The sequence below is a fragment of the Castanea sativa genome, chromosome 4 (genome assembly GCF_040712315.1).
Source record: "Castanea sativa cultivar Marrone di Chiusa Pesio chromosome 4, ASM4071231v1".
Classification (NCBI taxonomy): Eukaryota; Viridiplantae; Streptophyta; class Magnoliopsida; order Fagales; family Fagaceae; genus Castanea; species Castanea sativa.
The window spans coordinates 13,947,728-14,019,816 of NC_134016.1; the positions used below are offsets into that span (position 1 = coordinate 13,947,728).

Consider the following 72,089-nt stretch of genomic DNA (forward strand, 5'->3'; position numbering starts at 1 on the left):
TTTTTTTTTTTTTTTGATGCAAAGCATATGTTTGTATTCAATCATACAAAGAAAAGAGGTACAACAGAGAGAGCAACACAGTAAAGCTCAAGTTCTATTAAATACAATCAAATTGAACCACTTCCTGCACTACAAGAGGGGAGACCCCTACCCACACTTGAGAAACTTCACCATTTCTTGCAAAGTGAGCCAGCTCATGGGCTGCTCTGTTGTAATCTCTTTTCACATGATTGATGTTCCAGCTAGTGAAAGAGTTCAGCAAAGCAAGGATACTCTGAATCAGATGGCCAAGACTTCCATCAGTGAACATCTCCTTAATACTATTAACAATAGATCAGCATCCAATTCAATGATAACTTGAGAAATCCTCATGTGTCGGGCCAACAAAATCCCAGATTCCACAGCAATAGCTTCCACTTCTGCTACTGAATATTGGCCTTGGAGGTATTTACAGCAAGCACCTATGACTGCTCCACAAGAATCTCTAATGATAGCTCCAACACTAGAATTTATACCATCCTCAGAAGTCGCCCCATCTACTTTGATCTTGAGCACTCCAGGAGGTGGAGGAGTCCATCTACTATTTTTTGCTGCTGGACTCATACTTAGTGTTAGCCGAGCGCCTCTATAATCGTGAAGGTACCTCTTGGCAAAACTCCATATTTGACTTGGTAATTGGCAAATTGATTCAAAGGCAACTTGATTCCTATTATACCAAATTGACCAAGCCACGCCAAAGAACACTTCAAGGTCTTAACCTGTTCCCTTTACAAGAATTTTCATTGCTACATCAGAGATGTCATAAAGCCCCTACCAGTTCTCAATAACTTGGCTCTCCCAATTATCCCAAACCCTTCTAGCTACCTCACAGTTGACGAGTGAGTGAAAAATCATCTCCGAATCTTTTCCACAACAAGGACACAAATCATTTTCCCAAATACCTCTATTTTGCAGGTTCACCATTGTTGGAAGAGCATCCACACATGCTCTCCAAGCAAAGATTCTAACCTTTGATGGGATATGCAGGTGCCATACTTTCCTCCATAAAAGGTCTCTAGGGTCCCCATAGGAGCTTTCCCCCTCCTCTGATGAGTCCACCATATTAAGGGCCATATAGTAGGCACTTTTGACAGTGAAAACACCCTTATTGTTGCCAACCCATATAATTTTATCCTCCGGGAGATTATAGCTTATTTGAATGTTAAGGATGGTCCTTGCTTCAAATGGAAAAAATAGAGACTTGACAAGATCTGCTTTCCACCTTCTAGTATCACAATCAATAAGTGTCGAGACCATTGGGTAAATGTTCAAATTTCGAGGGGGAAAGACAACTTTGTACGTGGTGGGGGTAGGCAGACACTTGTCGTCCCAAATGTGTATTAGCTTTCCATTGCCAACTCACCAACGAGTTCCTTTCCTAACAACCTCCGGCCCCTGCATAATACTTCTCCATGTATAGGATGGGCTAGACCCTAAGCTAGCTCTGAGGACATCTCCATGGGGATAGTACTTAGCCTTATATATTCGAGCTATTAAGGAATTTGGGTTCATAAGGAGCCTCCACCCTTGCTTCACTAACATGGCAAAGTTGAACGCTTGGAGGTTTCTCAAGCCCATACTACCCGTGAGCTTGGATTTGCATAACTTCCACCAACTTACCCAAGCAATCCTAGATTCTTGACCTCGCTATCCCCACCAAAACCTTCTCATCATGCCTTCAATCTCTTCACACAAGCCTTTAGGTAGTTGAAAATAGCTCATAGTATACATAGGGATAGCTTGTGCCACTGCTTTTATGAGGATCTCCCTAACACCTATAGAAAGCATTTTCTCTTCCACCCAGACAACTTCCTTCCCACCCTTTCTTTGACTTCAGCAAAAACTTCATTTCTTGATTTGCCAATAATTGAGGGGAGACCCAAGTACTTACTATGCCGAGAGTCTTGCATAGGCCCTGAAATGTTCAAGGTCTCAATTTTCTTTTCCTCATTGGTGTTGGCACTAAAGAAGACCGAAGATTTGTCTGTATTGATTTTCTAGCCAAAGGTAGCCTCGTACAAATGGAAATTTTCAATTAATTGTTGGCATTCCTAGTTGTTGGCTTTACAGAAAAGCAAACTATTGTCTGCAAAGAAGAGATGTGTGAGCTTGGGGCAGCCTCTACAGATCAATAACCCACTCATTGTCTAATTTCTAACAGCCCTATATATGAGTGAAGAGAAGCCATTTGCACATAGTAAAACAAGTAAGATGATAGAGGATCTCCTTGACGAAGTCCCCTTGAAGGCATGATATTACCATGAGCAACCCCATTAATAAGCATTAAATAGGAGATAGTTGTTATGCATCTCATTATCAAACAAATCCACTTCTCATGAAAGCCCAATTTTTTCGTAACTTGCTCAATGAAACCCCATTCCACTCTATCGTAAGCCTTACTTATGTCCAATTTAATTGTCATATAACAATCCTTACCATCTCTCTTGTGTTCTAAGTAATGCATCATCTCAAAAGCTATAAGGACATTATCTGTTATTAGCCTCCTAGATAAAAAAGCACTTTAATTTTCTGTTATTATTTAGGGGAGGATCAATTTGAGACAATTAGCTAAGACCTTAGAGATGAGTTTGTATAATACGTTGCTTAGACTAATTGGTCTAAACTCTGTTGTTCTAGCTGGATTGTTAGTTTTTGGGACAAGAGTAATATATGTTTTGTTTATATCAGCCATAGACATATCAGAATCTAAAACATTTAAGACCATGCATGCCACATCATTACCTACAATATCCCAATATTTGTGATAAAAGACAGCTGACATACCATCTAGGTCGGGGGATTTGGTCGAGTGGCTACTTCAACTCCCTCCTTTGTGAATTGTTTGATAAGATTTTGATTCATTTCAACTGAAACCTTTAGATTAATAGCATCAATAACTTCTTGAATTCTGTCAGGATGGGATGATGTATACAACTTCTCAAAGTAAGAAACAACAATTTCAGCCACGCCTAAAATAGACTTTCTCCAGACCCCCATTTCATCCATGAGTCTAGTGATGGTGTTTTTCCGTTTTCTTCCTGAGGCCTTTGTATGGAAGTATTTTGTATTGTGATCTCCAAGACCCATCCACTGTACTTTGGATTTTTATTGCCACATAATCTCCTCACAATCCAATAATTCATAAATCTCCCTCCTGATCTTGTTGATTGCTCTACCATTACTTCCATTCTAATCCCTTAGAACCAGGTCATTTAGGGCCCTTTTTTTATTCTAAATCTGCCTTGGATCATGGCCAAAAACTGATCTGTTCCACCTTGATAAATCAGCTACACATTGCTTGAGACCTGTTGCTATGCCACTTGGGGTGTTTGAGCTCGCACATTTCTTCCAAGCTTCCTTAATAATATCTCTACATTCATCTCTTCTTGTCCACATTGCTTCAAACTAGAACCTTTTTTGGGACTTCTGTGGGGCCAAGGAATCAGTGATTAAGAGCAAAACATGGTCACTAGTAGATTCAACTAGGTGGTGCACTCTCATGTCCTTATAATGATCAATCCATTCTTACGAAGCTAGTGCTCGGTCTAACCGAAGATACATTCAGTTCACTCCTTGCATTTTACACCAAGTGAACTCCGGACCATAATACCCAAGATCCTTGAACCTACACCAATTAATAGCTTCTCTGAAATCATCCATCTGCCTTTGTGATCTCCAAGCTCCTCCCATTTTTTCCCCTATTGACACTATTTTGTTGAAATCACCGAAGCATAACCAAGGAAGTTGAAACTTTTTGCTGAGAAACTTTAGTAAATCCCACAACTCCTTTCTTCGATAAGCAGCAAGATTTCCATAAAAACCTATAATCCGCCATTTAAACCCCAAGTCTTCAGTAACAATGGCATCAATGTGCCTACCCGAATAACTTTGAATATCCACCGAGATTTCCTTCCTCCATAGTAGAGCTAAACCCCCACTTCTTCTAGAACTTGGGACAATTAAGCCATTGATGAATCCCATGTTCCTCTTCTTCCTTTCCATGCTTTTCTTTTTTAATTTTGTTTCTGACAAAAAAAAAAAATCGGGATCCCATCGTTGCACGAGCTCGCGCAACACTTGAACTATCTGAGGGTTTTCAAGCCCTCAGCAGTTCCATCTAATAGGATTCATTGTTCCTGGCGATGCTGCCACGCTGCCGCTGCCATTTCATCAAGAGAGGTTGAGTTATTATTATCATACTCCCCACTCACACGTTTCTGATCTCTTCCTTCGGTCTTTGCAAGAGCTTCAATGTTTTCTAATCTTTTCTTTCCAACTCCTAGGCTTTGGTTTATCATATTCACTTCTTGGGCCTTACCTTTCTCTCTTGCTATTTTCTTCTAGCTCCTTTTGCCCGTTACTTTCTTTACTTTTTTTGGACTTAGGCCCTTTCCTTTTGCTTGGCTCTTATTATTAACTTCTATCTTGGGCATAAGTGGGCTACACACTTCTGGATCTTCTTTACTAGGCCCGTGTATTTCAAACTTGGCTGCTGACATAGCGTCCTCATTTTCTTTAAACAGCTCTTTAACTAAACTAATTCTAGTTTCGTTCCTCTCGTTCTGTACCTCCTGACTCTTCCCAAAATCACACACTGTCTCCTTTGCCTTGTCCCATCTGTCAAGACTGTCACACTCAGAAAAATTTGAATTTTTAGCTACGTTTTAGATTCCAAGGCATTCCCCATTACTACTTCCAGATTACTATTCTGGCTACCACTTCTGTCTTCCCTTGTTTGAGCTGATGAGCTAAAAATTTCTGTTGTACTCTGTGACTTAGGTCTTGTACCATCACCTTTCATAAGATCCAAATTTCTATCTCCGACTATTTTTCCCTTCTCACTTCCACCTTTGACCACGCTTCCTGCCCTCAGCCAATCTTCGTATTACCTCTCATTCACACCCTTTAACTGACTCATTTGACAATGTTTATCATCATGCCCAGTTAAACCACAGATATAGCAGAAAGTGGGAAGTCTTTCGTACCTAAAAGTAAGCAGACATCGTTCACCTTCCACTTTTGTGATGTTCCCTCCTCGGCGAAGCGGCTTGTCAATGGGAATTTCAACTCTTATTCACATGAACTTTGCATGTTCTGCTTGTAGTGATCTTTTGTCCACCTCGATGACTTTGCCAAGTTTGCTCCCTATATCCTTCCTGACTTCCTTAGACATGTATTCAAATGGCAACCCCCATACTTGTACCCAAAAAGGAGCGTGGGTAAAAGTGATATTTGTTGCTATTAAACCTTTCCTCCACCGACATAGCAAAAGAAGGTTATTATCAAAATTTCATGGACCACTTTTTTCAACCCACTCCATTTGACACAAGGATCCAAATTTAAATTGCAATATGTTATTCCCCACCTCTACAAATCTCAGATTTGACCCCATTTTTCACACAGACTTCAATGTGTTTTTGAAAGCCCTTTGATTCTGTTGACAATCTGTGAGAAGTCGCCTAAAGAGGCTCAAAGAGCATTCTTCCATAAGCTCTGGTCTAGTGACGTTCGTTAAGACAATATCTTCTTCTTCCTCCTTTGTGAGTTGTAGCTTTTGAAAACCTTGCACTACTTCTTGCTCCATATGTTTACTCTGTGAAGGCTACTACCCAACCAAGCACAAATGAGTAGGCCAAGAAAAGCCCTCAAGAGAAAATTAAAGGGAGGTAGCGCTTGTATCTTTCGAGAGAGATAAGCTTCTATGAGGGAGAGTTAATCTGGCACAATACTCACCATGCATCATGTTAAAGGAAGTAGATATCAAGTAAAAAACTAAAAAATTATCATCGTCTGCTTTTCTTTCTCTCACCAAACCTTCTATAGCCACCATCGCCATCTGCACTTGCTTGGTTTCTCTTTTCATAGTTGCTTTTTCGTTTGATCTCTTGAGGCAGTCAACTTGTTTTTCTGTTTGATTTTGACAAAAGTTGAAGAGCTATTTACTCCTAGTGGCCAACGTATAATCATGTCATGTTCTTTTGTTTTAAGTAGAGGTGTAATCGGTTCAATTTCGGTAAGTTTTTTAAGTGTTGACCAACCGAAACTGAAATTTTTAGTTTGTGAAATTCTCAACCAAAACTGACCGAAGTAATTGGAATTCAATCGGTTTCGGTTGGATTTTGGTTTCAGTCGGTTTCGATGGGTTTTTTTAGTTTCCTTATCATTTATTTTCTAAGAAAACAAACAAAGAAAAAAAATAAACAAACCTAGAATATAAAAAAGAGAGGAAATTGAAAAAATATACAAACCCAAAGTATAAACAACTAAGCACATGGCTATTTTCAAAACCTTAACTTTATTTGCGCATAAAAATTGAAAAATAGCATTGATTCAATATTAAACAATAAACAAACCCAAAATATAAACAACCAAGTGTTAGGGTCTATGCCCTAAAATCCAATTTATTGGCATGTTATAAATAATTAAATTGTTTAATTATATGAGACTATTTATAAATGAACTAATGGGTCATTATCTAAGTCCATGAGATGTACTGCATGTGATTTATGTGATTTAGACACAGAAGATGTAAATCACAAGTTCCTTGTAAACTTAAAATGTAGTTCGTAGTCGGTGATGAAATTGGACGTTTCATCTGCGAAGACTGTAACATATCAACTAAGATGATTTGTCTTGATCATGGAAATAGAGATTTCTAGTTGGTATGTTGATATGTTCTAAAAGTTAAGACATATTGAACTGGACCGCTGTGAGATTTATTATTCTCCTAACGACTGTTAAATGAATAATAAATCTCACGACGTCTATTTACATCAACTCTAAATCCTGCAAGAATAATGGACCTGATTATGAGATGTAGGTTGCTTTGATATATCAAGAGTGAGATCTATTTGTCACGATCAAAACCTCAATATGTTGGGCAGCCACATTTAATGTTGATGGAACATATATTCTTAAGATGGAATTCATAGTCTCTTAACAGAGATACAAAATATTCCCTTAGGATAAGTTTAATGGGTTTGGTTATTCAAAGAGTTTGACCCAACCACTTTAGTAAGGAGTTTCTAAAGTATATATTTATGGAATTGAATTTCATAAATATATAATGAATAACTTAAAGGACTAATTCGGGTACTCAAGGATTAAGATGTAGTAATTTACAAAGTCACAGTCTACATTCTTGACTTTGTATTACTACGAATTTTTTATGAAAGGGTTGCACATATAATAAAGTCTTGGGGATATAATTCATAGATAAGGCCTAGAGTGCAACTATATTTATATAGTGGTATTAAATATAAATAATGATAACTTTGGACTTGTCAAGAGTTGACAGAAAAGCCCAAGGTCCATTGGAGCTAGTGTCTTATTGATTCCTTTTGGTTTCACTCCAAGCCACACATAAGAGCCCAATTGGAATGGCTCAAAAGGCTAGCCCAATTAGATAATCAGTTATATATAAGGAGAGAAACATACAGAATTTCTAAGAGGGTTTTCATGAGAATTTTTTCATAGGTGTTTTCATACAAAGAATGAAATGGTTTGTATGTGAGTGTTGGACACTCTCATATTCTCTCTTTGATGAAAACTGATTGAGAGACCACACATCTTTGGCATTAAGTGGAATTGGAGAGAAGATTAAAAGTATTCCCAAGTGTTTTTTGATCTTCGATTTTGAATTTCACCGTACCAAGGTATGCTTTCTTGTTCTCTAATTCTGAAACTTACATAGTACATGTTATCAATTACAAATGAAGTAGATCTGTTAATTTTTCCGCTACGCATGTTTTGTATGAGATACAAACAAGTATTTTCACATGTTTTTCCAACACCAAGCACATGGGTATTTTCAAAACCTTAACTTTATTTGCACATAAAAATTGAAAAAATAGCATTGATTCAATATTAAACAATAAACAAACCCAGAATATAAAAAAGAGAGAGGAAATTATGGAGAAATTAAAGAGAGAGAGAGAGAGAGAGAGAGAGAGAGAGAGGGAGAGAGAGAGAGGGTCACCGTGAGAATAAAAAGATTAGGCCAGCGTGTGGAGGCCGGCGTAGGAAGGGCGACATATGGAGGTGGCATGTGGAGTGGTGAGAGAAGAGGAGAGCTGAACTCTAAAGAGTAGAGGCTGTGAGAAATGAGAATGAAAGTGGGCTGGGTAGGGTTTTTAACTTTTGTTTTTATAGTTTAATTAGGTTAATTATATATCTAATTAGTAATTATCTTAATTATACTTACTTATTCTAAAAATAAAACGAATACATGGAAAAGGGGAAAGAGGCGGATCAAAAAAAAAAAAGGCCTAAAAGGTTTTTAAAAAAAAAAAACGAAAAGGCCAAACATGTATGGCAGACCCAAATATGTATAGGAGGCCTGATGCCTGATGCCCAAATATTATATATTATATATTTTATGTAAAATATATTATAATATGTTCAGTTCGGTTTGGGTAGGTTCGGTGTATTCAAACCGAAAACCAAGACCAAACCAATCCAAACTGAAATTTTTGCAACGGTTCGGTCAGTTTCGGTTGGTTTTTCAGTTCATCGATTTTATGCACACCCCTAGTTTTAAGGTCAGGTGATTTTTACTTTTTATTTCATGGGCAGGTTAATTCCATAACCATGAGCATATTGGGCCAGCAAATGAGCTGGGGATAGGGACTGGATTCTTTGCAAATTATTTTCTAAAAAATCCCCATTATTTTAATTTGAAAATTTTATTGTTATTATTTAATTTTAAAACTTAAGATAAACATAAATTATATCCAAAAATATTTAAACCATACTTAAAAATAAATATTCATTCATTCATTAATTCTCATACCCTAGACATGTCATTCCCTAATTTTTCAAGAATTGTTGTACCCCTATACTTGTATTTGTGTCCATGCAACTTAGCTAGCTAGTAATTAAAATCAATTAGCTCCTAAATCTACAATGAAACTCAAAACTCTAATCTTGTATTAAATCATTACTACTGTCAAGACTCAAGAGCCCCTTGCACTTTTTAACAAATCTTTGTTGACTTAATCACAAACATAGGATAGCCACAAACTGACATGAAGAAACACTCAAAAATCAACAAGCACATCCACACAAACTGATATACATATCCAAACACAAATACAACTCACAAACAAACCCTCACAAACCCCATGGCCTCTAAATTGTAAATCTACACTCATGCGCAATCAGGCCACTACTCTTGAAATAGGTTCATTTTAGAGAGAGTAAAATGAATATAGTGAGCCACTATCGTTGGTGGCAGTATACCACGTGTCATTTATCCTATAAAAATAAGAAAGAATGTGAGTATTTTAAATGAGATGGGAGCCAAACCCAAAACAAATTCATTTATGGCTAAAGCTTTAGCACCCAATCAAAACCAAAAGGAAGAAGAAACCTAGTATTTGATCTTACAAAAAGAATTAGAAAAACAAAGTAATCCATATTTTTAGCTTCCAAGGGAAAAATAACCCCAACAATGACTAAACAAATCAAATAAATAAAAGTCAATTAAAGTAAATCATGCTAATTAATTAGAAAAAGTTACACTTTTCCACCCTAAACTATACTCAATATTTTACTTTGAACTTTAAACTTTTTGAATACACGTTTTGCACCATAAACTTTGACCCTTATTAGACTTTGCACCTTAAAGTCAAGTTTGCTATTATGTTGGATGGAAAGTTCATGAGTCATGAGACTCGCACATTAGTAGTACCAAGTTAAATGACCCAAAATTCCCTCTTCCAACCCCATCCGCATACAATTTCTCACTCCAAATTGTTCCACTATTTTTTGCCACACACATTGTTGCATAGCCACCTATTTTCAAGCATGAGATCCATAATTTAAAAAAAAAAAAAAAAAAAAAAAAAACCCACACACTGGCTCATAGCCAAAAACCAGATCACAAACACAAATTCACATGGATACAATAAAATCACAAACAAAATTTTGGAGTAACCTATACAAGATCCACAAACACAAATCCCCAATTTTTTATCAACACAATTAGTTCACAAACACAATTCTCAACTGACCCATTAGCAAGATCTGCCATGAGAGAGAGAGAGAGAGAGAGGAGTTAAATCATACCCAACCAAACCAGTCTTGAATCGTGAGGCACAACTAAAACCTAAACCAATTCTGAATCTTGCCCTAAACAAAACCCAAATCGAAACCAGCCACCGTTGCCCACCACCACCCGTGACCCAATGACCATCTTTCACAACCCTCCATCTTTGCCAATTTGTATGGATCGATGCATGCGAGAAACCCAAAATACCAAATCACGAGTAAGAGTGATGGATTAAGACTGAGGGTTTATGGAACATAAGGATGTTTAGAACTTTGACTTGGAATATAGGCTTTTAAGACTTTTGACTTGGTGTCACTTCAACAAAGGTTATGTGTGAGTCGCGTGATTGAGCTTTCCATCCGACATAATAGCAAACTTAACATCAGGGTATAAAGTGTAACAAAAGTCATAGTTTAGGATCAAAAATTTTATTGTTTAAGGTAGTATAATATAATTTCTAGAATTAATTAAATAAGAGAATCTTGTCAAAAAATATATATTTAAGAGAAAACATTTAAAGATTTTGGTGAAAGCAAGTCTCTAAGCTACCATCCAAGAATGTGAGAGAATTAGACCCAATCAACTACTCATTATTCTTTTTCGCTGAGGTGGATTTACTATACCAAATAAAATGTTGATATTTTTTATTATTTTATTAATAAAGTGTTAGGTAAACATTTTGTCAATCATGTTAGCATTTTTCATCATTGAGATGAGGACAAACATTAGAATGAAAATTTGTTAAATAATCTCATAATATAAAAATCAAAATAAAAAGGATTTTATTAATGTATGCTTTTGCAATAATAAACTATTTTAGAAAAATTTTTAGAGAAAAAAAAAAAGTTACAATTTTTTTTTTCTGCTTTTTATAAAATATTATAAAAAATGAATGATTAATTAGTCCACGTTAACCGATTCAAATAAAAATAATACCCTAAAATATAAAGACAAAAAGTGTTCTTACGTAAACCCAATTATGCCTTTGCATAACGGTAACAACTCATATAAATCAACAAAACAAACTCATATAGTTAGTTTAGTTAGTTGGTTAGTTAAATGCTATGAATCACTCTACTCTCTTCCGCGCCTCTGCTGCTCTTTTCCCGCCTCCTCACTCTACCTCTTCCTCCAGGTCTCACTCTCTTTCTTTCTCTCTTTCTCTCATTGAGCACTTGTTTTCAGTTGGGCAATTCGTCAAACACAAAGCGTGCAATCAATTTTGCTGTTTCTTTTGCCTCTTTTTGTTCTGATTCTCATATGGGTATATTGCTTTCTGCATTTCCAGGACTAATGTTACCGACAACATTGCCATTGACGGTCGGAATGTGAATTTCTCGATCACGACGAGGCAGGGAAAAGTCGTGCCGATTCTTCGGGACTGTTCGCTTCGAATCCCTTCTGGACAGTTCTGGATGCTTCTTGGACCCAACGGTTGTGGAAAATCTACCCTCTTGAAGGTACACCAAAATTTACCGTACGAAAATTGGTTTTTCTCTACTGGGGTTGTTTTACTTTTAGTGTATGTTGAATTTGTTAGATTGCTTATGTTTATCAAACAATGTCAAGAACTACGTAGATCTTGGCTGGTGTTTTGAGTCCCACGAATGGAAGCGTGTACGTGAAGCGGCCAAAGAGTTTTGTTTTCCAAAATCCAGACCACCAGGTGTGTTCGTTTTCCATTTCTGATGTTGTATTGTTTATGTTTTTAACATTGCGGTTCGAGTATTTTCACGTTTGGTTGTAAGTCTAGGATTTGACATGTCAAACTTTATGGTTTTCAGCCTCTTCCATGTTATTAATGGAGAGTGAACTTCATATATACCATGTAATGTAATAGGACTCTTTGCCTAGATTCCAAGCCTAGCTTAAATTTTTTTTCCCATTTTTTTAGTGCAATCATAGATGCAAATAGAGTTTTGGAGTTTGAATTAGTTCCCTAGTCAAGGTTGGAGGTAGCTGTGATTCGTAACTGCTGTTCTTTTAACGAGCTCTAGCTCAAATGGAACATTTTCTTTATAAGAGTAAGGTGAAGGATGGGATTGTGGATTCAAAGACCCATTGGGTGCATCTATAACTTACCAATCAAAAGACATAGTAGGTTAGCTTAGTCCTATTCTGCGGTTGAATGTCCTTTTACTCTTTTCATATTGGAGGTTGATAACTGAAACAGGTGTAAGGGCTGGTTTAACCAAGTTGGGGAATGAGTTGCTTTCTTCAATTGGCTTCCTAGGACTTTTTTGTTGGAAGAGGTGAAATTACAGGCTAGTTCTAGAGTCAGCATTCCACTAAAGAATTCAGGAAAAATAATGTCAGAAGCTTTTTAATTTAATTTTTTTAATAAAGAATGAGGTTATCTTCTTTTAGGTTTTCATATGACACAATGAAGAATGTTTACCCCTTTCCTATACCAGCTGAAGGATTTTTGTTATAAAAGCACATAATTCTAGTATGTCAACTTCATTGACAAATCTGGCATTCATCTGTGAACTCATTCACTCAGATTAGATGTATGGGATACCAGGCTGCCCCATGAAGTCACTTTCATGCTGATAAACTCGGCAGAATAGATGCTTCAAATTTAGCTTTCATACCCCTATCTAATATGTATTTGATGTGGATATGTTTGATGCATATTGGGATACTCATGTTAAAAAATTAATTTAAATCATAAATATGGCATGAATACTTTTGAGGATAATTAATTTTTCTTAAGAAAAAGGGAGGTTTAAATGTAAAATATGGGGCTTAGTGTTTTAGAAAGTTAGGAATTTGTAAAATTCCAATTTTCTATTTTTACCAATTGTCTCAAAAGCCTTTTGTTCTGATACCATAATAAATTACCGATTGTCCGAAAAGATAAACCTATTTCGAAATGGCGAATTTAATTATTTAACCAATAGTTGAACATCTATAAATCAAGCATGGATCATGTGTTTTGTTGGTACTGACCACTTCTAAATTAGTTTTATTGTTTATACAAATTTCAAGCCTTTGGTGTTTGTTGTATATCTTTTAAAATTTATTTTAATGTATCTATTTATTAGTTAAGGTCTTCCGGTTTTTATAGTATTCATATCATATCCTTCTCCATATCGGTGCTAGTGCTTCATAGTCAAATCGTACCTTTACCATACAAAATGAAAAAAGAAAAATTAAAAGATTATCCTGAGGATGTTCCTACTCATGCCTGTATTCTGTTATTGAATGTGATATTAACATCTGTAATTTCCTTTCCAGATGAAATTGTTTGCATCCTAACATGATGTTTTGTTATTGATCTCTAGAACATTTTAATTGAGACCATTGCAATTCAAGACATGGATGATTAGGCGAAACCCAAACAATTTGCTTATTATTATAGCTAGAAAAATGCTCAAAAGAACTGCCAGAAAGTGCCTATGATGGCATTCCTCTTTTGTTGCAGGTAGTGATGCCTACAGTAGAAGCTGATGTGGCATTTGGTCTTGGAAAGTTCAATTTGACCTGTGGTGAGGTTAGATCCAGAGTGTCTAAAGCTTTGGATGCTGTTGGCATGTCTGACTATATACAGGTAATTTTTGGTGCATCAATATCTTTTGGTTAGTTGAAGTATTTGCTAGACGTTTGACGTCTAATTGGGTTTTTGTTGCATTTTTAGAGGTCTGTTCAAACTCTCAGTGGTGGTCAGAAGCAGAGGGTTGCAATTGCTGGTGCTTTAGCTGAAGCTTGCAAAGTGCTGTTATTGGATGAGCTCACAACATTTTTAGATGAAAATGATCAGGTATTTTACTTTTTAGAAACGAGATGGAATATTTTTAATCCGTTGTGCTGTCATATCATAGACACATCTATAGATTGTTGTATGCATTCAGATAAAAAGATTCGACAACAGGATTCATTCAACAATCACCTATTTTAACATTATGAATTACCTTTCTTCCCATTAGTGCCCAGTAGTTGTTTACTTTTTATTTGTAGCGTATATGAACCCTTCCTAGAAGGGCATTATCCATGTTGAGATAGCATTATCCTCTTGTGTTGTAATATGATTAAGAAGCATTTTACTACAATCTTTGGAAGATGTTCAATTCCTTGGTATGATTAGGATTTTCTGAAGATGGTTTCTTTTCTTCTTCTTCTTTTTCCCACACTTTCTAAATCAGATCGGGGTGATTAAAGCAGTAAGAAATTCTTTGGATAGTTCTGAAGAAGTTACAGCATTGTGGGTGACCCATCGTTTGGAAGAACTCGAGTATGCCGATGGTGCTGTTTACATGGAGAATGGGGAAGTTGTCATGCAAGGTGATGCAGCAAGTATTCTGGATTTTATTAGAGTTAGGCAATCTGCTTACATCAAACAAATCAATTCTTGAACAAAATCTGCCTTCTGTTTGTTAGAGCTAGTGAATCTGACCCATTTATTCTGCAATGGCAATCTTGTTCTTGCTTCCCTTTGATATATCTTTGTGAAATAATGGGCCAATGGTGATGCACATTGGCTTGGAAGTTTGGAAAAGCAAGCCTTGAGTGCGTTCAAAACTGCCTACACTGGCCATTTATTTTATCTTACATACATGTTTATTGAAATTGAAAAATATACTTAAAATAATCTTATGGATAATGCAAGTAATGCTTAAGATATAGGTTTCTTTATTATTATAATTTTTTTTTGGATGAATGCAAGTAATGCTTAAATCTTATGGATAAATGCAATTTGCTTTGAGAACAACCTGATGTGGAAAACAAATTCCAATCAAACATTCAAACCTTTTTGGTCTCAAGAAAACTGGTAGGTTTCACTTGTTCTCCCCAGATTTCTGGTTTAGATTAGAGCAAACCCTTGTCAGTTGTCATACCACCAATCCTTGCCGTATTATTTAACAAACATAGCTTAGTAGATCCAGTTCAAGTAGCCTCTTGTAGGATTCAATGACCAATGACAGCATCTTCCTGTATGCATTTAAAAGATAGACAATCTAGAGGCATTTATGAGCCAGCTTTTGAATGAACTTTCAGGACCATCTCTTGATTCCTTTACTCTCTTGTTTTTATAAACAACTAAAGATTTCTCTTGTTTTAATAAACTATTACTAAAGATGTTGGACATAATAAATTGGGAAACAGATAAGATAACCAAAGAGATTCTAAAACCAAGGCTTAATTCGTAGTGACTGCCACCAAGGAAACCGAAGAGAATATTGTTATACTAATAGTCACACATCTAACCCACCACAACCTCCTGTAGTATTGTGTTGAAATTGATATTTTGTACTATCCACAACATTACACGTTTTTTTTAGTTAGTCATTGTTGGACAACTTGGACTGCATTTCTATTATTTTAGTTGAAGACTAACTAAAAATTTGTGTGGTGAGCAATCAAATGTAGAGACTTGTCAAATTAGTCCACATTTTCATGCCTCTACATTTAGTGGATTCTGGCCAAGTTATTCTTAATTCTGTTCTGGTTTTTTCTGGAAGTGTCACTGTCACATATATACTCCCTAGCTGAAGATTGTTTTCAAAAGCACCGACTTTGCAAGACCAATCAATTAGGAAGAATAACTTGTGCTTATATGACTACCACCTTGAACCTGACCATTTTACGTTTATTAATTGTACTTTCAAAGAGTATAGTGATTTAGATCCAAGAACATGCCAGAAAGGTGGAAGTTCAAGATGTTGAAATTCCGACAAACTCTATGTCAATTCCAGATTATTTGAGTTATTTCATGGGCGCTTAATTTACCTCCAATTCCAGAATATTTTGGTCATGTACAAGATGAAATTTTTTTTTATTGGCAACAATAAAATTCAGCCAAAATTTTAAGCAAAATATCTGTGAAAATTGATAAAATTTCTAGTAGTCTAAATGTAAAATAAAAATTTAAGAGATACTAGTACTACTTAATATCCTTTCGGGTTCGAGTTTCCGATTACAGGAATTTATTTTAGGTGATTGTACAGGTGGCTGTTGATTAAAGATGATAAACTTTTTCATTTCAGACCATGAAAAATAAACTGCAGGATCATAGAAGATTTAAACGCAACCTATCACTTCACTTGATAAACTTAAACCATATTAGTGGATTACTCTTTTACTTTTACTTTTTCTTTTTTTAGAAGAAGAGAATTTTAATTAGAATGAAAGATGAATTTTCCACAAGTATCGTCTCCTAGTAAGTTCTAGTTGATATTAATTGTTTTATCTTTCGAATCAAAACTTTGAAAGTTATATATATATATATATATATATATATATATATATATAGAGAGAGAGAGAGAGAGAGAGAGAGAGAGAGAGAGAGAGAGAGAGAGCTTAAATAATTGAATTATTTTAAACTATAAAAATTTGAATTTAAATAATTGATTGATGTCATGACTATTAATCTTTGATTGCTTTGAAATTTTGCAAGCATGGAAAATATATGAAAGTAATGTAATCCAATTCTAATTAAAAAATATTGAGTGGTGTAACATTATTTAGAGTTATTCCGGGTATAATTTGAACTCAACCTTACAAATGCTCGATTTGAGTTATGAAATACATTATTGTGAATAAAACAGTGTGTAACAAGCACAGACCGTATACACAAATTGTGCCAACTTTTACTTTCTAAACACTTTTTTTTTTTTTTTTCCATGAGGAAATTTCCAATAACTTTTCGGAAGCTTATATAGTATTTTACTTGAATGGCATTGCACAATCTATGAATGCTTCGAAATACTTATCGACATTTATATTGGAATTATCAACATTGTGTCCTCGCTCAGATTCAAGGTCAACGATAAATAAAGAGAAAAGAGAAGTAATAGAGTAATACACATATCCTTGAAAGAGATTGGGAAGAAGAAGCCTTCCTATTGCGTTTTATAGCATTGGCTGTTGAATAAATATACACATAGAAGGTCGTGCACGGATATCAAATTGGATTCTTCACTAGATTAGCGAAATAAACCTGGTCCTAAATTTGTCATTAGGCTTGAAGTTTTTTTATTTTTATTTGGGGTTAAATTACTAATTTAATCCTCCAATTACATGATAAAGTTTAATATGATCCCTTAACTAAATGTGTCAATTTATTTCTCAATTTCTAAAATTTGGTCAATTTCATTGTTAATTCTCTTCTTCATTTAAATTTTATCGGAATTAATAGTTAAAATTGGCTTGATTTTAACAATTTTACACTTTTTATGATAACCTTTTAACATCAACTCCATTTGCTACATCAACTAATTTTGTTTAAATTAGATAATGAATAGATAGATTTAAGGATAAATTTGGCTTAATTTTGAAAGTTGGACTAAGTTGATAGAATTAATAGTTAAGAGACTAAATCAATAAAGTTAATCCCAATACCCTTTTAATTTTAAGAAGGGAAGATACCACCTGCCTACGAAGTAATAATGTCATTGTCACCCCCTTTTTATAATGCTCTTTTAAACCTCAAAAGCTTTAAGATAATGAATTATTAAGCATGAATTATTAAATATGTTTCGAGTTATCTTGCTTCAACCAAATTATGTAGTAATTCAAAAAATAGTTCATGTGTAGTTTGAGTCATACGACTTTTATAATAAATCATGTGATTTGTTTAAATAATACACATGAATAATGTTATAAATTATCACATAAGGAGGAGGTAATAGTTTATATGATAAATGCTGTGTAGACTGAAATTGTTTTATTTGTCATTATTACTAACAAATAAAAGGGAGACTCATATAGCATGCATCCAATTAATACCACTTGTATTTTTGTTTTTGTTTATTTATAATTTGATAGTTATAATAAAGGTAGGAGAGATTTAAACCCCTAATGCTTCTATTGGAATAAACAAAAAGTATCAATTGACTAGTTGAATTTCAATATGGTTCGCATTATCCCACATATTACATAATATAATTTATTATCTATTCCATTAAAATTAAACAATCATCTTCTTAAAAAAATAAATAATTAAAACAAAAGCAAACAACCATCTCAATATGTAAAGGAATCTTGAAAATAATCATACAATATGGTTACTTATAAACCAAATTTATCATTATTTTCATCTTCTTTCTTCCAAATGACTATCTTTCAAGGGAAATGCTAATGGATATACTTAGACTAATAGTTAACAATCTATTTAAAAAATGTTTTTAAAAAAAAAAGAAAAAATGAATTAATGTTTTGACAACTTTTTTCATTTTTCAAAAAAGTGATAGGACATTTTAAAGCATGACCCATCTTTCAATACCTTTTTTATTGGTAAATATTATGTTACTATAATATATATATATATATATATATATATATATATATATATATATATATATATATATATATATATATTAGGTTCAAGTTGTACCTAGTGTAATTCTAAGCAATATTACACTAATCAATATTTTTTTTTAATTAGATGTGAATTTTGAGCAGTTGACAGCTGGATTATATTATTTTTGTATATTCTCCATGCTTATGAAATTTTAAGGTAATCAAAGATCAATAGTAATATCATTTATCAATCAATTGTATAAATTCAAGTTTTTGTAGTTTAAAATAAAGTATAAAATTTGAGTTTATGTATTGAATGGCATGCATGTTTAGAACATATAAAGTATGCAATTCAACGGTGAAATTTTCGATATATAAATTCATTAACAAGTTATTATGTGATGTAACATTGCTTAAAGTTACATCAGGTTGGAACCCAACATAAATACACACACATACATACATACATATATATATATATATATATATATATATATGACAGTATATAGTTAATAATATATGTAGTTAGAATATTTTTATTTAGTAAATCAACTTAAAGAAACCATGAGGAAACAAAATGAATGCCTTAAGAAAAAAGAAAAGAAAAGAGTGTAATAAACGAAATGAATGAAAGATAACATGTTTTCAGGCAATAATTATTTAAATGCAGATAGTTTTTAAAAATTTATATTAATTTTTTAAATAAATAATTTATTATTTTATAAGTATATAATTGCCGCCCCATGTAATCACAATTATATCATCAAAAGTTATGAAGGTATCAAATATATCGAATATATGTCATGCATATTCCCTTTCATAGCATGAATTTTATATGACTATAAAATTCATATATTATAAAGAGCTGAAATATATATATGTTAAATGTATAAAATAATTATTTACCCATAAGCAATAAGTTTTGCCTTAAAATAATTATTGTTATTATTATTATTGATGTTGTTATTGATTTTTCTTTTTTTTAAGAAAGGAATCATGGAAATAGCAAAACAAGCGCACAGACGGCACACCTGGTCTGACCAAATACTATAATGCGCACCCACAGAACAGCGCATCTTAGCATCTCACTTTCATGAAAACTGCTTCCATTACAAAACTCAGAAGTCAAATGGTGTGGATTTAACGAACGTAACCAAAAAAATAAACTATGTATTATATATCATTGTTTTAAAAAAAAATTAAAAGATAAAAGAAAAAAATATTCAAATCCCAAAATACTTTTTAAAAACAAATTTATCACTTTGGAATCCAAAGAAGTTTGAGTGCCAAAAATTCAGCTCCTTAAATTCTCCCTTTGAAAAGTTCTCTCAAATCTTGAAAAGGGTCTCAGATTTTTGGCCTCAATCTCTCAAATTTCTTTGCTTTTGGTCTTCTACTGTTGTGAGTTGTGACCCTTGATGGGTTTTCTCTAGGCATGTACAACTTTTGAGGTCTTGGCTTAAATGGGTTCAAGGTAATTATTTCTTTTGTGTGTGTGTGTGTGTGTTTTTTTCCTATCTGTGGGTTATTGTTGAATTTTTTGCTTATTGGGTGGCTAAAAAGATTGTTCTTTGTTGAAAATGAAATGGGTAATTATTGCTTTCTCGTTTCTTGCTCACTGATTGTTGATAAATTTTAAATTTTGGGTTGTTGGTAATCTCTTTTATAAGGTTTACAAATTTTACATATTTGCAGTACTTGTTAACTACTTGATAACTGATGTTTAAACATGGATGGAAACTGTTTCTCAAATTCTCTCTCTCAAACTTTCTTTATTTTATCAATTTATTGTCCTGCTGGTTTGTGTTGTATGTTCTGGATATTATGGCACGGTCAAGTGGCAGCTTTTGCTAAAGCCCTGTTTGGTAGATGAGAAATTGGATTATTAGAACGAGATCTTTGAATCTTTAAGTAGGCATCCCAATCCTCCTCCCTCACCAGACATCTTTTGGCTGGCAACAATAGAGTTGTGGTTGTTGTGAAATTGATTTTCTAAAATAATTCAAGATGAATATTTGAAGTATTTAAGTCTCGTTTGCAGTATATGATAGTTTTAATGCTAACAAAAATGTTTAACTTGTGAATTAGATATTTATCTATGACCAGACTGTTAGATTAGTGTTCATGAATTAGAAGTTGTAAATCGCCCTCCATAATTAATTCTTTTATAGTAAAAAAAGGGTGTTTATTTCTAGTCATCTTTGAGTACAACAAAAATAAATGTTTGAAATCCCAGTTTAATCACTTGTTTGATTAGAAAGAATCACTATAACTTTTTGGTAAGATGGGCAGGGTTATTCATTTGCAGGATAGGGGCTGGTGTTAGTAGTGAGGCTAATGAGATTGATTATGTTTTTGTAAGAACTGTATCCAATCTGGTTGTTGCTTGTTTAAGCATTCATTCTTCTTGGGAGATTTGTGGGTATGTATTTGTCCTCTTGCAGGATTATTTGGAAGAAGTTAGTTATTGACTTTGATACTGTTATTGTTGTTACTGGTTGGAAAATACTTGTGGCAAGATATGGCATTTAGAATGGCTTGATTAGATGTATATGCCATTTTCAGTGACTGACTATGGAAATTTCATAGCTCCTTAACTATCAAATATATACTATGTTATATTACATTTTCTGCTGCTATTCCTTGATTCTGTGAGATTCACAGTTCCCTCTGGGACATCAAATTGATGCCTTGGTCCATGTTTTGATGTTCAAGACATGTGTCTTTAGGGCTTCTCTTGATTCTTCTGATCATGTTTCTGAAAGAAGTCTCAAGGAAGACATAAGTAAGGTTTAGCGAAGGGCGAATGAAGCCTCAAATATCATGAGTCAAAGGGTGTGCTAAATAAGTTCTCCTGTCCATTAAGAACAGTAGATAACAGGTGTGCTTTGCTCAATTAAGTGTGACTGTATTGTACTCGATACTTTTTTAATGGAAGAAACTATAGATTCTACAATTCTTCTCCCAATCCTTTTTTTTTTTTTTTTTTCATTTTTTCTTTGTTTGGCATGTAAGATTCATTGGGAGCTGAACCATATTTTCTTTGAGTTTGAATTTATTTATATATTTTTATTTGTCTATTCTCTTCTGCTCTGAGAACATTTAATAAAACTCAGTTTCAAATGTTGGCTGATAACTGATATTCTCCCACTTTTGTATAGGTCACCAATTGCAATGAAGCCTTTTGAAAATAATGAAAATGACTTGGAAAATGGTTTCGACAAAGACACAGAGAAAACAACACGAAGTACCAGGGTGACGAAAATACCCAATCAAGCCTTATTGTCTGGCCTTGCATATTGCATTTCCTCATGCAGCATGATATTGGTTAACAAGTTTGTGCTTTCCAGCTATGATTTTAATGCTGGTATATTCTTGATGCTGTACCAGGTAATTCAATGTAATTGGTGTTCCTTATAAGAGATTGAGATTCTTGATTTTACTTTTTTCCCTTTTTAATTGATAATAATTTTGTTGGGGTTTACTCAATGACATTAAAATGACTTGGAAATGTTTCTGATATGATATCTACCAAGTTCATGACACTAAAATATACTTCTGTGGATGCAGAATTTTATTTCAGTTTTGATTGTGTCTACATTGAGTTTTCTAGGCGTGATATCAACAGAACCACTAACATGGAGATTGGTTAAGGTCTGGTTACCTGTGAATTTTATTTTTGTTGGGATGCTCATTACAAGCATGTTTAGGTATGACATTTTTCCAGTTTGTGTTCATCTTCGTACTGTTTTTGTAGTAACATGGAGACCTTTTAATTCTATGGTTTTTAAAAGACTTTGTTCCTTAAATATGATTAATCTTTTGTGCAGTTTGAGATACATTAATGTCGCTATGGTCACTGTCCTGAAGAATGTTACCAATGTGATAACTGCTGTTGGTGAAATGTATCTATTCAGTAAGCATCATGACAACAGAGTCTGGGCTGCTCTATTTCTAATGGTATGTTGATCTCAAAATGTGAATTTGGGATTTAGTTGTTTCTAGAATTGTCAAATTGGGATGTGGAATAAGACAATGAACTTCATATTCTTTTTCTAGTTAGGTTCATTGCTTGCATCTAGTAGTGTATCAACCTTTTCGTCAGTTTTATTCTTGTTGATTTTACGTTGCCCACATTTTCTCCCCCCTCCCCCCTGTTTCTTACACATCTTAAACAGTTAAATTCATTTTAGACATATTATTTAAACTAGGGGATCAAATGTAACAATTGAGAGTTTATAGACTAAATGGTGATAGGCCACCCAAACCACAAGGGATAAATTTGGGCTAAAATGAAATTGTTAGGATTCCATCAAAAGTACCTCTATTGATTTCATTTTAATAAAAACTTAAGGGGACAAAATTTTACAATTGAAAAAAACTTATGGGACTAAGTTGATATCGGGTCAAACTACAAGGGGGTAATTTGTTTGTCCATGTTAGAATTGTGTGGTTAAATGATTAAATTTACCATATAATCATTTAACCTCACAATTGGACAGGACTCAATTTAATCCAAACTTTAGGGGATCAAATGCAGCAGTTAAAAGTTTGTGGACTAAATTGTGAACAAAATGATTAAAATATGAATATGATAGTGGGCACCAAAGATTGGTCGGCCTGCAGAATAGGAGGTTCGTCTGAGGTTAACATGTTAATAGCTTTACATGGGCGACACATGTTTGAAAGGGTGCATTGCTTGTGCCAATGTGTCAATGTATATATGTGCGCAATAGTTATCAAGATGAACTCTGATTAATTCTGTGTTGGCTGATGTAAATTGGTACCAACTAAGCTTGTTCACTTTTAACTTATTGGGAATTCAAGGCCTTTATTACTGAATTTGCACTTTTATGAAGATTTTTATGTAGTAACTTTGTTTTATACATTTCCATGAGTTTACAAATGAATAAGTTTGAATTGGCTTTACCTGTGGCTTGTGCAGATCATTTCAGCAATTTCTGGAGGGATTACTGATCTATCTTTTCATGCTGTTGGCTACACATGGCAGCTTATTAATTGCTTCTTAACTGCATCATATTCTGTGAGTGCATAATTTGGACATCTGGATTGTCCATAAGCCAGGCCTTTGTATGTTATTTATAAAAAGTTCTTTTGCATCCATTACAGTCTTTTAGCATAATTTGGCTTTTTGACATATTTTATTGAGATATCTCTTTTTCTTAGTAAAATTTGAAAGTTGGGCATAAGTATTAGTTGTTAGGCTTGCTATGCAGTACAAGGTTGAAAACTCTGGTCAATGGAACTAATCTCCAAATAGAGTAGTTGTCATTGTCCCCCCCCCCCCCACCCCTCTCCCGGGGTGGCAGATTCTTGTTCTTATGTTGGTCTGAGTCTATTCTCTTACAAGACAGCTTTTAAATCTTTGGAGGACTATCATGAGCTTTTTTGTGGCTAAGAAAATGGGGGATGCATTCCCAATTTGGTCAAAACCTTTGATGTTAAGAACCATAATTTACATAAAGCTTATGAAAAGATAGTGATATGTTGAAAGTGTATGTATAACTTAAGTAGGCATCTTTTTATGGAGTGAATATATGTGCAATAATTATAATTTACTTAGTTGCATAAATGAATTTCTAGTGGTCATACACTGGGTTCTTGTATTTCCATTTGGATTGGAGAGTGGTTCCCCATTTGTTACTCCTCCTGTCCCATTATATTGGTCCTTCTTTCCCTTTTTTTGGAAAATCTATTATAATTGTCTATTTGAAATACTTACTAGAAAAAAAATGATAATAATAACAGATAGTCCTTCTAGTATTAACACGCAAAAACAACAAAGGCAAATTCAAAATGTTTAAGAAAAAAGTAGTGATGTTTTCTTAAAAAGTAGAAAATTGTATAGAGGAATGACACATTGGACGAAGAGAGTTAGTTGAGTTAATGGGCTCATTTGTTTACCAGCTCTCACAACATTACTTGTTATATTTTAGTTTAAGTTTAAAATGTAGCTGATGTATTATTATCTTTCTTTGTGCAGTTGACTCTACGTAGGGTCATGGATACAGCAAAACAAGTTACTAAATCTGGAAACTTGAATGAGTTTTCAATGGTCTTGCTCAATAACACCCTATCCTTGCCTTTAGGGATTCTTCTAATTTTTGTTTTCAATGAGGTGGATTATCTCTCTAAAACGTGAGTTTTTTTTTTATTCCCTTTTTCGGAAATTATTTCTTAAGTAATAGTATATAGCTAATATACCATGTCGTCTGTGCTATAATAATTGGTATTGTGTTTTTGATGTATAGAATTTATCTTTTCTATTAATAATTATAGATGTTCAGCGTTTGCATAAGTTGATATTGTAGTGTCTTTGTACTTCAAACAAACTCTGTATGACGTAATGATTCATTTCAAAGCAGAATACATCATATTTATTGGAAGCAGTTTCTTCTCTTGTATACTAGACTCTGGCTATGGAGCTAAATTTGTTTTACTACAATTATCGTATTTGGTCCATATAATCATCTTATTTGGCCCATTTAATCTAAAATTTGTTTAGATATTGTTGGATATAAGTAGAAATGAGGAAATTCCTTCATGGCTATCGGCCTATCCCAAAGGGACTCAAATGCTATAGTATGACTGGACATTTTTAGTTTTTATGAGATTAGTGAAGATTAACTAGAAGCTCAATGGTGTGTTCTGGCTATTGCAAGATTAATTTGAAATCTTGCACCTGAGATTGGCTCCTTTTCCATTCCCAACTGTTATTTGCTAAATTCTGAAACATTCCTGGTTATAGAATGGATACTGTCCAGTAAAATTCTCCCACAATAGAGAAATCACGCATTTGGTAATCAAAATTATCATAATAGTTTTCCCTGCTTATCTGTCCTTGTCCTGGTCATTCATTCCTTGTTCTTTCTCCCTTTTTATGTACTCCTCCTTATGTCTTCCTTTCTTCAACACTGGTTCTTTTTAGAGTGAAAGATTTCTTCTTCTTCTCCTCTTTTTTTACTCTTTCTTTTTTGTATAATATGCTTGGTTTAAATGAGAAACCATTTTGCAAGAGTTACAGTAATTTATCCTATTGCGTTGAAATTTTATTCTGATTCCTGTTTACTACTTGTGATCAGATCATAATACGTTGTACTCACTAACACCCCCAATGAGACCCTGTCCCATCTCCATCCATCTTTCTTGCTAGAGTTTATTAATTTCATTCAAATGGCTGCTTTCTTCACAAGATAGAGATTGTTTCACTACTCCAGATTTTGTATCAAAAGATCTCCCACTCAGGACAAAATCTTTCATTTTTACAATGACAGCTAGTTATATGATCATTTTTCTTCTGTACTGATGAGTATGCTTTTATATCAGTCTTCTAAAACATGGATCTAATTATCATACTTGATTACATTAATTAATATTGTAATCTATAAAAAAAAAATACATTAATTAATATTGTATACAAGTATTGTAACTAGCAAATAACGTGTCTACAATTCTTTTAACTAGATGTTATCATAACTTAACTGTGGATATATTTCTAACAGTTTGCCAAGAAAACTGATTTTCTTTTATCAAAATTGTGTTGTGCAATCTTTTGGATCTTGGATTGAATTGGCAGGCCACTTTTGAGATTGCCAACCTTCTGGCTGGTAATGACATTGAGTGGATTTTTGGGACTGGCAATCAGCTTCACTTCTATGTGGTTTCTTCATCAAACTGGGGCTACAACATACAGGTGAGATAAGAATACTTACCTCCAAACAGAAGAAGCTAATATGTTACTTTTGGGGTAGGATTTTTTTTTTTTTTTTTTCTAATTGAGAATCAGATGACCCCAACTTTGAAAATGAACTTAGTATCGGGTTATAACTTTTATTTGCCATTATTATTATCGTTTATATTTATTTATAATTTCTCCTTAGGGAACAAGGTTCAAATAAAATAGAGCTCATGTTTGGTAAGAATTGAAGCTTTGTGCAAACTGGCCACCCAATTACAAACCATTGGCATATGATGAATGCTTACATTGGGTTGATTTGGGTTTGAAAGTTCAGCGTTGGATGGGACTGATTCAGTTGGGCTGGTCTTATGCCATTAGGAACTGTTTGTATCAAGTCAAATGAAGTTTGACTGAAAGTTTTACCATTTTTTTTTTCTCTCAAAAATTAATCATCGGTTTACTTTGCTTAAACCATCATGCTTATCTTAGACAAGACCATATTAGTGATCAATCACGCTTATGTACATCTCTAATCACTGAACTGCATCCTGCAGCCTTGTGGGTTCGTTAAATAAGATCCCTCTGTCTGTTGCTGGCATCCTCCTTTTCAAAGTCCCTACCAGCTTGGAGAACTCTGCAAGCATTTTCTTCGGTAAGTTTTATCCATATCATTGAGTTCTTCCACAAACAACATGAAACAAAACTTTGAATGTGTAGTTTTAGCATTACCAACACATTTTTGCACTCTGTAGGTCTTTTGGCTGGAGTATTCTTCGCTAGGGCCAAAATGCGTGAGAGATCTCAAACCTGAAAGGCAGTGAAAGTTATGGTTCTTTACATGATAACCAACTTTTGCACTCTCGTGTAAACTGCATCTGACTGCTTGACTATCCCATGAAGTCATCACAAATAGTCAGTCAAGAAATGTCGTATGAAAAGTATGTAGATGGAGTGAAGATCTTGGCCCATTTACAGTGCTTTCCTCTTGAATTTCCTTCTTACAAAGGAGAGCAGCCTTCTATTGGAATGGATTGAGTGTCTGGGTTTGTTTTATTGAGGGAAAATGCCATCACTAATTCTTTTTCAGACATGTAATGTGACACGTAGCTCTTATCTTTACCCACATGTATCATTGTTGTGTCTTATAGATTTTCACATTGTATTTGAAACCTTCATATCTACGTAATGAGTTAAACGAGCTGCTCAAGATAATGGTGAAAGTGGATTTTACTTCAACAAGTGAATGCAGACAAGCTTTTGGGTTGCTTTTTGATAAAGAAATGTAATTGATTGATATAGTCATCCTTGAGTGTTGGGGCACTTGACATTTCCTATTTGGAGCCTCGTGTATTTGAATGCCCCAAAATTAATTTGTTGCCTTTTCTTTATAAGTAACACAACCAATAACATAGAAATGTAATTCATCAGCCAAAACTTGTATTGCATCAAACGATATTTCTCATCAGCCTCTGTAAACTCCTTGGAGAATCAGAAATTGTAGCGATGCTCTAGAGCAGTCCAAGTGTTAGCAGGTTGGTCCTTGCACAACTTTGTTTTGGTAGCTTTTTTAATTTGTCTGCTGGCCCTCCCATTTTTTGTTGATGCAGTCAGCTAGGGTCTCTGTCCTGATGCTGCTGTAATTGTTAATTCTAGTTGTTTCAATAAAGCTTTTGCATGTTTATCTCCCTCCCCCCCAAAAAAAAAAGAAAAAGGATCAGCCAAATCCGGAAAGGTAATTGGGTGTAAAATCGTTGCAGCACTATGATGGTTGGACTCGGGTCAATGTTTGCGATAAATTTTCGGTTTTCCAATCTAATTTCATCTTAAATGGGTGCAACACTGGACATTTTCGGTTTTCCAATGGGTGCAACACCGGACATTTTTGGTTTTCCAATCTAATTTCATCTTAAATCTTCAAGTTACACTGATCAATAACTTCATTTTGTGTTCTCATTTTTTTTTTTAATAAAAAAACATAAAGCAAAAACTTGATTTTGTATGTCTTTATAATATTACAGTAGTGGGTCCAAATCTGGTTTGGTTGACTTTTCTACAATAAATATATTGATTAAGGAAGTTTTGCTGAAATTAGGTGTTATGTTAATCCTGTATGAATAAGGAGCGATGCCACAGTAAATGGTAGTATGTTTTTCCTTAGATCAAGTTGCGGCCTTGAGTTTGTAAACCTAAATTGCCAAAGAGAAACTCAGTTCCTCCATGACCAACCCTAGGGTTGGTCATGGAGGCTCTAATGGTTAGGTTAGCGAAAAACATTAGAATACTAAGGTCAAAGAGAGAAAGCTATCCTCAGGAGAATGTTCTCAGGTGAGTTAGAAGGGAGTTAGATGAGCAAAGAGGGAGTTCTCGAGCAAATAAAAAAAATCCCTGAAAAGACCAAAAAGTTTTCTCAAGAGAAAGTACTCAGGTGAGTTAAAGATAGTTCCTAAGAGGGCCAAAGAGAATCATTGAGAGAATTTCCTTCAACGAGACAGAGTCCTTAAGAGAGAGAGAGAGAGAGAGAGGGTCCCATTCTCAAATAATTTTTCTTTGTTTTACAGAGAAATGTGTAATTGTAAGCTCTCAAGAGAATATGTGGTGATAGGTGAATAGAGAATATTTAGTTATTGGTCTTTTTTGAGTGAGACGCCACACCCACTATTAAATTATTATGCTTTATCGTGTCTATTTTTATTTTCCATGCCTATAATAAAATATTAATAATATAATGAAAAATCATTATTTTAGCATGGAAAAAAACGCCCACATTTCCTACTCTATTGTAGTGCCTAAGACGACGTCGTCGCAGTATAGCTTGTCTGGGTTCCATTCCGTATTGAGCCCACTCTTCTCCACAGATAGAGAAATTGGTCAGTTATTCACAACTTTGACTTTGACTCTGACTCTAAAGGCGTTGCAAGACAGAAACAATCCAATCCCCAATCCGAGAGCTAGGTTGTTGTTGGAGGAGAAGAAGATGGAGATCCAAACCAACAACTCAAACCCAAACCCAAACCCAAGTCCAAACGGGAACTCGATAACGGGATCATGGCCGGTGTGGCCGACAGTGGACGGGTCACTGGGGCTATCGGAAGATGAGTCGGTGAAATACGCACGGCGGTTCTACAGGTTCGGATTCGCGATGCTGCCGTGGCTTTGGGCCGTCAATTGCTTCTACTTCTGGCCTGTTCTCCGCCACTCTCGCTCCTTCCCTCGCATTCGCCCCTGTACTCTCTCTCTCTCTCTCTCTCTCTCTCTCTCTCTCTCTTCAATGTTGTTGATTTTCGTTATTGGTTGAATCGAATCTTTAAATTAAACTAATTTTGTTTCTTTATTTATTTATTTATTTATGTTGTGTGTATATAGAGGAATGAATGTTAGTTTCTGATAAAGATTATGAGAATTGAGAACCATTTTACTTTTATCTGATTCTGTGGGTCTTGTTGCTAGTTAAATCTTGCCTCCCTACTTAGCAGCGTACACAGTTTGGAGCGGCTGGGTTTGAGAGAGGTTTTTGGGCCATTTCCTTAAAATGTGAACTGCTGCCACACCACAGAGTCGAAATTATGACTACATTGGTGGCTGTTTTTGTCGGTGTGGTACTTGGCAATTTGACTATCAGTAAGACAAAGGGGGGAAATCCACGAGAGAGAGAGAGAGAGTTCCAAAACTCATAAGAATTAGTTTAATTTAAAGATTCGATTCAACCCTATCTTAGAGCAGATCTGAAACCCATTTTCTTTTTCTTTGTTCTTGATAGATCAAACCCGATCTCTCTGATTTAGAGTTTGGAAGTTTTGCACTCTTTGAGATTGAGTGTGGGGTTGGTGACCAGAGTGTGAGGAAGGCGGACTGTGGAGGTGGCAACTGAAGTAGAGGAAAGAGGCAAGAGAGCTGCGAAAGGGGGGGGGGGGGTAGCATCAGTTCTGGTTGGAACTTGAACAACCCTATCGCTACTGAGTCTGATAATATGTACCTTCTTGTGTTTGGAATTTTGATGAAATGCTTATCCATTAAGGTGGGTAGGTTATTACACTCGGGAAATAAGAGAACTTGTGTCACAATTTTTTTTAGATGTTAAAGCTCAATTCTTGGCAGTGAGCTCTAACTCAATGATGCACAAGAAGTTGGAGAATTTGTCCTAGTATGCTTGTGGTGAGATTAGGATTCAAGGGATTTGTGGATCTAGGATTTAGAACTTTTAAAAAGAATGGTTATGGCTCAAAATTGGATAGTCTTTGATGAGTTTTGTATGGCCATTTGATAGAGAAGTATGCGAGGTTTTAGGGTTTTGATAGATAACTGGAAGGTCTTGACTTGGGGTTGTAAGGAAGAAGGAAAACAGAGAAAGTTATGGGTTGTATGAAAAATATCCATGGACAAAATCACAACAAGGGGAAGAAGAAAAGAGAGAAGAGAAAGGGAGAAAAAGAATAATATGCCAGCATGCCTCCATGCTAAAACACTAAATTTTTTATGAATCAAGTTCATCTATTCTTCTAGTATATTCTTATTAAAAAAAAAAATCTATTCTTCTAGTATATTAACTTGAATTATATATAGGACTCCTAATTTGACTAGTGAAATAAAACCTAATAAGGTAATATCTAATAAATGATAATTTGGACTCAAACAAAATCAAACTTAAGGTATTTAGGATCTCCTAAAAAATTCTAGGCTCCACTAAACCTACCAAAGTACCCTTAATTTATGGGGTTGTAAAAATATAATTCGCTCTTGAATACAAATTTGATCATAGCCCATTAGATAAAGACCCTAATTAAAAACCGTGTCAACCCTAGAACACATAGTACAAGACCTTTAAAACCTCAGGACTTTAACTTTAATTGGACTACACACATGGGCTCCACAAATAAATCTTGAATAGCCGAATTTGTGAGGTACTAACAAATTAATCTTCCATGTTTGCATCACTCAAACAACACTTCCTTTCCTTATAAGAGCAAGGTAAAGGATGAGGTCGTGGATTTAAGACCCACCAAGTGCATTTGTAAACCAATGACTTTTGACCTGCAATCACAAATTTCATTGTAGTTCACACATCAAATATCATATGGGCTTATTATGCATTGTTTGGTCTAATCATGCTTCTTTAACCAAGAAAGGAGTGATCATTGTATACATGGAGGTTTGCACCTAACTGAGGGTTGGCTATGGCCTTTCTATAGACTATTTGGGGTCAGACACAAGTATCATTCGTTGCCATTCTGTCCTGACCAACATCATACTCTGTCACGTCTTTGATTAGTATGTCTTTTCAGTTCTGGTTTATTCAATTGAGAATGTGTATTAGGTGTCATCCAATGTACCTATTTATTACAATGGGAGCACTCTCATTGTAAAGCAAAGAAGCGTTTTACTCGCAATCACAAATTTCATTGTAATTGGCATGTCATATGTCACATGGGCTTATTTTTCATTGTTCATTTGTTTGGTTCAATCACACTTATTTAACCTAGAGAGGAGTGATCATTATATACATGGAGGTTTGTACCAAACAGAAAGAAATAGAAGTTCCACATGATGCATTAATTATGTCTGATGCACTTGTTTTACGCTGTGTCAAAGCTTCCTGTGTAATGTATTATTTCCTATTACATACATGAACTAATTCACTAAAAAGGGGAAAAGAGAACAGAAGAAGCCATATTTTGTTTGTGTCTGTATTTCTGTTCAAATTTGAAAGGTCATCCTAGGTCTAAATGCCGTGCCCCTGATCTTTGTGGTTTGAATTTTTATAACTTCAAGATATATGATGTGCAGTATTTCTGTTTTTCAAGATTCTTGTGTCTGACTGTTTGATCTCCCCTACTTTCATTCTTTAAGTTTGCTGCATCTGCTCAACTTTGATCTAAATTTATGCATTATTTGCTGAAAACATATCTCTACCTTAAATAACCCTTTCACAAAAAATGGGATAAGGGTGAGGTTGTAAGTTCAAAATTCATTAAATGCATAAGTTGCCAATAAATAAAAAAAATCTCTATGAATCACTTGGTGGTGGCAGTTATATAATAACTGAGTTGCTTACTATGTGTTGTGAGAGGTACACACTTAAATTAGATGGATACGGTCTCCCATCATGGGGACAGGGTCATCTTAGGATATTTTACATTTTTTTTCCCTTCAAGTGGATTTATTTGTTTGGAATTATGAATTCCTGTTTGAGCCATTTCTCCATAAATTTTCCATTTTCTGTTTTTCTTGTCTTAACAAACATTTGGTTTTGCAGATGTTGTGAGATCAGCAGTTGGGTTTGCTGTATTCACAGCTCTTCTATCATCATGGGCCTTTACATTTGCCATTGGAGGGGAGCATCTCTTTGGACCTGTTTGGGATCAACTTGTAATGTACAAGCTTGCTGATAAATTAGACTTGACCGGTTGGAGCTAGTCTAATGCACTCCTTTCTAAATTTCATTGCTCTCAACACTCTTTGTATTACCCCTATCTTTCTTCCTAATTATCTTCTTTTTTGTCCTTATTGTTGGGGGTGTTACTAGGATTCTTTTACTTTCTTTGAACACATGATTTTGTGTATATATACATATATTCTATGCCGAGAGTTGTACAATGCTTTGTGTATTCACTATTCAGTGACGAAGTTGATGTTGAGGCCGTTCTACTCCTCAACTTGGAATTAATATTGAGTGTCAAAAGTAGTAGCCTTTTTTCAGTTATAAAAATTTATATTATATATAGGTAAAATATTTTGCGGATTAAGAACTAGGTATTACAGAAATTCTTTGATTGTACTTGCAGTTGAATATGTGTAATTAAGATGGTGTCTAAATAATAGATTTGACCAATGATGCGGAAGAATGCAATACCTCAAACAAAGTTAGGTTTTTCTTAATAAAATAAAGAATACAAAGATTTATAAAATTCAACATTAAAGCCATGTCCTTGTGTGTTATTGGCACCAAAACACAGAACTATGTGAAAGTGATGACAGCAAAATTTTCCTACTCTGGACTCAGTGGACCGAGGCGAAGCTGGATGCACGAGGCTTGCCCTAGTATGCAATGGGATGGCTCACTCTATTTTTCTACGTGGCCATTGCAGTTGGTTGTCACTCTCACATGAACCTATTACTTTTTCTCTACCATTCACAATATCTACCACATTAATAGTTATGGCAAAAGTTTTGATTGTTGAATGCTAAAGTATTTTTTCTCTTTTTTGTCCGACCTCAATCCACAAGAGGTTTAGGGGATCTATAGGGATTTTTGAAGCACATCTTTCTAGAAATGGGGGATTGAGTGGAACATTAAGTCTAATCCTCCTCTCCTTTGTTAGGTTGAGGGATGAGTTAAGGCTTAACCCTACTTCCCCTACTATTCAGACTGGTCATTTAATAATTATTATATGAAAGCTGTCAGTAAGTGACAACAATTAATGCGGAGGTGACAGTTAGCTTCTTATAAATGTTATTCGATAATCATCAAGCAAAGTACTGATTACAAATATATATATTGTATCACATAGTTTTGATAAATTCAATGCATTAAGACATGATAAAGCAATACACAGTTAACATTATTTTTTGGGCTAAAGTTTCAACAGAGCTAACTACTTTGTGGTTTTTTGGCTGCATATTATAGTTGACTAAAGAAGAGGTGCAAGCTTGTGTCAGATAGCCTATAGTGAAACATAAAGAACTAGACTGCAAAGAGCTATCAAGGAAAGGGTTGAAAGATTTGCAAGAGTGGATGGTGGACAACAAGGTTCCTAGAAATTGCTAATTTCATTTAGATATTGAAATGGTTATTGAGGGAAATTTAGAGCAAGGAAAATGACTAAAATTAGAGTTGCTTCTGAATACGTTTCAATGGAGGTTTGAGATATTTGAAGCTAGCCAACCTCATATTAAAATGAATTTCTTCTGAGTGTCTCTAAATGGTCCTGTATCCAAGTAGAGTTTGATTCCTGCTATTTTGTAGGGTGGTGCTTTATTCTTGAATGAGTTCCCAATTAATTTGTTTCCTTTTTTGTATTCACTTGCTACCTATGTACTTTGAGGTTCCATAATGAGATAGAAGTGCTTTCAAACTCTTATTTCTGATTCATTAATGAGATATGTTAGGGATATGGCGCTGCTTGCATTTTGGTTTTTACATTGTCTCTATGAATATTGCATGTTCTTCAAGTTCCTCTTGAAGCACCATTTGTAGAAAGATCCAATCTTGCCTAAAGAACATAAGTTCATTATAAGACTCTTTTGACATTTGGAAGAAAGGTAGCTCTTTAAATTATTTACATTTCTACCGTATAAACGTTTGAATATTCCTCTTGATATGACATTTTATGTTTCATGTTTATTTTTAAATAAATTTAAGGTTTAGTGTTATACATGGTTTAATAAATCTGCGACAAGTAATGATTTACCTTAGCTATTTATACAGGAAAATTTTGAGAAACATAAACCTATTAGTATGCCCAAAGGGTTTTTTAAAAACACTACTGAGATTTCCCCCCAACCCTCTTCCTACTTTTGTAATCTCTTATCAAATATATGGTGATATATGCTCTACATAGCATGCACTTATTTTTATGTATACATGGATTATACTTCACACATTTTTTCCATGCATAGAGAAATATCAAATTTTTGCTTAAATTTATTTGTTTTCACAACAATTGAAAGGAAGTCTAATGACATGCAATATAATTGAAATTGATTTCCAAATTATTATTACACATAATAAATATTGTACATAGGCTATAAGATAAAGTTTTTAAAAATATTTTAAGATGTACCGCGTATTACGCGGTACATCGTCTAGTATTTACAATAACTCTTTAGGTAGGAATTGCCCTTCCTTCTCGATCAGTTTATCGCTATCTCATCGGAATGAAACTAGGGTAATCATTCGACATGCCATTCCCTCTTTTTGATGAGGTAAACATTGCCGAGGTCTTCTGGGCTCCTCTCTCTACTCAGTTTGATGCTGGGCCTGTAGTACTTTCCTAATGGGCCTTCATGTAGAGGTGATGTAGGAACCCCTTCAAATATACTAAACTATCTAGCAGCTAAATTAGAATTACTGACACCAATATATATATATATATATATATATATATATATATATTTTTCGCATGCCCACCTCTTTGCATTTCATTTAGCAAAGAATAATATTATTATTGTTAGAAAGTGTGTACAACCAATTCAGCAAAAAAGAACTTCGTACATTACCGTTGGTGAACCAGACTACAAAATTCTCCCACATATGCTATCACATCAGCATCATAAGTAAAGCCGTGAAACTTATTCGATTTGCAGTTTTTTGTTTTCTTAGAATTACTCTTATGTCCTCTCAAAAAGAATTACTCTTATGAAAGTACGTACAATTCTATTCTATTGAATTTAGAAACAAATGGGACCATTGACAAACAATGAAGCAACCATAAGAGTAGCTCAATTGTCATTTTCTACTGGCACTATATATATATACACACAATTGGTCATGCTTTGTTGCCAAATATGACTAAGAAAAAGACAGTTAAAAGACCCGCCAACTATACATGCCAAATGAGAGGTTGGTTTTCAATTTTCAGGATGGAAATACAAGAAATTGGTTATCAAGCCAATCAATAGGATATTTTCACAATCTATTGTGTAGTACTCCAAGTCATAAGAACTCATCATTGCTTAGGTTGGATTTTTTTTTTTTTGATAATTTAATAATTACAATGAATAAGATATTTTAAACCCTGAATGTTTCTATTAAAAATACTAAAAAATGTCAAGTAGTTGAGGTAGGTGTTTAAATCACTTTCTTTAAATAATTGTATTCTCGCTTTGCAAATATAATTTCGAATTGTATATGGTGTTGGTGGTTTTCAACGTTGGCCATTTTTACTATTCCAAATAATTTTTAATAAGTTGCCAAACGTAGGAAAGATTTGATTTCCTTTTACTTTTTTGGGCATATTATATTTTATAAGAAATCTCTTTTGGATTAGGCAAGTTCCTTTACACACCTGCACGTTCATGATAATGTCAAAATGGTGTAGTAAAAGTTGGATTAGGCAAAATGACGTTGCTTAGTATTATATGCCAAGGTTTAATGGGCACAATGAGCTAGAAGGTGTTCAAAATTCTTATCTAATCTAAGTTAAGCTTCTTCTTTTTTTCTTTTTGAATTTATTTTAGGCGGAGTGGGTTGTTAAGCGTATCTTAATAATAGCATTATCTAGTATTTCGAACATAGATGATAGACCTTTAGAGTTTGATTCTCTCATTCCTCAATTAGGGATAAAAATAAAATTAATAAAGTGAAAGGAAAAGTTGAAAGATAAGGATAGAAGGGGTATATTCAGCATTTTGTCAAAGTTGAGAGGGTAAGAAGAACCGAATAATTAAGAGGAATCAAAGTTGAGAATTGAGAGTGTATGAATTTTTTTTTTTTAAAACCCTTTTAGAACAGTAAAAAGTAGAACTCCCGTACTTTAATTTTTCTTTTTCAAGGAAACACTAAATTCAGACATGTAAAAATTTCAAAATAGAATTCTTGAAAATGAACTTTTTTTGCGGCTTCAAAGGGAATCGGAAAATGTTTAGTTTATATTCCTCTAATCCATTATATGACAATTATATGACAAATTATTAAATAATTATTTTGCTAAAACTATCCTTTTGAAAGACAACAAATGTGCCAATTTTTTACCTCATAAAAAAGTGAAAATTTAAAATGATAACATGATGACTTTTTCTAATGGCCAGTAACTGCAATTCAGCTAGGAATAATATTGAAAACTGGAAAAAACTTGTCAACTATATACCCCTTGGATTTTTTTTTTTTTTTTTTTTTGCAAAGTTACTTGTGCATCCACTACCTTTTTTGGGATTGAGACATCAACTATATACGTGCTGATTTTTTTTTAATTATTATTTTTTTTTATAAATGAATTCTCATGTAAAAATTAAACAAACTTTATTAGAAAATTAAAAGGAGAAAAAAAAAAAATTCTGTCTAGGTCATCTTGAGTGTGTTGGATTTCAATACACCTTGCATCAATCTTATGTTGCATAAGTGAGTTTTAATTAACTCAATTAATAAAGTCTCTTGTTGTTAAATATGAGATCTGTAATTCAATATCTGCTTACACCAAAAATCAAATATTTGTATTAACCTGATTATAAAAAACAATCATTATATAGCGGACTTTTATAAATTGACATTCTATCATATCTATCAAAAAGACATTATATTATATATGTTGCATAAACTTAAGTAAAGTACCGGCAGGGGAAGATTTGCCCCAGCTCTCTGTCTCTCTCTTTTGAAGGAGGGGGGTAATTAGGCTTTTGTCTATTTCCAATATTATATATATTCCTATAAAAGAAAATATTATATATATTATCTAAAGCCACCAAATATGACCAACTTTATATTTGGACCCAATTCTGTTTAAAGGGTTTGTTGAGCTTAGGGTACAATATTTGTTATTTGAAATTAATGGGCCGGGGGTGGGTTTCTTACAGATAGACAAATTACCCCCCTAATAAAGTATCACAAGCTTAGGACTGAGACTTTTTCTGAACATTCATTTTTCCTTTTCGGGGAAGACATTTTCTGAACTTTTAAAACATATGCTTTTCCTTTATTAAAAAAAAAATAAATAAAAAATCTTTTTAATTATTTTCTAACTTTATAGTTGATCAAAAGTAACAGCAGATGCATGGGAGCTGGGAAAAGCTATAATATTATATCATAAGATTGAGACAAAGGAAGAGGTCTGGTCTAAAAACAAATTCACACTCAAAAGTATCTTTATATATATATGTCACATAAATTAATTGCAAAGAAATCAGAAAACCTTGGTCCCAGTCAATAGAGAAGGCTAATAGCAACGCAACTCTTCTTCTTCATACATTTCTCTCTCTAGTAGACTTATGGGATGTCGGTGGTATTAGTGCCGGTTATGATATATATATATATATAAAAAGAAATTAGTTGAGAGTACAAGAGTTTGATTTGGTGGAGTATAAATTTTCAATCTGTTAAGCAATCTATAGATTAATTATTAATAATAACTAACCATAAACTGCCTTGTAAGACCGGAAGAAATTTGCCCAAAAATTTTCCAAGAAAATAAGAGGGTAAGACTAAGTGCCTTAATTAATTTTTGTATTTTGGACTTAGCACCAACATGCAAGTATGTGAAATTCGTTATCCTTTGTTTGACTTTACCCATGATGTGCTTTAATTATTCCCATCCCATGCATGGCAATCTGCTTCTTCCTTAGCTTTAATATATTGGCGTTTGCTTTATGGATCATAACCCAAAATTTACTTATTTATCTTTGCAACTAAATCATTCCTTGAAGAATGAATTCCCAATTATCAATTTTTATTTTATTTTTTGTTGGCTACGTGATCCTATGGATTTTGGTTCCTCTCCTCCATTTCCCTCTCAAAGTATTGTGGGTTGCAAATGCGTTTTTTCTTATTAAGAGAAATGCTTATTGATAGATACAAAACATGGCTTAGTTTGTTACCAAAGGTTTTCATCAATAATAAGGGTTTTATGTGTCCAAATCTGATGCCTCATTATTATTTATTTTTTTAAAGAATTTTAACCTATTTATCATTAGACCAAGATTTCAATAAGTTTTTGGTGTAGGCGGGAATTAAGCTCCGGATCTTTTATATAACCATTAGAAACTTTATCAGTTGAACTAACTGGAACTTACAGGATGCCCTATTATTCATTTACCATCATGGTGAAATTTAGATATATATATTCTAGACTGTGTGAATGACATTTTGGTTACTATAGCAACATGGCCAATTGTAATTAAACTCTTATTTCCAAGTTGAATTAATAATTTTCTATCAAGGATCTCTGAGTTTCTTGTAAAATCTAGAATGAAAATCTCTTAAGACTTTAGGGACTCCAATTTTAGCATCAAGTAAAGTCTCCAAAATTAGTGGTAAACCTTGAGCCAATCCCTCACTTTACAGTTACATTGTTGATAGTCTACAATATATATCTTACTTTCACAAGACCGAATATATCTATCCATAATCTATCTGATGATCATTGTGTATTTTGTACTACCTCAAGCACATCATTTGCTAGCTATGACATTTCTATGTTCATCTTCAAACCTTGTTCATAAGAAAATTTGGCTAGGTGTGTATGATTGCCAATCCACTATCCAATGCTGGATTGCTATTCATCTTGGCGACAACTCATCTTCCTTGTCGATATTGTTAATTACTAAATTCTCTTGGATATCTTAAAATATCATTTGAAATTTATATCTCACTGCTCATTGTTCCTACACTTCAATGTGATAATAGTGGTGCTACTTATCTCTTTGCCAATTTGATTTTTCATGCACGTACTAAAAAAGCTGATATAGTTTTTTTATTTTGTTCATGACAAGGTTGCTATCGTAAGGATCTTCAATAATGCATTTTATTTCTACCGAAGACTGCATTGCCGACATCATGATCACAGGTCTCTCCTCTAGTTGCTTTATGTTTCTTCATGAAGCTCGCCTCTCACTGTCTCACAAGTCTTCAACTTAAGGGGATGTATCAAAGAATGTATTTTGGGACTTGTATTTTAGGTCTAAATTTTTTTGTTTCTTATCCTGTGCTTGATTACATCAATGTTGTATGTGGAAATGCATATATAATCAAACTCCACTTTATGGATATGTTTAGATACTGCTTATTGCTGAAAATTGAAAATTGAAAATTGAAAAAACTGTAGTAAAATAATTTTTAGATGTGTGAATAGTATTGTGAGATCCAGTTTTAAAATTGTTTTTGCTGAATTCCGTACTTGCGGGTCTTATAAACAGTGCACATGATTCACAGAAAAAACGCAAACGCGTTGCTATCCTAACTTACGCTACATGTAATATTATAGCATAGGTTTTAGCCTTGTTTCAACCATATTAGCCATTTTGCTAATAGTCCAATAAGAATAAAATCTTTATAGATTTTTTCGGTGCTAGACGTAAAGTTGTGATTTACAACTATGTTTTATGATGGCTTTATTCCAAGATAAAAAGTATTGTAATTGCAATAAATTATTTCCTTATATTTTGTGGGATTTTATTGTATTAGGTTTAGTATTAACTTGGTGAAGAATCAAGCATGCAATGAATTAGATTAGTGCAGTTTCGCGACTAGCTCGCGAATAAAGGGACTCGCGAAAAGGCCTCGTGTGAAGCACGTGATTAGAAGCTGAAGAATCATACCAACCTATCATTTCACGAGTACTTCATGAGAAATGCCATATTGTGAGGTTCCCACAAAACACTTTGTTTGACAAAAATAAACTATGACTTTCCTATCCTTCACTCATACTATACATACCCTTATTACCCACAAAATTAAAAAGAGACTATTTAGAAGAAAATCCTAGAGAGGTTTCTACAGCACACCCACCCTTGTTAGAGAGAGCTACTCATCATTAAGTGATTATTCCCTAGTAGTCTCTTCTCCTTTCCCTTTCCCATTGTTATACTTTGAGAGAGGATTTGTATCTAAACACAACTCACATTTATTCAGAGTGTAGAAAGTGTTTTGGAGCTTGGAAAGTTTTGGAGATTTGCCAAAAGAAGCCAGTGAGGCTTGGCGGATGAAATCAGGTAGAATTGTGGGATTTGGAAAGCTAATGAAAACAAGATTCCGAGAAGTTCATTGATAGTAGGAGCTTGGAGGGCTCGAGTACATTAGGTAGATTAGGGTCTTTTTGATATTCGTGTACTTCAACTTATTCACTAATGGATCGATTTCAACTTGGAGAGTTGTAGAAAGGTTTTTCGACGAGTACTTCAATTTCCTCCTTGATAACATGTTTCGGTGTTATCTTGTATTTGTATCTTTCTTCCTTACTCTTGAGTGAGAATTCCTTAGTATTCTCTTCTCCTTTCTCTCTCCCATTGTTATACCTTAAGAGGAGATTTGTACCCAAACACAACCCACACATATTCAGAGTGTAGAGAATGCCTTGGAGCTTGGAAAGTTTTAGGGATTTGCCAAAAGAAGCCAATGAGTCTTGATAGATGCAATTGGACAGAGTTGTGGGATCTAGAAAGCTAGTAAAGACAAGATTCCGAGAAGTCCATTGATAGTAGGAGCTTGGAGAGCTCGAGTACATTGGGTAGATTAGACTTGGAGGGTCTTTTTGATATTCGTGTACTCCAACTTATTTATTAATGGATCGATTTCAACTTGAAGGGTTGCGAAGAGGTTTTTCGACGAATACTTTCGTTTCCTCTTTGATAACACGTCTCTGTATTATCTTGTGTTTGTATCTCTCTTCCTTACTCTTTAAGCTTTGCTTTTATTGCTCATTGTGGTTGCTTATGCCTTAGAGTAGTGTTACCGGTTTATAATGCATGCTTTACTCTTGCTCTGCACTTAGTTAAATTAGAGTAAAAGCAAGTAAACCGTAATTTAAAATTGAGAGTTTAAACAAGTATTAGTGTTTTCACTCTAATTGAGCGTTTACTAGAAAATTATGAAGTTTTTAAAAATAAATATTATAAAAAAATACAATTGACACAACAAATTTCGTAACTTTTTTTTTTAATAAAGAATTTTTGTATATAATTCAATAATTATAGAAGGAGGTTTGAACCTTAGGCAATTTTACAGAAAACACCATAAAATATTAATTGAATTATAAGACTCTTGGAATAAGTTGTATTTTCAAAATCCAAGAAATATTTCATAATTTCTTGTAGGAAACCCGTGAAAATACCATGTAGTTTATATGTGCAACAATCATATATATAGATGAGCATACATCTTAAATTCACAAATTTGAAGACTACATGTGTATATAATAACAATATTCTCTGTCATCTTTTCCATCAATAAAATATGAGTGCATGGAATTTTACACAGTTAAGTTCTATTTCACTAATTGGATCCGGGTTGATCTTTAGTCATATGAGAATGTTTAGTACGTTTGAGGTTTGCTTGTTATATAAGTATCCTGTTATGTAAGAGAAATAATTCATGTACTGTACTATCTCCATACAGCTGCACAATATGAATGGAATGATACATAATAACTTACCAAATACATGAAAGAACCTTATTTCAAATCAGTTCTTGACAGCAATACATTTACCCACTCACTCCAACTGATATTAATGAACTTCCTCATTCTATCACTCTATTAAACTGCATGGAACAAAATACTTCTAAAATGATACAATCTTAAAGAATACAACTTCATGTTGTGGGCTTGCCTTTCCTCATCAGATGCAAATATACAGCTTTCCTATTAATTTGCTTAACATATTTACTAACATGCATGAGAGAGAGAGAGAGGGGGCAATAATTGGGGCAAAATGGGTGAATTGCATTACAGGCAATAATTAAGCATAGGTAGTGGTTGTAAATGTGTATTATATAATTAAATATAGCACACCCTATTGTGTGAACAGATAACAAAAGTGACTTTTCATCCATAACCCAAGACCTAGTCTCTCTCTTCTTATATGTATATTCTTACCTCTCTACTTGTTCTGCTTGCCTACCTCTTATGAATCTTAAAAACTTTCACGTCATGTGATTAATTGGTTACCATAATAAAGTTTTCAATCTGGTTTTCAATATTGTTGGCTACAGAAGATGAAAAAATCTAGAAGCAGTACTAGCAGTGATAGTGAAAGTGTAAAGAGATGCCATAGAGGGCACTGGAAGCCAGCTGAAGATGAGAAACTCCAACAACTTGTTGAACAGCATGGTCCCCAGAATTGGAATTTTATTGCAGACCATCTAGAGGGAAGATCAGGTAATATGGTATCAGAGTTGTGTTTTATCTTTTCAAAAATAGTACGTAACAGGGTTATGTCTTATCAATTCTTACTTTTCAACTCCTAATAGTCTGTTTGAATTGAGGAGGAAAGGAGGAATGTGGAAGAGAGTAAAGTAGAAATATTTTTGGCCAATTCTACTCTATGTCTCTCCATTCTCTCTCTTTCCCAAAATCCAAATGGGCCCTAAGGGTCTCAGTATTTTCCTCTGATGGTACCTGTTCAAGCTATAAGAAATGGGGTTTTCAAGCTAATTTTTTCTTTGTATTGTAGGGAAAAGTTGCAGATTGAGATGGTACAACCAACTTGATCCCAATATTAACAAGAAGCCATTTACAACAGAAGAGGAACAAAGGCTTCTTGCAGCTCATCGGATTTATGGAAACAAATGGGCTTTCATAGCTCGCTATTTCAAAGGTAGAACTGATAATACAGTGAAGAATCAGTACCATATTATGATGGCAAGAAGAAAACGTGAAAGGTTCTCAGTCCAAGGTCATCGAAGTCACTCCAAGTTCCAAAACCTTCAAAAATTAGTGACCTCATCCATGAGTTCATTACATTCTTTGAGTTTTAGCCAGTCAAAGATGACAACAGATTCATTCAGTGTTGATATTTTTGGTGGAGGAAGAAAGAAACATTTAGGTCCAAGTATTTCTTCAAGTTCCAATGAGACATCACATGGTTTGAATAATTAGTCTCTTTTCTTAATATTAATATTGTTACAACCCTATTTCTTATGTGTATAATAATAACACAGATTTCATTGTGCCAGGAATCCCTGTTGTCCACGAGGTTGTTCCTCAACCTTTCAGGTTCTCAAATTTCGATGGGGTTTATGAAAGTGAAGAAATGCTCAACTTAGAGAGACTTGATGATAACTCCACTGCATGTTGGAACTTGAAAATGGCTTCTGAGCAAGATCAAGGAGATGGATCGATCGTTCACAAGGCTGTTCCCTTCATAGATTTTTTTGGCGTGGGAATCTCTTAATAATAATTAGTTATGCGAACTCATTCTCATCAGCTGAGTTCTTTGAGTCTATATTTTATGAACTATAGCCTCATTTATCTTTATATTACATACGTAAGAGAATATCTATCAACATTTAGGGCCTAGCTCAGATTGAATTAGGCATATTGAGGAGGCTGTTTTATGTTAATGATAGGCGATTATTGCATTTCACCACGGAACTGCAGTACATATTTTGTGAAGCTTAGCTTGAATTAAACATATGGACGAGGCTGTTATATTTCTTTATGTTTATGATATATATATATATATGCAGCTTCAACGCAGCAATTATTGCATCACGGAACTGTAGTACATATTTTGTCAAATAAAAGATCATTCACTGTCAGTCATTGATAGATGTACGGTTTTAAATGAAAAATTCATTTAAAACAAAAAACTCAGCTTAGCTCAAGAATTTTTATTTTTATTTTTTTTAAGAATCAGCTCAAGAAAGTTTGTTTATCTTCATTTATTTAGTAAACGTAGGTTTAAGCTATTGAATACGTTAAGTTTAAACATAATAATGTATGTATAAACAAGCTTTTAAATATGTCTCAATTTAAATATATATCATATTATATGATTATATGTGTACAAGTACAAAAATATACTTGTTGATGAATTATAAACCTTTATAAACAAAGTTTGAATGATATCAAACTATTATTTGTAATTATTGATAAAAGTATCTTTAATAGTAAAATTATATATATAATTTTTAATAAGACAGCATTGGTGAATATAAATTTTATAAGTTCATAAACAAAAATTATTTTATGTGATCAACTCAAATAATATAACTTTCAACTATAATTTAGTTATTAATTGATTCCATTGATTTGTAAAAGGATAAGAAAAATATTAATCATGGTATATTCTATATGTGAGAACGAATAAATTAATTAACTCTTGAGCAAACTTGAATTTCTTTGACAAGAAAATGAACTATAAGCTTGTACATGTAATTTATCTTGGTGATAAACTAGAACTTGGCACATGTCCGAATAAAGATAAATAGGTCAATTGTGAATTTATAATACTTGATTTGACTCAACTTATTTACAACCCTAGATAGATGTTACTAGTAAATCACAATCATTTTTGAACCAGCTATATATATACGTGTTGTTTAGCCACCCACTTTATTGTGAGAATGTGAGTCATCCTCTACATTTTAAGTTGTGCATCATCGTCTCAATTTCCAGCGAAATTAAGAAAATCTTATTTGATAATCAATATTTTATTTTATGTGAATCTTTATATTTGTAACATTGAATCTTTTTTTTTTTTTTTTTTTGAGGAAGTTGTAACATTGAATCTAAGATACAAAATGAATAAATCAGATGATTTTTTTCCCTACCGTTTCAAAGTAAAGTAATAAATCATACTTTCTAATTTTACATTACACAATTGACAACAGCTTGGAATGTATTGGCAATTGAAATTCTTCATGTCAGCTCCCATGTTACTTGTTGAAAGTTATAAGCAAACTTTGTGTTGATGATTTATAGCTAGGTCCAGAAGACCAGAATGAGGTAAGTAATGCAAAACAAATTCTAATCTTATAATTCTCAGCCTCGATCTCAAAAATCTCAGCCTTTACTGGTTGAAGTTTATCTAAGAATTCTTCAAGACAATGATTCTCAAAAAAACAAAAAAAAAGATATGGAGTCTGCTTGTGGTAAGACAGTACTTAGAGAGAAATCCTAGCATTCAGATTTGAGTCTTCAAGAAATAATCGAAATTAAGTATGAGGACAACTAAGAACATTTGCATCAAATCACGTAAAAATTTATGTATATTTTAGTATAAGAACTAACTTTTTTTAAAATAATAATTTTTTTTTTCAAAACACTTTACATCATATTATCTATTTTAAACTATATTTTATTAAAAGATCATTTTTCTTGATTTTTTTAAAAATCGTTTCTTTTTCTTCACATACAACAAACCATCATCCACCCTTTTCCTTCATTTTCAAGATATGTAAAAAAAGAATAAAAAACCAAATGAAAAAAAAATAGCGTCTATTTAAATTAATACATTACTGTAGTAATCATGTATTTTTACACAACTTTACATGACCTAATGTGATTAAATTTTGGACTTGTTGGGTTCACACTTGTTGAGGAACTAGGTTAGGGAGGTCTGGGTTTAAGCAGAGGAGCTTGGTTAGGGAGGTCTGCCTTCACCGTGGGTTTTAATTTTTGATTTTTGAGTTTGGCTAAACGATGTCGTATAAAACTTCAGTTTTTGTGTTTTCACTTTGGGCAAAACGGCATTGTTTTAAGATTGATTTGGCATAGGAAAAAAAAAATCAGCAATATGATATGTCACTAATATGATATGTCACTTAATAGCAAAATCAAACTAAGGAAGACGAATTGCTAACGAAACCAAACTTTGGGAGGAGGGGGATAAAATCAAATTTCTAAAATTTTGGATGTAAAATCCAAATAACTCCAAACTTCAGGAATGTACTTTGTAATTTACCCTTTTGATCTGATCATTTTTTATAATACAAGCGCTGATGCAAGTGATTTAAAACTTTCTCAATTAATACAGGTCCTTTAGCAAAAGATGACAAAAAAACACATTGAGTAAGTAATTGATCATAGGCAGAACGTAGGGTATGAAGCATAATAATAACTGGTTATTTACACGCTATTTGCATGGACACTGATTGACAATTTATAAGAGAGAAAATCAAAAGTGAATTAAAGGACAAAATCAAAAGTTATAAAACAAAATTATATTAATTATTATTATCCCTTGTTTGATTCCTTGCACTTCTAAATTTCTGAAAAATGATATTCTGGGTGGGTCCGAGACATGCATATATAATATTATATTCCTCACACTACTCTTTTTCTTTTGTTTTCCACCTCCGACAAACCAAACATTAAAAAATAAGAAAATTTAATCACTGCAGGAGAGAAATTCATCTCTCAATTATATACGTTAAATATACATATATATACGTTAAATATACATATATATATATATATATATATATATATATATATATATATTATTTTGGCTTTTGTAAAGTCGGTTGGAATTGTAGAATTCCTTTATCTGAAGATCCTCTTTTCCTAAATCGAAGTTGGTGATGACTGCTTTATTTATTTATAATTTTTTTTGTTTCTGAATTGTTGGTGACTGATTGACTGCTTTCGCTATATTCAGCTGAAGGCTTTTTGGACGCTGGGAAAACATTTTCCACGTGGGTCATGGGTATTGAGTGCATAAAATCATGATTTCTCTCTTATAAAAAAGAAAAATAAAGCCATAACTTAACAAATGTTGAGAATTATGAGTAATGAGTAGGAAGATGATATTTAGAAAAACATTTGCGACTTTAAAGCACGTATAGAATATTTTATTTTAAAGTGATAATTGTTTCTATATTTTGAAAGAATTTACCATTGGGTTACAAGCATTTCACTTCTAAGATACAACAAAATAACTAAATGCAAATATATATTATATTATGGAGAATTTAATTAAAAATGTTGGCAGGATATGAAGAAAATTGAATTTGATTCAAAACCCTACAAGAAATAAAGGTTTTATGTGCCAAGTGCTAAATGCCACACAGGTATGTGCATGCTCTAGTATGTTCATAGATTTATTCTATTATTTATTTATTAATTAGTACTTCTGTTATTTTATTATATACCCACCAAAAACCTTTTTATGAGAGACAAGTATATTAAAACATACTCACTTTCATATCACAACCGACGCTAATTTTTTTTAAAAAAAGACTATTGTAGCAGATTGTTCATACCATACATTTTGCTTGTTATTTAAAGTAAGTTACCAATAATCTTGTTGTACAAGTAATACTTTTCTCTCTTTTAAAACACAAAGATATGAGACTTTAACGTGTCTATAGTCTATACTGTCAGGAGATATTCTTACACGGCACATTTTGCATTCCTAATGGCTTCCATAATTTCCTCTTTAATTTTTCTTTTACTAACAACTTGTTAAAGTGGTCAAATGTGAGTAGCAAATAAGTTAATTTCACACAGACCAACAATTTTTTCTTACCGTTCACAGTCATCCACTTCAAAATTATGACAAAAGTTGTGATACAAACGCTTATATTCATAGACTTTCTTTTCTTATAATCACAACAGCATTTGAAAGCCTGATCCAGAAATCAAGCGTTATTACGAAAATTGGATGGCTTTTGAACCTTTAAAAGCAATGGCAAAATAGGAATCTTGCATTTAATAGAAAAGTAAATAATAAATCTTTATTACAAAGCACTTTAGAAAAGTAGAGAAAATCTAGGAAGACAATTTTTGTGTCATAACTATTGTCACAACTCTAAGGAGATGAACTATGATTGGTGGATAAAATTTGATAAGTTTATGTAAAAAATAATTGTCCAAACACTTCAACAAATTGTGACAAAATCAAGTTGTGGCCTCATAGAACTATTTTAAAAAATGTCAGGTTAACGGTTGCCCTTTAGGACATTTGTTAATAGGTCGTTTTAGAAATGTTTTGATATCACTTTTATAAAAAAAATATAAAAAATTATAGTTTTAAAAAAAATCTAATTATTTTTTTTATAAAAAATTTCTAAAAATGTTTTTTAAATAAATACCCTTAAGACATTAGTTAATTAACTTTTCCTTTTAAGAAATTTCAATCTTATATTAGTCTTGAAGTTGCTGTTGTCAAAATTTTTGATCTCACTAGTTGGGTTAGGTAGAGAGCACATATATACAAGCCACAAGGGACAACCTTGGAATTTGATTTTTATCCTGTAACCATTGAGATTTGAGTTCAATAATGCGTAATGAAGTAGAGAACTTTGGGGTCTATGAGCTCTGGCTCAGGCTCAGGCTCAGGCTCAACTAGTGCCGCATTCAAAGCAAGCCACGTAGTTAACCAAATGGTTTGCCTTATATAATAAGACATCTGAGTAGAAAGGGTCCAGATGGATACAAAGATGCTCTAAACCTTTATTTTCAGTTGAAGGTTCTCAAGTTTCCAATGTCAGTTTCTTTTTTTGATTCTTAAAGGTATTGGTGTTGATTTGGTCATCTAAATTATGGGGAAGGTAGCTAGGTGAGGTGTTGATTTGGTCATGTAAGTTATGGGTGCGTTTGGTGAAGTGCAACAGTAATTACATAGGAATATGAATCAATATAACAAAGAATACAAGACGTTATAATGTAATACTTATTATTATTCATTTATTTAGTAACAACACAATAATAATGGAATGCTAACATTTTAAAATAAACTTAAGATATATTTTATGAAATATCTTACTCATATAATTATATTTTTTATGATTTTTTTTTAATTTGAAAGAGAGATTAGTTATTTTTTTAAGATTTTTTTTTAATTTTATAATTGTTATATGCATATAGAAAGTTCGTTTATTTGGAAATATATTAATTTTAGAAATTAATACACTTATTAAGGAGTAGCTATTACATATATCCATTTATTAAAAATAACTATTCCTTATAATAAAAACATAACCAAACTACTAAATAAGTAAACCATAGGAATAATTATTACACTATAGTGTCTATTATAGTCTACCAAACGTACTCTTAACCGTTAACACTTACAATCATGCTACTAGAGCTTATATATGTATGTATTTAGGAGTTTAGTTATCGAGTGCCCTTAAGGCATTTGTTAATAAATAATTTAAAAAAAAATATTATACTACTTTTACAAGAAATATTTTTTAAAATCAACTGTTTTTCTTCTCTCATAAATAAAATTCTAAAAATATTTAAGACATCCATTAGTAAAATCCTATTTCTATAAAGGCCGGCGCCATGTAAATGATTCAGGTTTTTTATTTGAGTTAGGTAATAGTTTTCTATATATATAAACATACAAATTGATATTAAATTGATGCTGGAATTTGGAAGTCTAAAATCATGTGTTATCCAAAGCTTGCACCACATCATGAGGATAAAAAGCATGTAATATCAAGGGCCGGAGATCTCCTATAAGAAACAGTAATTAGTCTGCAAAATACAAATCAATCCAAGAGAAGATAAAGTTAGAAACATATATAACCAATTTGAAACTTTTTTGGGCAAACCTTTAATATATGAAGTTGTGATAGCTAGAGACAGCTTCTGCAATATTTTCGCATACAGCCAATCCTTTATATGTGTTAATCAACAATAGGAGATATATGCATGTCTACAACAATAGGAAATATATGAAGAAGTTGTTGATTCTATTATCAGGAGGGAGGTTGTTGGCCTCTTGGAAAGTTCCTGACGTGATATGTTTGAGATCGAGCGTGTTACGGATTGCCGCCGTCAACAAGGCATTACTATGGTCGATGAGGCAGTATTTTTAATTGGGAAATTACTTTTATACACACACTCGGGTTTTGAACAAGTTAATCTGCATATGGCATCTTTTTCTTAGGTGCTCATTTTGTACTTTTAGTTTAATGTTTTTATTCAGCGGATGTGGTTATTGGCAAGAACTTATTGAATCCATCGTTGAGGCTCATAATAAATTAAAAGTTGCTCTTGCTGTTCAGCCTAGAGTCTTGAGCGTTGTCCAAGGACGTGTTGTAGGAGTATCTCATTACCTTCTATGCAGAATTGCCACAACATAGGCATACAGTATGTGTAATAATCATTGCTCTTTTTAATTTTTAGCATTTCAAAGTGGCTTGTTGCTGGTTTAGATAAATCAGTAATTTTCTCCATTTCTTATTTTAAAAAAATGATATTTTAGTTTTTTTTATTTTTTATATTCTTACACACACACACACACACACACACACACATATATATATATATATATATATATATATATATATATATATTACCTTTTACATTAAAAACAACTAGTAAGTTGCCTATATGATACACTGATAATTTGGTAATATTTTATATAAGACAGTTTTGGATAGTGTTGTACATATATTATAAAGAAAAAGTAAACTAAATTAGAGTAAAGAAACATATACATTTTGAGATATTAAAAATTAGTTTAGTAGTTTCTGTGCATATTTATAGCTTTTTTGAGGTAAGATTTTTTTTTTTAAGATCATGAAACCAAAAATAAATGAAAAAAAGTAACGTGACAGTAAAAATCAACTAATTTGTGTTGTGTTCACGTATTTCATACTATGAAATGAAAGTACGTCCAACTCTCTCATTATCTTCCACTTACCAATAGTGTGACATTAAAACATGGTATGAGCAAGTGTGTGTGCATTTGTTTTATAGATGATTTAAAACTATGGTAGAATATGACTTTACATTGCGTACCAAATATTCTCTCTACTTATATACCCAAAACAAAAACTATCTAACCAAATTACCCAAACCTAAATCATATTTAAGCCCCTAATTTAAATATATAAAAAAAACCTGTAGGGGTTTCAGCATCTTGATAGTGGTGGGAGGCCAATATGATGGAGGCAGCAACCCCTCAAATTTCTCTTTCTTTTTCTTTCAAATGTTTTGTTACTCTCAGGTCTTTTATTTTGGTAATATTTAGTAAAATAATGCATTTTATTTAACAATCCTCAACATTTTTGTGTCTCTTTATCTCTCTCTAGGGCCTTATCTGGTTAGTTATTACTATTAATTCTTAATTATTATTTTTTTGCTTTTTTTAAAATATTAAAATGGTGGGTATGCTAAAAGACATGAAGAAGAGAGAAATGTGTGGTGTAAGTTTAAGCAATTAATGAGAGACTAATGAGATAACAGTAAAATAAGATAATGTAAACTTTTGGATAACAGTAAAAAAAAAAAAAAAAAAAAAAAAAAAACCTAATGAAAGAGGTAAAAAAATGCAAAATGCAAAATGCAAAATTAGAGTGCCACTTGGCGAGACCTCATGCACTCCTACATGAAATCTTTGTTTTTATATATATATTGATTGATTGATTAAGGCCAAAAGACATTGCTAGTCCTTAAAATTCACTAAGTGAACACTTTTGATTATGAAGTTTCAAATGAATACTATTAGTCATTCTGTTGACTATCATTTGTTTATTTACTATGTAACTAGTGTTGAAATGAAATTAAATATTTTAACCGGTGTGCACCATTTTTCAATATTAAAAAATTGGCCTAGTTTATTCCACACTGTATATTACATATATCGTACATACATTTCAATTTTTTGTGCGTGTGGTGTATGGTTGTGTGCAATGAGGTGTGCGTATGTTGTATGACCGGTCTTCCCCAAATCCAAAACCCAACCCACACATCAGAATACAATATACTATTTAACGAATTTTAAGTTTTGCAATCAGAGTATGCATGCATACAATACACATAATTTGTCTTGCATGTCTGACATATGTTACTAGTAGTACAAGAGAGAGCTTTATTATCTTGCATATTAGGTTCCTCTCACATAGACATGGATCTCAGCATGAGATTCATCCCTATGTGATAGAGGTGATACACGCAACTGTTACACAAGATAACGCCTAACATAAAAGACAAGCTGAAGAAAACAAGGTGTTGGCAACTTTTATTTGTGCAGAACTATAGACTGGGGACTTCTACTTTCATGATCAACCAAAAACTTAACAATCCTTAACCCTTTTAGCTGCTCCTCCCCACTATTGTAAAGGTTCTAATCTATTTGTTCCTTTTGTCAAGGACTTCAGGTGGATAATTCCTGTCTTTCTTGGTTCATCACATTCTTCTACTTAGTTGATTTTTTTTTACACCCTCACAATTCCTAGTGTTTGACAACTGCTATATTAAATAAGCACAGAAGACCAAAATATTTTTTTTCTTTTGGTGAACCAGAAGCAGTTACAGAGGCAAATTTCAAATACAAACATAAACTCATCAATTGAATGAATTGTAAGATCTACACATGGTACATTTCTGCTATGGACCTCTGTACATGTTCAGTTCTGGCTCTTTCTCAATGTCAAATGTGTATCATCAGTAATTAATAACGAAAGCATAACAGAATCCAAGAAAAAATTTGCAAATAGTAATCACATAAAATCTGGATATTATCAGAAGAACCAATCAGGACAACCAAGTTCAACTGCACAATACAATTGGTTTAGAATCAAAATTGAAGGCTGATATCCAACCAGCAGAGCACTGCAAACTCCACGGAGCCCCAGCTTGATATCTCACTCACCCAAGTCAAGAAAACAAATTTATATGGACTACACAAGCCAAATCCAGTCAAGCCAACCATATGATTACTGGACAATTCTCTTAAAGCAGGACGCTGAGAAGTAAGTCCCGAGCGAATTCTTCAAATTCAAGCCTAACCTTTCTGAAAATACAATTCTCCTAAAGCAGAACTGAACCGTAAATTGCATACATGTACAGAGGGAGTATGTTGAAAATCCATATTAATATAGAGGACTTATGATCTTATTTTATGTAGATTTACATCACAAATTATGATTGATTAATTTATTAACAGGATTATTTGATTATATAGAATGCCTTGCACGCAGATTAGTACCTAATGTTGAGTTCGCAGAGTTAAACTTCAATCGGAAAATGATAATTAGCTTGAAAGAGCTCTACATAATGTTCTGCTTCATTTTCCAGGCGTCCAAACTTTTGTAAAGGTTCTAATCTTATCTGTTCCCATTTCAAGGACTTCAGGTAGATAATTCCTGTCTTTCTAAGTACATTCTAACACATTCTTCTTGTATTCCCACCCTCACAACTCTTACTGTGTGACAACTGCTATATTAAATGAGTACAAAAGGAACTTGAATCATCAGAGTTCAGCCAAAAATAATTTTTGTTCTTATGGTGAACCAGAAGCAGTTATAGAGGACAACAACAAACTTAAACTCATCAATTGAATGAATTGTAAGTTCTATACATGGTAAATTTCTGCTATGAACCTCTGTTCTTGTTCAATTCTGGGTCTCTCTCAATCTTGAATGTGTATCATCAGCAATTAATAACGAAAGAATAACAGAATCCAAGAAAAACTTGCAAATATTACTCTCTGTAAATCTGGAAATCATCAGAACCTATCAAGGCAACCAAGTTCAACTTCACAAGACTATTGGTTTGATGTCAAAATTGAAGGCTGATATCCGACCAGCAGTGCTCTGCAAGATCCACAGACACGGTACACCAGCTTGATATTTCACTCATCCAAGTCAAGAGAAAAAAAATTATATGGACTGCACAAGCCGAATCCAGTCAAGCCAACTATATGATCACTTTTTTTCAAATCTCTCAAAGCAGGACGCTGAGAAGTACCCAGTGAACGCTTCAAATTTAAGCCTATCTTTCTGAATATACAAATTTGGAGTTGTTCAAAGAAGCTATGAGAATGAACACCAAGATGAAGACCAATTGTTCTGCAACTGGGGACATGGCATTGGGAACACCTCACTAGCAAAACCTGAAATAAATTCACACTGCCATGTCCTGGACGGAGCAAGGCCAAGAATTGTAACATTTTTTAAGCATATCCCTTCAAATGACGCACCCTCAATGCCCTGCAGTAAAGGGGCTTTTGTTGAATTTAAACTAACCACATTACTTATTAAAATACCCTTTACTTTCGGAACAGCTTTGGGATTCCATCCTTCATCAGGGTGGTCATTAGCTCCTCTACTGAACCTTATGGGTATCTTGACTCTATTCATGGTTATGTTACTAATACTAATATTTGCTATATATCCCCCTCTACCCTTATCTGATTTTATACGCACCCCAGCAGCTGAATCCCAAACATGCAAATCTTCAATAGTTACATTTGAAATCCCACCAGACATCTCACTACCTATTCCAACCCCAGAACAGGTTGGGGTAGTTCCGGAAACTCTCCTGACAATAATGTTTGAGCTTGGACGGGCAATGGTGATTCCATATTGGTCCCAACCACTCTTCACTGCCACCAGATCATCCCCACTCTCGATGTAACAGTCTTCAATACACACATTTGTGCTTGAGTCTGCACCATTGAATCCAATATTTTAAAACCATTTATAGATTACAGTGCAAATTAAAAGGAATACAGTAATCCAATGTAGCAGTCTTCTTTCTTTCTCTAACTGAACTAGTTAGAGAAAACATGTACCATACCTGGATCTATACCATCAGTATTTGGCGCGTTGAGAGGAGCCAGAATTGTCATGTCTTTGATAACGACATTACTGAAACAAATGCAGAGTAAGTAGTTAGTACATTTCAAGCATAACATGTCAAAGTAGTAAGTAAAAAAGCCAAGTCAAAGCAGTAAGTAAAAAAACCAAGTCAATACTCGGTATTTCATATCAGATTATATTAGTGTTTCAATTTATATCCAACCTCAAAATGCTCCATATTAAGCTCAGAACAAAAAAGCCTACAGTGATGAGGTACTTTCTTCTAGGAAACTTGGTGAGAGGATATGGGGCAGCAACCATGAATTTATATATGGGAGAAAAGTTGTCCTATGTTGAAACCTGCTTGTTGCACCTCTGAGACTGAGAGGCACTGAAGCTTGGTTTCAATATCAGAAAAGAAAAAGTATTCAGCTCACGTTCTAATGTCAAACCAATGTCTTTTCAGTTTGGGTCAAGACAATTGAATCTTGTATGATTATATTGCTATTACATATTACTTTACCAGAAATAAGCAGCATCTGAGGTAATCAAACACAAATATCATATACTATACAGAAACAACGTGGTATGAGAATGTCTATGGACACTGAACCTGCAGTAAACAGGATGAATGGTCCAAAATGGAGAATTGAGGAACGTAAGGTTTGAAATTAGAATGTTGCGAGAGTTCATTAGCTCAACTAGGTGGCCTCTAGTGTGCTCCAATGTTCTGTTCCACCATAGCTCCCACCACATTTTTCCTTGGCCGTCAATTGTACCATTCTGTCCTGCAAGATAAATCATCAGATAAACAATCTATTGGAGACAGCAGATAGCTTGTATTAAAAACTAAAGAAATAAATTCATAAATAAAATTCAAATATTCTTCACACTTTTGGTGCGACCAAAGATACTAGATGATATTGCAAATTGTTCACAAAAACTATTGCCAGCCTATAGATGCACAGAAGCAATTTTATTGAAATTGACATTAACACCTACCATGATTATTTAAAAAATAATTCATTTAAAATTTTTTATTTTTAGAAAAGAGGATGATGGCTTTATATTCTCCTTCCACCACCTAATACGTATGATAGATTAGTTAAAAACACCTCATCATTTGACTAAAAAAAAAAAATTTATATAAGAGTGATTCCATCTGGGAAAGGTCAGTTGTTTCCACTAGCATTCATGATTCATTAGATTTCCTTATAGAAAGGGCCACTAAACTTTGAAGCTTTTGTGAAGGTAATGATAGTTTTTTCTACAATGTCTACTGTCACAGAGAAGTGAAAACAGAATAGTATCGAAATAAACTTGCCTACACAAATGATTACTAATGTTTAAAAATAAGTCCTATTCGATTTTGGACGTGCCAAATGAAATTAAGTGTAGAATTTTTCAAAAATTTGTACTGTTTTGTTTCCAAATCACATACTTTAAACATTACCAGCAGAATAACAACAATTTCCATTCAAGAAAAAAGGGTGACTTGTACCTGTAATGACAACATTAGTGAGACCATCTCCATGTATGAGGCTTATATGTCTTCCCCCTAATCGCTCTCTCCCTCTTCCATAAGAAGGCAATGGTTCTATTATAGGCCATTCTTTCGGGTCCTATGAAAGAAAAAAAAAATAAAAACAAGATGATTTCAGCAACTCGCTAAAATAATAGAGAACATATTGCATTTTTGGCCTCTCAAATATGATGTTTGTTCAGTTTTGGTCTCAGAATATTTTAAATTTAATAATTACATTATTAAGTCTATTTTCCTGTTTACTGACTAACAAAATATTGAAACACCCTATATTTAAGAAACTAAAATCAAATTAACCCCAAAAGAACAAAAAAATGCAAGCAACAAATGGACGGCAAAACAAATATACATCAAATCCAAACACTAGCAAATAGACACTGTCCCAGGTACAAACTACTCTCAATCTCATACCCAGCAGGCCCAATAAAATTATGGATAAAAATATAGCGGAAGACGAAAATATTATTTTACTATAACTAATTAACTAGTCTTAGTCATAATTACACACACAAGGACCACTGGACACAAACATACTATAAAAATTAAAACTGGACGTGTAGTTTGATGGAAATAATCTTTGGTAGGCCCCATAGCCGCACATGTCAACTTTCCGAATCTTTTTCACATATTAAAAAAAAAAGGCATCAGCATGAGAACCATGAGTATGACCATCTTTTTGCTTAGTGATCCTTCTTAATTCCAAAGATACCCTTCTTTTCAATTTCAAAAAAAATAAAATGCCCTTTACACACATACTTTTTCCTACACAATTCTAAAGACTAAAACTAATTTACTTTCCCTATCAAAAAAAAAAAACCTAATTTACTTCCTTGGAGAATAATATTAGAAATATTTGTATATTTTATTACATCAACCTTTAGAATCACAAAACTAATTAAGACATTTATTTATTTTGTTATTGAAGCAGTATCAATCATATTCTATTTTATATTGTATCAAATGTCAACTTATAAACCCACATTTAAGGTCCACCCTTATGTGAGGAAATTTTTATTTTTTAATGCTTTGTATACTAGGTGAACTCAATAATTTCACTAGTTTGTAAGTTTGTAATATTGGTCATAACATTATCAATTTTCTTTCAACATTCAAGTTATATATAATGCACCATTTTGCTTCTCCAAAGCTTAAAAAATTTTAAAATATTATTAACACAAAAATTTGTAGATTTTATAATGTCATTAACATCTAAACAAACATGAACTAATTTAATAGTACAACTAATAGTTTAAGGATTCAACAACTAATAAAATGAAAAATCCAAATCAATATATATATTCATATTCGAATAATATTATAAAAACCTTAAATAAATGCATCAATGCCTATTATAAACATTAACACTAAAATCAAAAAACAGTGATCAAATTGAATAGTATATACTTGCCTGGGAGCCAAGAATTACAGCACCTTCTTCAAGAAACAGAGTGAAATTACTGGTAAGATTAAAGCTCCCAGTAACCCACTGCCCCTTCGGAACGTTCAGCTGGGACCCACCTTTGTGACCGAAACTTTGCATGTACCGTACCGCCTTCCGAAACGTTTCGGTGTTGGACGTTTTCCCATCGCCAACTCCGCCAAACTCCGCTATCGACATCGCCACCTTCCGCCGCGGCAGGCCCACGTGTCCGAAAAACCCGGCACAGCTACTCGGGTCGACGGGCACGTCGGGACCGGGTCGGGACGGCCCGGAGACGAACCGTATGGGGAAAACGGATTTGGCAGAGAACTGAAGAAGGAGAATCGCGAGGAAAGTGAGGAAGAGAAGAAGAGGTCGCGTACATGAAGAAGGATTGATAAAGTTACCCATGACGATAATTTGTTTGTTTGAATCCATATGCATAATAATATTTGTGATTCAAAATGCAAAAGAGGAAGTTTGTTTTGATGGTGGTAATGATAATAATGTTGGTGAAGGGAAACGCGTGCCGGTGCAATTCTTTTGTTGTTTTTGGTTTCTTTCTTTCTATGTGGAAAATATTGTCTTTTAAAATGGTTTTGTGTGGGGTCCGCTTTGGAAAGTTTGAACCGAAAAATTGCTTTGATCCGGTTTGTCTGGTATGAAAGGGTGTGATCAGGTGAGGACGAGATTGAAAACTGAAGTGGACGTGTAAGGTTGATTTTGTTTGGATTTGGTTTCTGTATGACGTGGCGGATGGTGATTGGGTGATGGGTTTGGGGGATTTTGTGGGGGTAAAGCAGAGGATTGAGATTTTAAGAAGGATGATGGTGTTTTTATAGGTAAAGGGTGTTGGTCTTTTTTTTATTGTTTAGTGAAGGTGGTGAGAAAGAAAGAAGCCGCTCTTCACGGGAGACTTTTGAAGGGGATACTTTTTTTAATTTTAAAAAGAAGAGAAATGGGGAAGTAATAGGATGTGTTGGATGTACAATGGTTTGCATGATGGACACGTGATCGTGGTGGTGCATCCCAATATGATCGAGAGGAAAAGACACCACCCCCGTACATTGATTCCTTTATCGGATAAAAATCCTCCGTACCAAGATTGACTAACAACTCCCTAGAAATTGTAATTTCACAAGAATTACACATTTTATAAACCATTAATTACTACTAGATTTAAGAATTACTTTTTAAAAATTAATGATTTAGGTGTTAACTCTTATTATTAAATGAAAAAAAAAACCCACAGCATTAATTCCTTTTTTTTTTTTTCTTCTATATCATCATCTTCTTCCTCCGTATGTGTTTTTGCACTATACTTTCAGGCCTCCACCGTTCATAAAATGCTCAAGATTTAATTTTTAATACAAACTATCTTTATTTTGTTTTAATAAAAAACAAAATAAAGATAGGTTTCTCTAAAACAATTGTGACTTTGGACATATTAATTCACTGAAGAAATTGTTGCCCCTAATCATATACATAGAAGCTGTGAAAAAGGAATTTTAGCCAGTTGCTCTTTGGTTTTATTTTAACTTCCACTCTTGTGGTGGATGTATATCTGGGCTTCAAATTAACTTTGACATCTTCATTCTTCACTTGGAAAAAAAATTAATCTAAACTGGAAATTTAAAATATTTTTCAATTGCGAAATTCATCATTAGAATTTCTCTTTCTCGACAATCAACTACGTACTTATATTATTTAAAAAAATCTTTTAGGTTTTTAATAGAGGTGGCAATTCGTGTTCATGTGTCGGGTTCGTGTTGTGTCAAGTCATGAGTATTCGACTATATAAGTCAACACTAACCCGACATATTTATTAAACGGGTCAAGATTCTTCAACCCTAACACAACCCATTTATTAAACAGGTCAGTCGTGTCGACCTATTTATCAAATTTTATCAAAATAAAGAAAAACAATTATGAAAAAACAAACAAATAAATATTTTTAATATAAAATTCAGAATTAATGAGTAATTGCATCACAAATAATCATTCAAAACTAAAGTATATCTCAATATCATAAATAATCAATCACAATATGTCAAAGAAAATAAATCACAACAATTAATAAGTTTATATATCTAGAGTTTGAAGGGTATATGGGTAAAATGTCATTTAATTAAACGGGTTAAACGGGTCAAATGGGTTCTATATGTTCAACACAAACCCAACCCGTTTATTAAATGGGCTAGTCATGTCAACCAAAATATGACACGAATCCGTTTAGCCCCAACCCATAACCTACTAATTTCGTGTCGTGTAATGTCGGGTTCACGGGTCGTGTCAAATTTTGCCATCCCTAGTTTTTAAGTATTAATTTAATAACTTAAATAAATAGTTTAAAATTTTGATAATATTATTTCCCAAACTTTCTCTCTATTTTATTTTACCACTTCCATTCGGACCATTCCTCTCTCTCTCTCTCTCTCTCTCTCTCTCTCTCTCTCTAAAATAACTATAGATTTTTTTTACACTCCATCAATGTCTTCTCTGAATTAATCTCCAAAACATTTTATATTGTTTATATGCGCAAAAAATCATTAATATTTATATAGGCATGGTGACAACATAGATTGTAGTGGTGGAAGTGATGTTAAAGGAGTGCTGGTGAGAACAAAAATAAAGATGGTATGATGTTGGTGGTAGTGACAGTAAAGGTGTTGCATTAATGGTGGAAGCAACTATATATGATTTTTTTCCTTTAATAATAAGAGTTAATGTCTAAATCACTAATTTCTAAGGAGTAATAATGACATTACTTTGAGTGTTTTTTGACTCTTAGATCTAATAGTAATCAATGGTCCATAAAAGATGTAACTCTCTCTAGGGGTGTCAATGTTTGACCCAACCTGCAAACATAACACAAACCTGACACGGGTTTTTGCAGGTTAGGGTTGTACCTTAATAGGTTTGGGTCATAAACGGGTCGACTCAAAAGCGACACAATAAGAAGCGTGTCATAAGTGGGTCAACCTACATAACCCGCAATAGACACGTTTGACATGCCAATATATTTATGTCAACCCAAAATGACCCACTTAACACAAACTGTTTAACTCGTATAACAAATAATATTCATTTTATTTTAGATTTGTCAAATACCTTTTATATCCAACATATATTTTAAATTTAAAAAGAAAAGTGAGTAATTAGAAAAACTTACAAGAGATATGATTGGAAATTGGAAATTGAAACTTTACAAACTCTGGATCTCTAAACCCTACAAACCCTAAATCTCTAAACTTTCTTAAATATCTAATGTTATTTTATTTTTTAATTTCAGTTATACTACTCACTCTACTATCTTATAGTCTCATGCCCAATTCTCAAACTCAAAGTCTAAAACCGGGTGTTGCGCTCTCGCTCTCTCTCTCTCTCTCTCTCTCTCTCTCTCTCTCTCTCTATGGATGATAATCGTAGTCATAGTCAGGATTAGTCTACTATTTGCTACAATTCTTTCAATATTGATACTTAGCATTTGGCGAGTTCTAAGGATATTATATTTTTGTTGAACTATGTTATTTTTGTTAAATTATGTTATTTTGAATTTGGGTTGAAGTGTATGCACTTCTTTTAGAGTGTAAAGAACTTATTTTGAATGTGGGTTGAAGACTTAAAGTGTATGCACTGCTTTTGAGATGTAAAAAAAAATTATTTCTCTATGGATGTTACATTAAATATTATGCAGGTTGAAATGGGTTGTGTTACATTCGTGTCAACTCAACATGACTTGTTTATTAAGAGTGTCAAATGAGTTGGGTTAGTCAACCCGCCTTATTAATAGGTCGAATTAGGGTTGAAGGATCATAACACGATTATTAAATGAGTCGGGTTAGAGTTGAGCAATTTAGTCGAATACCCCTACCTCAACATGACACGAACCCAGCACGCTAACCCGAATTGACACCCCTAACACACACACACACACACACACACACACACACTCTCTCTCTCTCTCTCTCTCTCTCTCTCTCTCTATATATATATATATATATATATAAGTTTGAGAAATTATAATATGAATTTGTAAATTAAAAAAAAATCATATGCCTAAATTAAACTCACTATTATAATTCAAAATTAAAGTTTTACAAGCAATAACATTAGAAATTCTATAAAATTTACAAGCAAAATAAACGAATGTCATAAGATTGTAACAAAGTTTTTGCTAAATAAAATCTTACTACATTTCTTTAAATTCTATATATATTTTAAAATAAGCAAATCTCAAACTATGTAAACAAAAGAAGAGAAAAAAAAAATGTTAAAGACTTAAACTTAAATCAATAAACATGATGGTGATCCACAACAAGTAGTTTTCGTCCATAATGGTCGTCCAAAGCCGGTGACGTCCAAGACAGTCTTTAGAGAGGAGAAAGGAAAGATGTGCACTATGAACATAAAATAAGGTCGTCCAAGGAAATGCTATTCATCCAAATAAATATTGGTCGTTTATATCATAGGAAGGTCTAGACAGCCAACCAACAGTTAATGAATTTCAAACGAGACGTGTGGTGAATTCTCTGAAATTTACTTCACTCTCTCCACTAAGCCCACACATCTCCCATGATGTTAGTGGAGCCTAACAAGTTGACCCACTCCAAAACTCTCTATAAAAGGGCTAAGCCTCATCCAAGCATGGTATGTTCTACTATTCATCAACTCATTATACTTGAGTCCTAGAGAGAAAATTGACTTAACCGTTGGATGGCCCTTGGCCGGCTCACCCCGATCAACTTCGATAGTCTCTCTCTCTCTCTCTCTCTCCAGGTCATTCAACCACCGTTGAAACTCGGAGCATTCAGTCTATTGATTTTCAAGCATCGTCAAATCAAATAGAGCACAAAAAACGTAAACAAAAGAAGAGAAAATACGGTTTAAGCAATAAAAAATATAAAATATACTAGTATACTCATACCTATGTGCTAACTAACTAAGTGAAACTAAAAAAAATGATCTGTTCAAATGCACATTCACAAGTTTGGGGAACTAAAATAGTGAAAAGTGATGGGTAGGGTAGTGTGAATCAGTAGAGAAGTGAGAGAAAATTACTTTTTTTTTTTAAATATTTCTTTAACTTTTCTCTTATTTAAATTACCATATTATCACGCATTAAACAATAAATAAATCAATCTGATAGACATTTTAATATAATTTTACACAATTCACAAACCCAGTAGGGTTATTAAAACTCAACTGGGTTACACAGGTTGCTTTTACCCACCAGGTTTTTACAGTTGGGTCTTATGCACATCTAATCCAAATGATTACTAAGATTGGTCTATTTGTTGGGTCACCAAGTTACCGATTTAACTGGACGGGTCGGGTTTATTAACACTGCATTTATGTTTGGAATAGTTCATCATTTTCCATAAACTTTGAAATCAAGCAATTTTTTTTATTTATGTTTTGGAAATGATGAGCAAATACCTCACTACGATCAAGTTATCTATTAAACCCTAACATTATCTTTTAATTTCTAAAATATTCTATTATGTAATGACTAAAATAGCCCATACAAATTATGTGATGTGTAAGAAACATATTTAGGGCCCTTTAATTGATTAGTAATTATGTTTAGAAAAAAATTCATTGAAAGGGATGATCCTCACTTGCACATGTATATGAACATGGACATCCATAATCAGGGACAGAACTGCCTTAGGGCTGAGGGGGGCCATGACCCCTCCCAGCCTTTGAAAAAAAATCTCATAGTATATATATTTACACAAAAAATTTACTTTTAGCTCTAGAATTTATATACTTGACCTCCCTCCCCCAAAAAATTGACAAGCTGACCCATAAATCTCAAAAATAGATAACAAGAATTTAAAAAAAAAAAAAAAAACACACATATCAAGATAATAAGATAAATCATTGGAAAAATCATAAATCCGGTCTAAGCAAAAACATCAATAACATATCAATTACAAATCCTAGCAAAACAAATCACAAAAACTCAGTAACTTTTACCCAATTTCTCCCTATAATTTGAGAGCTCTATACCCCACTCAAATGACTCCACCTCATAACCACAGAGACAACTTTTATACCGCTGATTGCTCCATTCACACACCAGTTAATCACCAACAGCTTGGATCAGTTGGTGTCTTTAACTCAACCAATAGAAAAAATTTATCTATTTTTTTAATGGGAGATTTTTTTTTAATGTTTTATTAACTTTGGGGCACACTTGGTATGCATGCATAAATGGTAATACATGTGTGAAACAACAACAATCTATTGTTTCGTGCCTTACCTAAATCACCACCAGTCTTTTGGTAATAAATTTTTGACTTAACTAAATTAATGTAATAATGGGAAAAGCTTTATTATTTACTTTGTTAAAGACTCAAAGTTACCGTCCATTATCATGTGATTGTTTAATAGTTCTCTTTTAAATTTCTTTTTTACTATTTTTTCAAACTTGCAATTTTTCTTAGGAAAAAAATCTCAACCTTACCAAGACACCAACAATTGTCTTACCCTTTTTTTCACTCAATATTAATGCATGATATTTATTAACCATTATTTTAGCTGTTTTATTAATATAATGCTTGACATAGATTTAAACTTTTAACTATAGTTTTTGTATTTTTTTTAAGAATCTTTTAACTATATATATAGCATTATGAAGTTATTAGTTATAGAATTATGTGAAAATAATACATTTTTTTTCTAAATTTATAATGTCAATAGAATAAAGAATCGTACTAATACTAGGACGTGCCAATTGACTTACAAAATTCTTGATTACAAATTGTCATTTGTGATTTTTTTTCAAAATAAAAAATACAAATAATTAAAAAAAAATTAATGCTAATAATGCATCGTTGTCAACTTCTAATATTGATATTTCAATTTTTTAAAATCTTTGAACAAAGAACTTTATCCCCTCCCTAAGTTTGAATCCTAGTTCTGTCCATAATGGTATGTGGTGTTGTGGTGATGTTATAAGGTAAGGGTGCATACAATAGTAACGTGCTTATACATCATTTGACTGATAAGATGTATGACAAATTGAATTATACGATGAGATGCAAGATAATGTGAAGAGATGCATGGTGAGATATGTGATGGGATACATGTAAGCATGATGGTGTATGGGCATAGATGGGGCAATGTGTTTGTGTACCTTTTTTTTTTGCATATTTAGGGTAGCTTATTAAGGAACTCCTTAATACCCTACAAAAAATGAGGGTTATAGTGGTCTTCGAAAAATGTCGCTATAGATCCTAAAAACGCCATTATAAGTCCATTTGGGTTATAGTGGCATTTTTTATAGCGGCGCTAGGGGCCTAAGCTAGTTTCTAGACTTAGTTAAACCAGGTGGCAACTCTTAATCCTTTGTCTCTTGGCCCACTTGATTGTGGTGTACTCCCAAATGGCATAACTCAAAATTTCTAGTTGTATTAACCCATGGTAGTTGCGCATATATATATATATATATATATATATATATATATATATATATATATATATATATATATATTGTATGCATAATTTTTTTTTTTTTTTCAAAGGGGATCATCTACCACTGATATAAGCTAGATGGCCACTTTTATTTTTGGATTTTTTTTTTTTTGGGGCTAAATTTCAATTTTGGAGGTTGGTTACTTGGTTTTCAATCTTGAAGGGCCGAGTATGATCTTCTTATATATTGTAGACATAATTTTATTATGTTTTGGAAGGGGATCACCGACCACTGATATAGTGATATAAGCTAGTTGGCCACTTTTATTTTTGGATTTCTTTTGGATAAATTTCAATTTTGGGGGTTGGTTACTTGGTTTTCAATTTTTAAGGGCCAAGCATGATTTTATTAATACTATCGAATTTATAATATAAAATAAAAAAAAGTTTGATTTTCTTAATAAAAACTTTTTAATTTGATCTATTAATAGCACTTTTTAAAGGTTTTAAAATCTCGAAGAGATCATGATCTCTCTTAATCTTATCGCAGGTCTATATCTTCTTTTTTTCTTTTTGACTAGTCATAGGTATATATATGAGTTAAATAGCACATGGAATTAGCTTGACCGGCCAGTTTTAATCCTCAGATTGTCCAAAATCATCGCTAATAATTGAATATTAACAATTGGTTCTTTGCCATTTCATGAAGCAGGAAAAACATAGATAAATTCTTTCCATAAAGTGGGGTTGATGAGGTTGATAAGGATAACAATAATAGTAAATTCACAAATTGATTCTATGGCAATTTGACTTTTCGTAGTCCACTCCTCCTTTATTATCTCTCCAATTTATGAAGCTCCACCTTCATATCAATCTCTTTCTTAATTTGTAGAGATCAAGAAATTGAAAGAAAAAAAAAAACCATGGACAGAGAACAAGAAGATTTCCAATTTCTTGGTTTCTTTGGGGTCTTCAAAGAGTCCTTCAAGATAATCTTCTCATGGAGAAGAATCTTCAGTCAAATCACCCTAGCCCTTATGCTCCCTCTCTCCTTCATCTTCTTAGCTCACATCCAAATCTCTCAACTCCTTTTCTTCAAAATCGTGAATGACCAAGACACCTTGGATCTCGATGAACAGGGTGGTACACCAAGTTATAACAAGCTCTCCAATCTCATCTCTTTTGAATGGACAGAATTTTGGCTCTTCAAATTAGTCTACTTTACTTTCCTTCTTATCCTTTCCCTTCTTTCAACCTCGGCGGTTGTTTACACCATCGCATGCGTATACACAGGCAAGGAAATCACGTTCAAGAAAGTCTTAGGCGTTGTCCCAAAGGTTTGGAAGAGACTCATGGTCACTTTTATGTGGAGCTTTGCTATTGTTTTAGCCTACAACATCTTTTCTGGAGTACTATTCTATTGTTGGGCACGTTATTTTGTACTGTACAATATTGGAATTGCAATTTTTTTTGGTCTCTTGGTGTTATACTTGATGGGTTTTGTGTATGTAAGCATTCTTTGGCATTTGGCAAGCGTTGTATCAGTGTTAGAAGATGTGTATGGGATCAAAGCCATGATCAAGAGCAAGGCCTTGATAAAAGGTAAGATGGGTCTTGCTGTGGCCCTCTTTTGCACGCTGACAACTCTTTTCATAGGGGTTCAGCTATTGTTTGAGATCTTGGTTGTGCTGAATAGCACACGAAATACAACAATCAGAATTGGAATTGGAATTGTTAGCCTTTTGTTGCTATTCAAGGTGTTTCTATTTGCTCTGGTTGCCCAAACGGTTGTGTACTTTGTTTGCAAGTCATATCACCATGAAAATATCGACAAGTCCTTGTTAGCAGATCATCTAGAGGTTTATCTTGGGGAGTATGTTCCGTTAAAGGCCAAGGATGTCGAACTAGGTGAATTTGATGTCTAGTTATTAGCTATGTTATTTTTTGTTTTTTAGCAAAGCGATGATCTAGCTGTATATGCTTGTTTTAATCGTGGTCAATGCTAGAGATATAATTCTTATTTTGGAGGTTTAATTTATGTAGAAAATGAATGAGATTCCCATGAATGTAGCTCCTGCATGTTTATAAGGTAAAAGAGTATATGATTATACAATTATAAAGTAGCATATTGGTTTGGATTTACTTATGGTGTATTTATTAATTTTATTTAAAGTTGCACAAAACAATAATTACAGCTTTAAAAAGTGACTTTAAGAAATTGTTGTAAATAAACCAAAGCAAAAAAAAAAAAAAAAAACAAACAAACAAACAAACGAAATACATGTTGATTATGAGATTATCCACTATCTGAGCAAGTTCTAAGCTGTAAGCTCTACTTGATTATCCAAAATAGAAAAAAAAACAAAAAAAAAAGTATGCTCTCCTTGTTTTTTTTTCCCCCTCAACCATGCATGATTTAACTTTCTATCACAGCTTAATTAATGAGAAAAAAATTCATGATTCAACACGCTAAAGTGATCCAAAGAAAAAAGTATTTTATACGACAAACGTATAAAACATTTGTGAGACAGACACAAATGTCTTATATTCTCAACTCATACAAAATTTTCTTGATTCGAAGATGAAAGCTCGGATTTGTGTTAAAAACACAAGAGCTGTTTAGACCCCAAAATAATAATTACGGCTCGATTGATTTTATTCTTAACTTATTTAACTGCGGAAATAAGAGTAAATGAAGCGCAATTAACCGATACTACTTTAGTGCATAAACATAAACAACAAACAATAAAAGTAAAGCACAAGAATAAAGAAAGAAGGATGCAAACACAAGATAACACGCCGATGTGTTATCGAATAGGAAACTGAAGAACTCGGCGAAAAACCTCTTCGCCGCCCTCCAAGCAGTAAATCGATCCATTAGACAATAAGTTGGGATATACAAATAGTAAAAGACCCTCAAAATCTAATCTACCCAATCTACCTAAGCCCTGCAAGCTCCTACTCCAACACCGCTTCTCGGAACCGTGTCTTTTCTAACTTTCTAAATCCCACAATACGCCCAATTGCATCTGCCAAACCTCACCCGGCTTCTTTTGGCAAATTTCTAAAACTTCTCAAGCTCCAAAACACTCTCTACACGCTAAAAAGGTGTGAGTTGTGTTTGGGTACAAATCTCCTCTCAATGTATGACAATGGGAGAAGGAAGGAGAAGAGGCTAGGATGATTTCTCACTAGGATTAGTAGCTCTCTCTCTAAAAAATGGGTGTGTGTGTTGTTGAAAACCTATCTAAGGTTTTTCTCTCAAAATGGCATCTCATATTTTTGTGGATAATGAGAGTATATATAGTATGGATGAAGGGTAAAAAAGTCACACTTAAAAATCCTCCAGACAGAGAGTTTCGCGGGTATCTCTCGAGAAGGCCTTACCTACGAGACACTCGCGAAATTGACAGCCTGGCACGACTCTTCAGCTTCCAGTCATGTACTTCTCACATGCCCTTTTCGCGGGAACTCTTCTCATGAACTTCTCGCGAGCTAGTCGCAAAATGCACTAATCTACAATTAAGCTTGAGTTTTCACCAACTTAATACTAAACCCAATACAATAAAATCCCACAAAAATACAAGGAAACAAATTTATGCAATTACAACACTTTTTGTCATGGAATAAATCTAACATAAAACATAGTTGTAAATCACAACTTTACAATCTCCCTTTTTGGCTATTTCGTGACAAAACACCCTATAACAGACTCTAGACTTAAACGTGAGTTTGGGAACAATAGCAAAACTCACTCACACCTAAATCTAGAAGCTGTGAAGCACTTGGATATATACCTGTAACTTGAAACACTTGCATAAAACACATTAGACCCTTAAGGTAAAGCAAGTAATAAAATGACAAGTATAATGTAACAAATAAAATGCGACCAAGTAAACAAGATGTGAAACATATGAGCAGATGGATCATACACCAAAAAAGTTATATGGAAATGAATACAATGATCACATAGGAAAGCAAATGATCATCTGAACATGTAATCAATAAAGCACAATAACATAAGGATGCATGCATGTCCAACATATGACCGATGCAATAACACTAAAGCAAGAAATATTAGGTTTAGATTGCATCAAGGATACAAGACCCAACAAGGGCACAAGAACACATAAACACGATGCAATGAGAGCAATAAAGCATATATACTAAATGTAACTCAAAGCACCATAAAACAACGATAAAACAGGTATAAAGTAAAACAAAGACAAAACAAGGTTTTCTCATAAAAGTTTTCATCTCCCCCTTAGTATATGCATATCCCCTATGGCTTTCTCCTCCTATGAATGTGCACGAGGTAGAATTTCTCCCCCCTAAGAATGTGCACATGAGTCACATAGGAATGACGAAACACACTGGTATACTCTCTAGTATACTCTCCCCCTTTTTGTCACGAATAGACAAGTGAAGCAAGAGGAAGGAGGGAAAGAAAAGAAGATATGAACAAGGGTATGATGCATGAGGGGTGCAAGATGAATGGGAAAATAAAGCTCAAACAAAAGATAAAACATCTTAAAGACACAATGCTACAAAGCATAAAGTAAACATGACATGCTAAAGATGTGGAACAAGATATAAACCTAGGCATGACATAGGCACAAGAACATGTTATATGAGCTAAAATTTCTAAAAAGACTTAACTAGCATGAGTGAATGCAAAATATGTCAAGTGTTAGAGTGTGTGCAGTAAAGGTGCATCTAGTGTGCATGTGAGATGCATGACCAATGCATGAATAAGCAGTCATGGAGCAAAGTGTATAAAACACACCACCAATTATCAAAACATGATAACCATGAATAATTATGGTGATCCCCAAAGTTTGGTACTCATCGGAGTCCAAAACAACGAGAAAATGTCATTTGGGCATTTTATCAAACACTTAAAGTACACACACTACACATGTATGTTAAACAATACAAGAACATATAAAAATCTTGCCTAAATACATGTTATTTCTGCCACAAAGGGTCAACATCCAAAGCAAATCATCATTTAAAACAAAACCCAATCCAAAAGATTGACAAAAATTAAGTTTTCCAACTCTAATTTTAGAAAACCCCAACTATGAACATAAAACCCCCAAAAACATAATCTAAAGATCAAAATCAATTAAAAGAGTTAAAAATTACCTTAGAGATGTTAAAGGAATGAAAAACACTTGAATTTAGTTGGGTTTTGATGTAGAAACATTAAAACAGGGGTTTGGGAGAAGATGGGAGACATTTAAAACAAATGAACCATGAAATGCCCTTTAAAAGCTGATCTAGAAATTTTCGTGAGAAGTTTCGCTGGTTACATACCCACAAAATTTTGCTGGTATCTCGTTGATATTTCGCTGGTAAGCTTTACTCGCGAAACAGTCGCAAAACTTTCTGTCCAAAGCTGAAAAACTTGAAAATTGTACCCTTTAACTCATGACTGAACTTACACATGAAATAAGTTACGAAAACACCTAGAAAACATGTTTTTCACACAAAAACAACTTGAAAAACTTTAAAAAAAAAAAAAAAAAAAAAAAACATGGGTGATACAAATTACTTCCAAAAACAAGCAAAAAGAACAAAAATCTTTTTGGTTTGATCCACATAAGATTGAGCACACACACATCACATTTGAACATGTACAATCACACAAATGAAATAGACATTCATTGAACATTAGACTTGTGTGTTCTGTGTGTGTATCAAATGTGGAATAGTCCTTAGTTTAGAGTGAAGCTTCAATAATCAATTCAATTAAGTCATACACAACTAGTAATAAGTCAAATAGACTATCTCAATTATATAAATGAATATATATGATCTCCCACAAGAAAATGATTACATTTCTTTGAAACTTTTCATTTGACTTCTTTACAAATCATAACATTGATCAATTTTGAACAAAATATCTCATTTTGAGATCGATGCATGAAATTTTTGATATTTCAACTTTGTGAGTGAGCCTTTAGCTTTTTGAGGCACCATACATTTTAATACAATTCGCTTTCCCTTTCCCCTAAAACCGGTTTTGCTTGCAAAACACAACTTCCAAGAAGCTCAAGTTTTTATTTTCTTTTGATTCTTTTAAGAGCTTGAAACTTAGAGTAATGAGGTCTAAGATGACTAAAGGTATCACAATGGTGACAAACAATAGGTTTAGGCCCACTAGGCTTTTTAGGGAGGGATCTAGTAACATGGTTTTGTTCTCTCTTCAATTTGGGACATTGAGGTCTTATATGACCGATCACACCGTAATAGTAGCAAGTTGGGACAAACTTAGATCCATCCAAAACCTTAGGTTGAGACCTAAACGGAGGCTTTGGCTTAAGAGCCTTTCTCTCCACCTTTGGTTTCTTTTGTGTGGAGGAATGTACATCAATTTGCCATTAGAGTTAGAGCTCACACTAGACACAAAATCGAGTACCACAACATGATTGCAACAAATATTTTCATCATTTTTAGCGATAAGTTCAACAATCATCAACAAGTTTGTTAAATAAAACAAGTTTAGCATCCAAGTCCATATTCAAACATTCAAACTCTTTTAGCTTTTCAAGAGAATTTTCAGCAAGCTTCTTATACTTTTCAACCAATTTATTGGATTCATTGAGCTTAGCAATCAAATCATCATTTTCACTAGGGAACTTGCTAAAATTCTCATGAAACTTCTTAACCTTTTTCTTCAAGAGTTTGACATTTGGAATATCAACAACAATAACACCCATAGATTCATGTAACATGTCATCACAAATTTGAGGATTAACACTC

At 33.3% G+C, this 72,089-nt stretch overlaps 7 protein-coding genes across 7 annotated transcripts; 5 read left to right on the forward strand and 2 right to left on the reverse strand.

Annotated features, from left to right (window-relative positions):
• Positions 1-279: 279 nt before the first annotated feature.
• LOC142632479 (uncharacterized) lies at positions 280-1,296 on the reverse strand. The gene is made up of 2 exons (XM_075806872.1): positions 815-1,296; positions 280-706 (listed from the first exon to the last, which is right to left on the reverse strand). The coding sequence occupies exons 1-2, from the start codon at positions 1,294-1,296 to the stop codon at positions 280-282; spliced, it is 909 nt and encodes a 302-aa protein (XP_075662987.1).
• Positions 1,297-11,069: 9,773 nt separating this feature from the next.
• LOC142630956 (ABC transporter I family member 10) lies at positions 11,070-14,726 on the forward strand. The gene is made up of 6 exons (XM_075805014.1): positions 11,070-11,225; positions 11,379-11,550; positions 11,670-11,756; positions 13,518-13,643; positions 13,731-13,853; positions 14,236-14,726. Exons 1-6 carry the CDS (start codon positions 11,155-11,157, stop codon positions 14,443-14,445), a joined length of 789 nt encoding a protein of 262 aa, XP_075661129.1. The 5' UTR covers positions 11,070-11,154; the 3' UTR covers positions 14,446-14,726.
• A 4,747-nt stretch (positions 14,727-19,473) lies between these two features.
• On the forward strand, positions 19,474-27,228 carry LOC142631168 (GDP-mannose transporter GONST1). Its single transcript, XM_075805264.1, has 9 exons — positions 19,474-19,805; positions 21,493-21,721; positions 21,902-22,041; positions 22,162-22,291; positions 23,277-23,375; positions 24,336-24,490; positions 25,929-26,045; positions 26,585-26,682; positions 26,783-27,228. The coding sequence occupies exons 1-9, from the start codon at positions 19,795-19,797 to the stop codon at positions 26,839-26,841; spliced, it is 1,038 nt and encodes a 345-aa protein (XP_075661379.1). The 5' UTR covers positions 19,474-19,794; the 3' UTR covers positions 26,842-27,228.
• Positions 27,229-28,761: 1,533 nt separating this feature from the next.
• On the forward strand, positions 28,762-32,706 carry LOC142631169 (putative gamma-secretase subunit PEN-2). The gene is made up of 2 exons (XM_075805265.1): positions 28,762-29,254; positions 32,281-32,706. The coding sequence occupies exons 1-2, from the start codon at positions 28,777-28,779 to the stop codon at positions 32,439-32,441; spliced, it is 639 nt and encodes a 212-aa protein (XP_075661380.1). The 5' UTR covers positions 28,762-28,776; the 3' UTR covers positions 32,442-32,706.
• A 9,814-nt stretch (positions 32,707-42,520) lies between these two features.
• On the forward strand, positions 42,521-44,194 carry LOC142632288 (uncharacterized). The gene is made up of 3 exons (XM_075806725.1): positions 42,521-42,826; positions 43,122-43,532; positions 43,624-44,194. Exons 1-3 carry the CDS (start codon positions 42,664-42,666, stop codon positions 43,839-43,841), a joined length of 792 nt encoding a protein of 263 aa, XP_075662840.1. The 5' UTR covers positions 42,521-42,663; the 3' UTR covers positions 43,842-44,194.
• Positions 44,195-53,662: 9,468 nt separating this feature from the next.
• On the reverse strand, positions 53,663-58,447 carry LOC142630840 (putative polygalacturonase). The gene is made up of 5 exons (XM_075804894.1): positions 57,888-58,447; positions 56,438-56,558; positions 55,550-55,724; positions 54,935-55,005; positions 53,663-54,803 (listed from the first exon to the last, which is right to left on the reverse strand). The coding sequence occupies exons 1-5, from the start codon at positions 58,341-58,343 to the stop codon at positions 54,169-54,171; spliced, it is 1,458 nt and encodes a 485-aa protein (XP_075661009.1). The 5' UTR covers positions 58,344-58,447; the 3' UTR covers positions 53,663-54,168.
• A 7,797-nt stretch (positions 58,448-66,244) lies between these two features.
• LOC142632480 (uncharacterized) lies at positions 66,245-67,246 on the forward strand. Its single transcript, XM_075806873.1, has one exon. The coding sequence runs from the start codon at positions 66,245-66,247 to the stop codon at positions 67,244-67,246; it is 1,002 nt and encodes a 333-aa protein (XP_075662988.1).
• Positions 67,247-72,089: the final 4,843 nt, after the last annotated feature.

Bases quoted from the DNA above. Each gene is read 5' to 3' on its own strand.
- LOC142632479 (XM_075806872.1), bottom strand. From the start codon at position 1,296: ATGGTCTCGACACTTATTGATTGTGATACTAGAAGGTGGAAAGCAGAT. The intron at 707-814 runs GTAGGGGCTTTA...TTGGTATAATAG, and splicing joins AGCCAAGTTATTGAGAACTG to GAATCAAGTTGCCTTTGAAT.
- LOC142630956 (XM_075805014.1), top strand. From the start codon at position 11,155: ATGAATCACTCTACTCTCTTCCGCGCCTCTGCTGCTCTTTTCCCGCCT. The intron at 11,226-11,378 runs GTCTCACTCTCT...CTGCATTTCCAG, and splicing joins CACTCTACCTCTTCCTCCAG to GACTAATGTTACCGACAACA. The intron at 13,854-14,235 runs GTATTTTACTTT...TTTCTAAATCAG, and splicing joins TTTTAGATGAAAATGATCAG to ATCGGGGTGATTAAAGCAGT.
- LOC142631168 (XM_075805264.1), top strand. The intron at 21,722-21,901 runs GTAATTCAATGT...CTGTGGATGCAG, and splicing joins TATTCTTGATGCTGTACCAG to AATTTTATTTCAGTTTTGAT. The intron at 22,292-23,276 runs GTATGTTGATCT...TGGCTTGTGCAG, and splicing joins GGGCTGCTCTATTTCTAATG to ATCATTTCAGCAATTTCTGG.
- LOC142631169 (XM_075805265.1), top strand. From the start codon at position 28,777: ATGGAAAAAAACGCCCACATTTCCTACTCTATTGTAGTGCCTAAGACG. The intron at 29,255-32,280 runs GTACTCTCTCTC...TTGGTTTTGCAG, and splicing joins CTTCCCTCGCATTCGCCCCT to ATGTTGTGAGATCAGCAGTT.
- LOC142632288 (XM_075806725.1), top strand. From the start codon at position 42,664: ATGAAAAAATCTAGAAGCAGTACTAGCAGTGATAGTGAAAGTGTAAAG. The intron at 42,827-43,121 runs GTAATATGGTAT...TTTGTATTGTAG, and splicing joins CCATCTAGAGGGAAGATCAG to GGAAAAGTTGCAGATTGAGA. The intron at 43,533-43,623 runs GTTTGAATAATT...TCATTGTGCCAG, and splicing joins TTCCAATGAGACATCACATG to GAATCCCTGTTGTCCACGAG.
- LOC142630840 (XM_075804894.1), bottom strand. From the start codon at position 58,343: ATGCATATGGATTCAAACAAACAAATTATCGTCATGGGTAACTTTATC. The intron at 56,559-57,887 runs GCAAGTATATAC...TTTCTTTCATAG, and splicing joins CTGTAATTCTTGGCTCCCAG to GACCCGAAAGAATGGCCTAT. The intron at 55,725-56,437 runs GTACAAGTCACC...TTTATCTTGCAG, and splicing joins CACTAATGTTGTCATTACAG to GACAGAATGGTACAATTGAC.
- LOC142632480 (XM_075806873.1), top strand. From the start codon at position 66,245: ATGGACAGAGAACAAGAAGATTTCCAATTTCTTGGTTTCTTTGGGGTC.